General features: G+C 38.9%; 1 protein-coding gene across 1 annotated transcript; it reads right to left on the reverse strand.

Moving 5' to 3' along the window:
- Window positions 1-740: 740 nt before the first annotated feature.
- Window positions 741-53,452, reverse strand: Aspm (assembly factor for spindle microtubules). Its single transcript, XM_028889876.2, is given in 30 exon segments — window positions 741-981; window positions 2,733-2,908; window positions 4,313-4,453; window positions 4,455-4,490; window positions 5,845-5,999; window positions 6,133-6,325; window positions 6,438-6,629; window positions 7,427-7,576; window positions 10,524-10,617; window positions 13,166-13,332; window positions 14,664-17,507; window positions 17,509-18,470; window positions 18,473-18,557; window positions 24,372-24,566; window positions 26,966-27,094; window positions 27,371-27,513; window positions 27,606-27,813; window positions 29,638-29,859; window positions 30,808-30,893; window positions 30,982-31,127; window positions 32,162-32,337; window positions 32,910-33,040; window positions 33,565-33,706; window positions 38,052-38,119; window positions 39,084-39,329; window positions 40,571-40,717; window positions 40,967-41,071; window positions 45,017-46,454; window positions 46,613-46,756; window positions 53,090-53,452. Coding segments are annotated over 30 exon segments (9,297 nt in total). The 5' UTR covers window positions 53,363-53,452; the 3' UTR covers window positions 741-878.
- Between the last annotated feature and the right edge of the window lie 3,071 nt (window positions 53,453-56,523).

Raw genomic sequence — 56,523 nt, forward strand, 5'->3', positions numbered from 1 at the left:
TGGGGGGCGGGTGGGGTGGGGGGGGGGGCAATGACATTTCAAAAGCCCATGCCAGGCCCAGAGTCTCTCTATCTGCATGTAGATCAGGATGTAGAACTCTCAGCTACTTCTCCAGTACTATGTCTACCTGCATGCCACCATGCTCACAGCCATGATGATAATGGATTAACTTCTGAAACTGAAAGGAAGCACCAATTAAATGCTTTCTTTTATGAGTTGCAGTGGTCATGGTATCTCTTTACAGCAACAGAAAACTAAGAGAAAAAAGAAATTTAAAGCATATAGTACCTGAGGTTACTTTATATTCTTTCATATAAGATTGCAGACTCATCTTCAATTTCCAATATTTGCTTTAAAAATGTGCCTCAACTTATGTATAAATTAGAGATAATATTTTTCCTTTATGAGTATCACATTCAAAGAAATAATTTAAGTTGACAGACACAACTATTGTAATCATCTTATGACAAAGTAGGCTTTCATATGCATAGTCATCTCTGAACACATACATACAAGTGACATAATGGAGACTTAACATGTTTTATTTAGAAATGTACATGTATAGAGAAATACACATATGCATGCCTAATAGTTAGTAAACAGAGGCCATGAATTTGAAGGAGAGCAGGGGGTGGCATGTGGAAGGGTTTGGAGGAAGAAAATGGAAGGGAAAAATTAACTTATAACCTCAATAATTAAAAAAAAAACAGTACAAATGAAGAACTTCATAAACAACTCAGTAACTTGTAATATATATTTTTATTTTATACAAAGGAATATTTCAAAAGTTTACACTGGAAGTAAAAACTGCTCCACGTATGCATGATTGGCGTAAGATTTCTTTTTTAACAGTCCTACACTGAAAATGTTTCCATTTACTAATAAGGAATGCCAAGGGTATCCATCACCAGTTGAATAGCTTGCAATGAATTTGTGATTTCTTCCACATTGTCACGCCTCAAAACCCACTGTGGCTTAAGTCTGTTTAAGGGAAAAAAAAAAAAAAAGGCATTAATGAAGTGTTTCTGTTAAAAAGAGTTACCTTTAAGATGTGGGAGAGCTTCCCATCATAGCTAATTACTACCTGTGTATTATTTCTAAAAATTGATGCTGGCCTCTTTGCAGCTTTATGCTGTTTGTCTCCACCAATGCCTTTTCAGTTAACCTATTAAACTCTCAAGATGATATTCTTGGCGAAACTGGTTCTTTTCTGAGGTCTTGCCACTACTCTTAGTAACATCAGCATCCATATATGATCAAAGAGCCAACAGCCTGAGCCATGTTATTCACCCCGCCACCCCTTGTATACTTTCCTTCTGTACTTCCTTAACCATTCAACTGTCCTTTCTCACAGGCACAAACTACACTTTGTCTTCATAGAAACTGCACAGTCACTGAGCCTTAGTCTCAACTTAGACTTCCATTGTACAAACCCCACTTCTGACTTCCATCATGCCATATGCTTTAGTGAAGCCTCTAAACCAAATTTCCCACCTCACCAGGATCTCCAATTCCTTCAACCTTAAGCATACACTGTAGTTAGTAAGGATATAGTGCTAGCACTCTTTATTAGCATAGGTATGTCAATATTCTACTTTGAAAGTGCTATCAACTTTATTTCTCCCCTTATAACATTCATCTGAAAAATCCAACTGGGTTTCAAAGTGCCTAAAAACGTCTGCTTTTCCATTCCTACACAGATGAATACTAGTAACGAAAACTACAATATGGGTTGCATCTTGGGTCAAGCCCATGTTTCAAAGGGGCATCTGAAATTTCCTAGTGTACTGCTTCTTTCCACAATGATGACTACTTTATTCCTTGCTTATTTTCAAATGTCTCAGTACCCTCTCAGGCACTTCTGAATTTGAGTTTATAATCACACACATCAGTGACTGAAAAAATGGGGGAGGAGACACATATCCTCTTGAAGAAATCCCTCCTATCTTATTGTTCTTTCCTGTTTAGTAATTAGAGAATCTGGACACAGATAAGAAGAACAAATGTGGCACACACAGACAATGGAACAATCTCAGTGACGAAAGGGAACATGATTCTAACCCAGGGTCACTTTCATCTGGCCATGCTAAAGAGACCCTGAAACTAATGATACTTTGATTCCTAATGCTACCTTGGCTCTCCTGCTCAACCACAGAGCTGGTTTTCTAATGGCTCATTGACATTTAGCTTCTGTGTCAATGGTTCTCAGGCTTGTCCAAAACAAATTCCATGATTTGAATGCTTTGCATTCTGTCATAATTTCCAACTTTTTCTTTACTTTTCATTTTTCAGGAACTCAATATGAACATTATATACCAGTGATAACTGCTTAAACCCACCAAGCTCCTGGTAATTCATTACAGCATTCCACAAAACCTAATACAAAGCTTACAAAGATCTTATCTAGAAGAAGAAATTTAGAAAGTTGGGGTAATTACAGGAAGAGTGGAGGTTGACATTTTGGCCAAGAGGGACTTTTGACAGTTGATACATAATGCATTTTTACTGTAATATAAAAAACAAGTGACAATTATAACCAACTTCCTAGCATGCTTTTTTAGCTACTTAATACAGGGTATTTTTTGAGTAACTAGGCAATGCCCAAAGCCATAGCAATGATGATTTACTATGTACTTAGATCTCTACTGACCCAGTGTTCTCCTCCTGTTCAAAATGTAAATACTTATTAAATGAATCCATACATGAACTGCAGACCCCATTTAACCACTTACCTCGAAACTATTCTGGTCTTCACAGATCTTTCTGGTATAAAAGGAAAGCCTATACAGGAATTCTGCTTCTGCTTATCAAATAACCCTTCTGTATTTGAATTCACTTTATGCTTAGGAACTGTAAATTTGTAGAGGCGATAAATACGATCAATAACTTTTGATCTGTTTTGTACATCCTAAAAAAAGAGACAATTAACACTTGTTAAAAACTAGTAAGAATTAAATTTCTCTCTGTAGGAAATCATCAAGGATCAATCCTATGTTTTTCTGCTTCTAAGAATCAGGAGCAATGCAGAAGGAAAGACTTTAGTCAATCCACCCATCATGTCCAGATACCAAGTCTTGTAAATTTTCCCAAAAAGAACCTCTTCCTGTCACTGACACAAATCCAGATGATGCTGGCACATCTGCTGCTATATACTATTTTGTTTGTGTTCTGACAAAGCTTGCCTGGAGATCAGAGGGCAGAACTAGCCACCAGTTAACCATAGAGACCAGGCAGTGGTGCCATACTCCTTTAGTCCAACACTTGGGGGAGGAAACAGGAAGATCAGGAGTTCAAGGAAACCCTGGGCTACAGGAGATTGAATCAGTCTAAAAGAGAAACACAGCTAGGTGGTGGTGGCTCACACCTTTAATTCCAGCACTAGACAGGTGGAGACAGGATCTCGTCAGCCATTCAGTCTGAGGATTGGTAGAGATAAGAACTTGCCCATTGGGTCTGAGAAGTGTCCAGTGGCTGCTGCTCTGCTTCTCTGATGTTTCAGCTTTCACCCTGATATCTGACTCTGGGTTTTTATTGGTTAACACTAATTGGAGTCACACTTCCGTCTGTACTTCCTTCCTTCCTGAAGTTTCCCTTATCCACACATGCTCTCCCAAATTCATTCTCTATCAGCAGCTAGAATGACATAGAAGCTGCGTGGGAGAGCTGAGCTTGGTGACACAAACCTGTCTACAGTCAGTTCTAGACCAGCCAGGGCTACATAAGTAAGATTCTGTCTCAAAACTAAACATACACCAAAGCCCAAACTAAAACCACAGCAAAACTCACACTGAAAATATTCTCTGGTATAAAATATTAAAGTGCTTCTCAAACTACTCAGAAAAAAAAGCTATAATATAGGTACAAGCTATGGTTATTCTGTGTCAACAGCTATAATTGGATGCTCAGTGGTCTCAGCACTAAAAAGCTGGACATTTAAACATGGGAACAGCAGCAGGACAGGGTTAGGACAGATACACAAACCTGGCCCCTAACATGCTGGGATGTGTTGTTCTTCCCATTGAGTTGCTTACATGGATGCAATAAATTTTACTTTCAGAGTTTAGCTTTCCCTTTTTTTAAACTGACTTTAGGTCCATGTGCATACTAAGCATGCGCTCTACTAATGAACCATTTTTCCAGCCCCAGAGTCAGGTTCTTTATGATTAGAAAAATGTCTGCGTGAATTCATTTTTATCATCAAATAAAACAGGTTTGAATACACATAAAGCTCTACATTAGTATGATAACTAAAGAAAATATACAAGTCAAAGACATTAAAAATCTAGGAGAAAGGCAACTGATCACTACTCACAGAAGCGCAATGCTCTGTCTTCAACAGCACAGCTAATAAACAGCAAGTTCTCGTGAAAATGCTCGCACTCTTCTCGGCAACTTTATCACCAGGCTTCTCTCGGTACACTTGCAAAAGCTCCAGCAGCGTGTCCACACAGTTTCTCAGCATTGTAAACTGCTGAGGTGGTCTTCTCATACTTAAATAGACCAGAACAAAGTTAAAACTTACAAGGAGCACATGCCTTTAAACAGGCTAACCACAAAATAAGGTTAGAGCCAAATGTTTGGAGCATCTGCAGCAAGTGAAAGAGATTTAATGATGACATTTCATTAGTTCTGATCCTGTATCATACACACATTCCCATCTTAATCATTTTACCCCACCCATTTTTACAGTTTTAAAGTGAATCAGAGCCCAAGTTGAGAGAGAAAGAGAGAGAGGGAGAGGAGGGAGGGAGGGAGGGAGAGAGAGAGAGAGAGAGAGAGAGAGAGAGAGAGAGAGAGAGAGAGAGAGAATATCTTGAAGTAGAAAAAGAAGCTTTTAACGATTATTGTTTAAGACTCTCACAAGGAAACTTTCCATGATTACCATAGGGTAAGATGAGAGTAAAGAGAAGATCCAGTTAGCTATCCGAGTATTTATTTGAGAAGAAGAAAATGCTATAAAATAAAATGGTAATTTTAACACTGAGTCTAAAATACATTTTTGAATGGCCCATTTGTCCAACCATGTCATTAGATTCACATCGAAATTTCACAACACTAAAATAACAGGCCATCACTAGCTGACACTGTGCTCTCTTGGAAGAAGCGCCTGTCGCAATGACTGTCTTCTCAGTTACACCCAGGGCGGTCCTGTGCCGGCACTCACTTTACAGGTGCAAAGCATGAAGCGCAGAGGCTCTACATAAGCTGTAACAACACACAGACGCGGAACTAAAATCCAGACTCTGGCATGGAGCCTGCTCTCATCAACACAGGAGGGTGGTTCAGGAGATGGGCCAAGGAGGAAGTCTTCCCGCTTACTGCCTGGCCATGTATAACTGGAGTTAAGTCCTATTTCTCTATCTTCTCTGTGAAACGGAGCAGGAACTACTTTAGAGAGTTATAAAAAACTAACTCGTAAACCACTGGCATGTAGACAGTAAATGGTAATCATATGTTATGAGCACAATAAATTTAATCATATAAAAACTAGTATTTCCGGCCGGGCGGTGGTGGCCCACGCCTTTAATCCCAGCACTCGGGAGGCAGAGCCAGGAGGATCTCTGTGAGTTCGAGGCCAGCCTGGGCTACCAAGTGAGCTCCAGGAAAGGCGCAAAGCTACACAGTGAAACCCTGTCTCAAAAAAAACCAAAAAAAAAAAAAAACTAGTATTTCCATATACACCGATATTAATAGATTAAGCTTTTTTCCTAGCCCTAGGAAGACTCTTGAACACAAATGAATTTTAAGAAAGAAGCCTGATCTAATAATGAGCAAACACAGAGTTTAATTTGCAGGGTCATATTTCTTGACAATGAATATTTTATTATTAAAACAGAATGCTACCTTTGCTACATTCAGCAACACTTGAACAGCATATCCAACAACTTCCATACAAGGGACACTTCGATTACAACTTCGGATCACAACAAAGATCGTAGAAATCGCTCCGCTTTCAGCCATGTTCTCACAGCAAAGGGGAGATAATCTGGTCACAACCTCTGAGAGCAAAACAAACGAACAAATAGGGCGATTCACAGGGACAGAACACAATTTTAGGAAACACGGTGTTATTCCACATTCTTAGGAAACGTGTCCCCACTGGTAAACACGGCACTACTACAGTGAACTCACCCAGGTGCTTCAGAGCATCCAGGATGGCGGACAAGTGCTTGTACGTCAGCAGGTGATGCAGCGCACGCGCAGTTCTTCTGTAGAGCTTGTTCTCCTCCTCCACGTTCCTATTGACGGCTCGCAGGCTCAGTCGGATAGCTCTAATTTCCGTGCGATCGTTTTTCTTCCTCCAAGAGTAGCCTCTCCACAGCGCCTTAACAAACAGAGTCACTTAAAGATGACAGCGGCCACGTTTTGAACCTACATTTGAACTGAAGCTGCAACTCAGATTATAATCTTGGGCTAAAAACTAGACTTCCCCTTACCTGAATTCTGGCGGCACTGCTATTGATTTTTTCCTGTCTTCTGCACAGGAGGAAGCGGCGCGCCGCCTTCTGTATCACTGATGCTGCCCTGTTCTGCCGGTGCCGACGTTCTTGGGCTTCACGGTCAGTTTTTATGATCTCATGATACTGTTCAATAAACCTCTTTTGTTGCAATCTTCTTCGAAACCATCTCTATTCAAAACATGGTTTTTCACTTTTATTTCAGAATGTATGTGAGTAAATTGAGTAAATACACACACATAATTTCTATGCATGTATGTTCATAAATGTATGCATATATATGTATGAATATATACATTCATATATAAAAATATGAAATGAATATTTATATACCTTTTGACCCATCATCCTCCTTGTGGCATCATTTTCCTACTCCACTTGGAGCAAATCTTTCTAGCTCTTGTTGGATACATGTGGACACAGTTTACAATGTATATGGGTTCTATCAAACTCTGCCACATTTTGCAAGTTGTTTTCTACCCCGATATTTTATATATAAATACATATCAGTGTATACAAAAGGAAAATTCTCCTCTATAAATTACAATATGGTATCAACTAGAAAAATAGGCTAAGTGCATTAAAATATTTTAAATAGTAAACAATACTCAGGTAAGAATTTACATGACTAATAAATATGGAAAAAACTAGAAATGACAGTAAATCAAAACAAAGACATAATCCATCCCCATTCATGAGAGTGGCAAAATCAGAATGTCTTCTGAGGCCACTGTTGGACAAGGCTGAGAGAAACAAGTACCACAGAGTGGGGATGTGGATGAGTACAATTATATCAGTGGATGATCACTCTATTTCTGGCCCCCAAAACATCAGCCAGCTTCTAACCCTTAACTCATCCTGTGAGCTACAATTTAACAGCCTAAATATTCTGTGACTTTATGTGAGTGCATTGAAAAACGAGTAACAAAAAATACTATCTTTTGTTTGAATGCAGAGGGCAAGCTAACCTGAATAGAGATGACTGAATGAATGTGCTTCTTAGCATTCCTCACAGCCACGTGGATTCTATATGCTCGCTGAATTCGAACAGCACACATGTGACAGTATGCAGCCGCTGTAAAGTGGAGAAGTCGAATTTTGGCTTTCTCTTCTGAAACCTAAAGCACAGATAGAAAAAAATTTCAATAGAAAAATAGGCAAAATACATTAAAGTAATTTAAAGCAGAAAATAAATAGATAAAAAGTATTTTTGTCTAAGCATATAAAATTATATAAACAATGTATTAACTGTTAATTAAGAGTCACTTTCATTTTAATTCAAAGTAATTATAATTATTTACTATACAATAGTTCTAATATAATAGCTTATATAACAAGATACAAACGCCCTTAACTAAAGAAAAACAGCTTTTAGGTTAACAAGCTTACTGAAAGACAGTATTTAAGGCCGATCTGTCTGTAGTACTCAGGGAGAGGCAGGTATCAGGTTCTTAAAGATTACAGCATTCCAAGCAGAGATGCTAAGATCCCGAGATGTGAACGCTGACAAATTTCATTTCTCCAGCATCAGATAATGGAGCACAAGTACAAGGGAGGCTCTTGTAAAGGTTCCTACCGGGACCTTTGACTGTCGATGGCTAACTTAGATCGAATGAATACAAGATTTCTCCCTTCCAACTGCAACTCTAATTAGTTCTTTTCTATGCAGGGGCTCAAATATTCTTAGCCCCAATGTCATGGCCTTCCTAAAAGAAAAGATTCCTTGGTGACGATGTGTCTATCACAGGAATGGTTCTTAGAGTTGCTGGAGAGAGGCAAAAGGCTACTTGTGTGAAAATCAGTCTCTCTCTCTCTCTCTCTCTCTCTCTCTCTCTCTCTCTCTCCTCTCTCACACACACACACACACACACACACACACAAAGTCCACACACTCTTGGCAGTTCTTTTGTTAAGTGTTAGTGCATTAAGAGTTTTTAAAAATCCATTTTATATCTTTGATGTGACCATCTGCGGGAAGAAATAAGATCATGGAACAACAACAACAAAATCTATGACAACCAATGACCTTGTTAGATGGATGTGCAAGTTGAATTGAGTCAATAATTATATTAATTTTGACAGTGTTCTCCAAAATCCGAAATTTATCACCACTTAACATCAAATACTTTAATTGTGCTCTAAAATACTTATTCTTTTCCTTACTAACTGGCTACACACCAATGCTTATAAAATAACTGTACACTTTTAAATTTGATATATTTCATCCTTTCACACTTCCCAGACACCCTGGCTCCTATGTCTCTGTATGATCAAAGCAACGGCTCTCTGCTGTAGAGGGGACTGCCCCCCCATTATATCCTCTCAAATGGACTTGTATCAAATCAAACAGGCAGGTCGATGACTTCATAAAGAAAAAAAAGTGCAAGTAACATTAATAGGCAGGAATAAGATTTTCAACATGTTAGAAGTTCTGGGATTTCTCACTGTAAAGTGAGGTGCTATACTCATAATATTCCTTACTTTCATTGTTTGAGAATGCCCTATTTCCTGGACATGGGAAAGTGATAAAAATACTATTTCTAAAACCACACAGATCTACAGCAGTAAAGGAAGGTGCAAGCTAGGATCAACAGCTATCAGGTGCTCTTTCCCCTCCATCCACTGTGTGTGAGTGGAGGGAGAGAAGAACATTATTACAAGACAAACCCACTGGATGAAAGCACAAGCTATCATGGGAAATGCACAGTAGTCATTAGAAATTAATCACAGAAAAAGCTCTTTGTAGCTTTAAGAGCTGCAAGGCAGGGTGGAGAGCTGGCTCAGTGGTTAAGAGCGCTTGCTCTGACAGAGGACCTGGGTTTGACTCCTAGCACCGACATGGTGGCTTACAACCTTCTACAACTCCAGTTTCAAGGGATCCAACATGTTTGTGACCTCTATGGCTCCTGCATGCATGCAGTGCACATATATACACTAGGTACACACACCTACACGGAAATTAAGTAAATATTAAAAAAAGAACTACACAGCTTGTCAACCGCCTTCCTTAGATTGCTCAATTATATAATATCTTCAGAAATAAGTTCACACAATTAAAACTGTATGATTAGAATCCACTTAAGCTAGAATCCACTTTTCCAATACCCACAAATCAGTCACAGGCAAGTTAGCACTCTAAAGAATTTCTAGAATTTAACATGATCATAGCAATAGCAATTACCATATAAGTTTATTATCCATTGTCTGCCTGGCATATATTAAGTGTTGGGAGTCAGAGTAAAAACAATTGTTATGTAGCTAGAATGAATATTATATAAATATAAATCAAAGTATGCAAAACTAATTTTGATACATAGCAATTTTAAAAGCTATATTTAATAACCGGTCATGGGTATCACAGTTACTCTAAAACTCTGTTAAATACTTTAAACAGATCAACTACAGCTTAGAAAGCATGTTACGAAATGTGGGAGCCCATTTTCAGGTTCCTCGTGGCTTTACCCAGCAGGTCCGCACAGAGAGGATGACTGGACTAAGAGCCTGAGTGCAGGTGTCTGAGATGGTCTGCACTTGGCTGTGCTGGGGGGAGGTCTTTTGCTCCACCCCTTGGCATTTCTATAAATACCCAGAGACAGTCAGGGCCCATTGGAATAGGTTCCAGGCCCTCTCAAGGCTATCCTGTATTTTCTATCTGTTCATCTCCATACTCTAAATCCTTCTATCTAATATTTCCTGCTGCACTCACTCAAGAAAACTCTGAGGAACTGTGCGATTGATAGGTAGCAACCCCACAACAAATTATTTGACTTATACTATACAAAATATATTTGTTTTTTCTGGAAACACACTTTCACTCTAACCATGAAATTTCAAGCTTGAGAATACATTATTTAACACACACACACACACACACACACACACACACACACACACACACACACTAGCATACTGGCAAAATCATATTGTTATGAGTGAACGTAATTTCAATGGACTAAAACAGATGTGTGCAAAACAAATGCACAGTTCATTTAACACCTTTAACATTCTTTGTTTTATTTCTTGACATGGGTCTGTGTAAATGAGTTGACTTTTATTTACACTTACTTTTAAAATCAACTCCTCACGAGCTAGTCTTGCAAAGAGTGTAGCTCTCCATTTCCTCTGAATTATAATTGCTGATGCTTTCATCTTCAAGAACCTGAAAAGGAGATTAGAAAGTAACTTTAAATCTGTTTAATCTAGTCAGTGTTGCCCCACAGTACTGAGGAGAAAGAAAACATAAGAAAAGGAGTGATGTAAAATGCAAACATCTTGTATCTTGTACTTCACCTCCAGCAGTCAGATTTTTACACATACAATGAGAGCCAGTTTTACAATGAACAATCTTCTATTGTATAAAATATAAACTCTGAAATCTAGTAGGACAAAGAGTTCTGTACATTTTTCAAAAGTCTTATTGGGAATTAGAAGAATTCCTGCATGAAGGAGGTGGTGACTGAAATAGACTGATGAAAGGAGAAAGGGACACTATTGGAAAAGAAAGATTGCCTCCATGACATGAACTTGATACTGAGTAAAAGAATGACTAGCTTTTCTGACCACCATGATTCTTTGAAAGGCGGAGAGAAAAGCTCACCATTTTGGTACAGAAAATACAAGCATATACCTTAATACTGACACTAAACATCACCTACACATTAACCCATTTCCCCAGAAGTATAGGTGAAGGAGTTCCTCAAACTCTAGAGGTCCCTTTTAGTAAATTTTAGGCAATTACTGATGCAGTGGCTCATCAATTCTGGATAAAGAAAAATTCTTACACTATGGCATAAAAAAAAAAATTAAAGGCTATCTAGTAAAATTTTATGAAAAATTTTGAAATTAAGTAGAAATAGAAAAAAAAATCTGTACAAAGAGGCTGATAATCAGGCTCTGCATCATTAAGGATAAAGAGATAGAAAATAATACATCATATAACAAAAACAAAACCCAGATTGCTCAACCAGTAAAGTGTCTGCTGTGCAGGCATGAGGACCTGAATTCAGATCCTGGGCACGCAGACAAAGCTGAGCATGCCTGTAACCCTAGCACTGAGATGTGAAGACAAGCAGAGCCAGAGGTTGCTGGGTACTCACTCTAGCTAACTGGTGAGTTCATTGAAAGACCCTGCCTCAAAAACCAAGTGGACAGTGATAACCTGTCTCTCCCTATCACTCATACATACATTGCGCACACACACACACACACACACACACACACACACACACACACACAAATTAACAATTTTTTGCCAGTGGCTTGTTTTTTATTTTTTTATTTATTTATTTTTTTTTTTTTTTTATTTATTTATTTTTTTAAGTCTTTACTCTTTGGGAGGCCCACCACCCAGCTCCCAAATAAATCACGCACAGAGGCTTATTATTAATTATAAATGCCTGGCCTTAGCTTGCCTTGTTTCTTGCCAGGTTTCTTAAATTATTCTGTCTACCTTTTGCCTCTGAGCTTTTACCTTTCTCTTCTGTAAATCTAGCTTCACTCTTACTCCATGGCTGGCTAGGTGGCTGGCCCCTGAAATCCTTCTCTCCTTCTTTTCCCAGATTTCTCCCTCTATATATTTTCTCTGCCTGCCAGCCCCACCTATCCTTTCTCCTGCCTCCCTATTGGCCATTCAGCTTTTTATTAGACTATCAGGTGTTTTAGACAGACACAGTAACAGAGCTTCACAGAGTTAAACAAATGCAACATAAAAGAATTCAGCACATCTTTGCATCATTAAACAAATATTCCACAGCATAAACAATGTAACACATATTAAAATAATATTCTACAACATTTCTCCTTTTTGTCTAAATAAAAAGGTTTTAACTTTAACATAGTAAAACTATACACAACAAAAACAGTTATCAAGTAAGAATTATATTTACAATATTCTGTCCATTTGTAGTTAGCATATTCAGAGAAAATAATCCAAAGTTTTACACCTAACTTATTTTCTGTCATAACTAAGGAAAACTACAACTTGCCCTTGCTGCTACCAGCAGCAGTTTGGCTGCAAGGGCTGCAGCCTGAGGGGATTCTGTTCCCCAGGAACCCACTCTTTCAAGCTACAAGGAGCTTATCTAAATCTCTGTCCCTCTAAAGAACTCAAGATTCAAAGGTTGGGGTGGAATTCTGCTTGCTCAGAGGCTGAATAGCAAGTACCTCACCTCCTTCTCCTTGCTTCAGTCTCCCAAAAAGCCAGGCGTCCTTCTCCCAGACCCCACTTAAAAGCCCTTCTCCACCTGGTTCCCCCACCACTTCCTATCAGCTAGTTGCTGACACAGCCTCCTGACCACAGTTTAATTTTATTTAATCAAACAAATGTAACACATCTTTGTATCATTAAACAAGGGTTCCAGAGCATAAACAAAAGTAATACACCTTAAAATAATATTCTACCACAGTGGCTAAAACAACAAAGGAAGTAGAAATCAATACTGGACCAGTTCACTCACTTTCCAATCTTCTGTTCTTACATTCATCCCTCTAGATTTGAACATACATACGTTTTACTAAATTATATTACCAAAGTTATATTTTACATGAAAAAATTAAGTTCAAAAGATATATTTTGTGCAAAAACACACATATACACAATTTTAAAAAAATATATAAATGGGAGATAGCAATTTAAATTTATTTAAAAGAAAATAAGCAGTGTTACTTTACCTAGATACTAACACTTCCATAGAGTTGTAATACATTACCTCATTCTCTCCAGCTTGGCACAGAAGTATCCTTGAATAATTTTAGCAGCTTTTAATAAAGCTAGGTATCTCTTGCGTGCTCTCCTACACCTGTACCAAGCTTGAATCCTGCAGGCAGCTTCCACTTTGGATAAGTATTTCTTAGCTTTATACTTCCTCCATACAGCCTATATCAAGCACATAAATACAATAAGGATACAGTATTGGTTTAAGACTGCAAACCAGTAAAATATTATGCAATTAATATTATATTAATATTATAGTAATTGCATATATAAAAACAGTTAATATGCAATTAATGGAAACAAAAAGTTAATTGTAAAAATCACATTGGATTCTGCCTCTTTACTAGACAGACACACAGTGAACATTTTGACGCAGTGGCTATTATAATATTGTATGTGCAGCATACACTTGGTCATACACACTGTGTGGCTGGCTGCCAGTCCACTTCAGCACAGCCTAAGAGGAAGTTTAAAACTGTAAGTTATGTGTGATTTGTTAAAGCCAGATAGACACTCACTGTCCTCAATACACCCGGAAGAACAGAAATAAGATAAACTCTACTTTCTGCAGAGAAAGAGCAACAGCTCCCTCTTCACTTTCATTGTGATTCTATGATCTGCCTGCAGCAGAATTTTGAAAGGACAGCCAGATTTTCTTATTCTGGCAACTTTGTGATAATGATACATATAACTTACTCAATTAAAAATTTAAAAAATGATTAATCTTTATAGTAACAAAATATAGAAATTATGGACCAGAGAAATTGAATACTTGTTGATCTACAGTTCAAATGGTAGGACTGTCATAGTTAATATTTACAAATATCCTGTGAAATGAAATAGCTCTCAAGCCTTCTACTTGTATAAAATATAATTCACTTGACTTTTCACGAGATTAGTTCGGCTTTGCTGTCATGTAGCTGATGTGGTCCTAACTACAAACTAAAACACCCACTGATTCACAGCATCTGGAATTTGATCACACTTCCTATTCTCCCCTAATCCCTGGCTTGTTGATACCAAGTTCTTAGTTTTCTTCTTTGTTTCTTAGGCTCATGTAGACTTTGCTCAATCTCTTAAAATTCTTATGTTCTCCAGATTCAAGTGTTAGGCGCTCTATTTCCTAGACATCCTTCCACAGGTTCAATTATCAGTATGTGATAAAAATGTACAAATCAAACTAAAAAAAATCCACTGCTCTTCTGACCTCCAGACACAGTGAACTGCCTTAGTAGATATCTGCCTGGGACACCTGTGAGACACTACACTGAACGCATCATCATCTCAAACCCTTGCATCTGATCCCTGTGGCCATGAAGGGTATGTGTGCTGAACTGGTAACATTTTCTTTCCTTTCAAACCTGATCTATAATAACGCTATACCACCACAACAAAGAAATGTATTTCTTTGCTCAATCAACAGCGTTAGCACATGCACTTGGCAGAGTGACTCTAGTGTGGCAGCCAGGTGCTTATGCGGCACGTTTACTTACCTGGAAGCCTCTTTCAGACTCCACCTGCCTCCTTGCTTTAAAGGCTCTAAAATGTTTCTGTATAATCACGGCAGCCTCATGCTGGTGCTGAACTTCTTTTGTAGTGTTTGAATCCTGAGAATGTATCTGATTAGGAGTTGTTTCTTCCTTACAGGCACTGAGCAGAAGAGCTTGCTGTCTGTGTTTATTTGCTCTGTATTTTTCTTGTATTACTTTTGCCGCCCACTGAAGTTTCTGGTAGAAACAGCGCTGCCTGTGCATCCTGAATGTGCTTTGTATGATGACAGCAGCACGGTGTTTTTCTTTTAAAGGCTGGCTCGCTTTCATTCCTTTATGTGCAGCTTGATTGGCCGCAGCAGAATCCCACTGTCCGATAAGTCCATTAAGTTTTTCTCTTTGTCGTTTCATAGTTCTGTATGTTCGGTAATGCTGCTGAATTATGATCGAGGCACGTTTCCAAGTGTGAAATCGAACATACGCTCTGTGCATTCTAAAAGTAGCCTGGATGAGAACTGCAGCCCTGTGCATTTCTTGTAGCTTCCTTTTTACCACCAGTCTTCGATAAGAGGACTGTATTGTAAGGGCTGCCTTCCGTAACTGCAGGAACTGGTGCAGTTCATGCTTGGTGTAAATGGTGGCTCGGTATCTCCTCTGAACAAATATAGCAGCTTTCCTGAGAGCAGTGAATCTCCTCCTCACTACTAAAGCTCTGAATTGACTCTGAATAAGGGCCGCAGAAGAATGCATAGTCTTCAACTGATTTCTGGCTTTCATGCCCCTAAAGGCAGCCTGAAGGATCACAGCAGCATGTCTCTGTCTGACGAAAAGCTGCCTCTGCAGTTTTGCAGCTCTGTGTGCTCGGTATTGCTTCTGGATCACAGCTGAGGCCTGCTTCAAACCCCGGTACCTCACACAGGCTCTGTGCATTCTGAAGGTGGCCTGGATCACAGTGGCAGCCCTGTGCATCTTCTGCATCCTTTTCCTCACCACCCATCCTTTGTATGATGACTGGATCTTAGTAACTGCCCTTTCCAACAGAAACTGCCGGTGATACCTGGTGTGAAGATTTGCACGGTATTGTCTCTGAATCCAAACAGCAGTTTTCCTGAGAGAGAGGAATCTTCTTCTCACCAGTAGAGTTCTATATCTCCTCTGAATGAGTGTGGCAGCTACGTGCATGGCTTTCAGGTGTCTCCTAGCTTTCAGTCCCCTAAAGGCAGCCTGAATGAGTATTACAGAATGTCTCAGTCTATTGTACCTCTGAAACTGAATGCTTCCTTCTTTCATCGCTCGGTATCTCTGCTGGACCATTTTTGTCACCTCCCTTAACCTATGAAAATATGTTTGCTGTCTGTATCTTCTAAAGCACGACTGAATGAGTGTTGCTGCGATCTGCATCCTTCTCACAGTCTGCCTAACCCTTGCTCCTCTAACAGCTGCCTGAAGAGTTCTAATAGCCTGCAGAGTTGCCAGGTATTTCTCACGCTGAGTTTTGCCTAGACGATACGCTCTGTATCTCCCTTGAATTACAACAGCTGCTGTTCTCATCCTGTGGTATCTTACTCTCGACTGATGCATCTTAAACATGGCTTTAATAAGTGTGGCTGCCACGTGCATGTGTTGAATATGTCTTCTGACTCTAACACCTCTATAAACAGCTTGAATTTTAATGGCTGTTTTCCTGAAGTTAAGATACTCCTGATGTTGCTGGGCTGCAATTTTAATATTCCGATACCATCTCTGAATTGCAATAGCTGCAGTTCTATAGTTTGTGTATTTCTTTTGGGTTCTGTAAGCTCTAAATTTAGACTGTATAGTGATTGCTGCTCTGTTGCATTCAGTTATTTGTTTTCTCACTTTCATACCACGGTAAGCTGACTGCAAAGTTACTATAGCTGCTTTTGTTTCCAAATATAAACAGCGCTGTTCTTTTCCAACTTTGTAAGTCCTGTAATACGCTTGAATCTGAAGAGCAGCTGTTTTCATGATCCTCCACTTCCTTCGTTGAACGTGCATTCTGTAATATGACTGTATGAGGGCAGCGCATTTGTGCTGCCGGGCAACCTGTCTTCTTAGTGTCTTTCCTTTCCATGTAGCCTGCAACACCAGAACTGCACGACGGAGTTCAACAAACTCCAAGCGCTGCCTCTTTCCTGCAGCCCATGCCCTGACATGCTGCTGGATGACTATTGCTGCTGTTCTTAATAACTGAAACCGTTTCTGGGCCAGGACCATTCTAAAAGTGGACTGGATCTTCACTGCAGCCTGATGTTCCCTCCTGAGCTGCTGCCGAACTCTCCAGCCACGGCAGGCAGACTGGAGAGAGACTGCAGCCGCTCTTGTCCTGAGGAATTGTGTTCTCACGTCATAAGCAATCTTGTGTGCCCTGTACCATCTCTGAATCTTCAGCACAGACTGAAGCATGCTTTGGAATTTCCTCCTCTGCCTGTAGCCTCTAAAAACCCTCTGCACTGTAACAGCAGCTGTAGACTGCCGCTTGACTATCTGGCGGACTTTGTAGCCTCTGAAAGCTGCCTGCAAACAAACAGCTGCTGCTTTGACCTGCAAGAACGTCTTCCTTTGACTGACTTGTGCCTTGTAGGCCCGGTAGGAATGCTGAATGACAACAGCTGCCTTGCACATCTTCAGGTACCGCTGCCTCATTTTCCTCATTCTGAAGTAAGACTGCAGAGAAACGGCAGCTCGGCTTTGCACCCTCATCTGCTTTCGGACGAGGCATCCTCTAAAACATGCTTGCAATCTGATACAGGATTCTCGCACCTGCGTGTACTCTTTTCTCTTTTGTGCAGCCGTTTTTTGGGAACGGTACCACTGCTGGATGAAATAGTGCAGCTGCTCTTAAACGCAAATACCGCTTACGTGTTTGTTTCATCCTGACAACTGACTGCAGCTTTATTGCGGCCTTTCTGAAGCTCTGAAATTTCTTTCTTGATATATAAGCCCGATAAGATGACTGAATCTTTATAACAGATGTTAAAGTATGACTGAACATTTTCCTGGCTTGCATCCCTCGATATGCAGACTGTAGAATGATGACTGAAGACCGTGTTTTCTGATAAGATGCTAGAACCTTCCTGGCTGAGATGGAAGCTCGGAAACGAGTTTGAATTATAATAGCTGCTTTCTTTATATTCTTGTATTTCTGTAATTGTTGATGTTTCCTTATGTGTGCTTGCAATCTGATAACAGTCTTTTTAAGGTTTAAAAATCGAAGTCTTTCCTGTCTCATTCTCCAATAGGACTGGAGAACACAGGCAGCTCGCATGCGCCTGTGTGAATTGCGAGCCTTCATCCCCCTGAACGCAGCCTGCAACCGAATGGCAGCAGCTTGTTTCCGCAGATAGTCAGTGCGTGCTAGCCTCCCCTTCTGATACGCCCTGTAGTGCTTCTGGAGAGTCAGGACAGCAGCTTTCCTTCTCTTATACAACTTCTGGGCTTGAAAGCACCGAAATCTTCTCTGGATGGCAACAACACAAGACCTAATATACATATATTTCTGCACTTCCCTGTGTCTTCTATACCAGGACTGTATCACCACAGCGGATTTTTCTCTGGCTTGTTTCCTGAAATGCCATTCTCTAAAAGCTCGCTGCAGCGTTACTGCAGCTCTAGTCTGGAGCTGCAGCCTGCGTCGCTTCCACCTTCTGAACATGAACTGGATTACAAGGGCTGAAGATTTCAGCATTTCAAATCGCTGTTGATCCTGTTTTCTTCTTAAACAAGCATGCCAACGCCTCTGAATAGTAACTGTGGCCCAAAGATATCGTTTGTAAGATGTAAGGGCAATTTCATTCTTATCCTAGACTGAAGGATGACTGAGTAGTATTTCAACTTCCCAAACTGTTTTCTGGTGGAGTATCTTCTCCAATAAGCCTGAGAAAGGTAAGAAAGGAAATGAAGTAAAATAGACATAGCTTTCTGAACCTACCACTCAAAAATGCTCATTTTTCTAGCATTCTGCTTTAAAATAACCATGTGGCCAGCTCCAGTTGGCCAAGAGGCATCCCCACCAACAACCCATGGACCAGATTCTACAATATACAAGACCCACTCCCTGCCCCAAACCCACCCATCCCCTTGTGGCCTCAGAGGCTCCCTGAGACACAGAATCCTCCAGCTCTGACTGGACCAAGAGGTGAGTGTCTCCTCTCCCATCCCAAAAGTCCTGTCTCTAAAACCCAGAACCTGAGAACTCAACCGTGCCCCCTTCCCCCCACCCATCGCTGACCCAGGTGCAGACCAGCAGGGAAGACTCTTGTAGGCAGGCATCTCTACCAACACCCCTCATTGGACCAGACCCTGCAATCTACAAGACCCACTTCCTGCCCCAAACCCATCCAGCCCCGCGATCTCAGTGGCTCCCTGAAACAAAGAATCCCCCAGCTCTGATTAGACTAAGAGGACCAACAACTCTGATAAGATGAAGAGCAGCTCCCTGAGACACAGAATCCACCAACTCTGATTGGACCAAGACTCCCTGTTGGACTGAGAGTGGCCCCCTGAAACACAGACACAGCCAGCACGGAGTGGACCAAGAGCAGCTCTCTGAGATACAGACGGCTCTTGGATCAATTGGAGGAAGAGATAGGTAGATGCCAGTGCAAAAATACATACAACAACAACATAAGAACAAGTATGGCCCTAGCAGAACCTAGTGGCTTTTCAACAGCAAGACCCAAACATCACAACGTAGAAGCAGTGCAAAAAGGAAATTTCATAGCATTAAATGCCCACATCAAGAAGTTAAGGAAAGGGCTAGAGAGATGGCTCAGAGATTAAGAACACTGGTTGTTCTTCCAGAGGTCCTGAGTTCAATTCCCAGCAACCACATGATAGCTCACAGCTATCTATAATGAGATCTGGTGCCCTCTCCTGGCTTGCAGGAATACATGGAGGCAGAATGTTGTATACATAATAAATAAATAAATAAATCTCTTAAAAAAAAGATAAGTAAAAATAGCCGGGCGGTGGTGGCGCACGCCTTTAATCCCTGCACTCGGGAGGCAGAGCCAGGTGGATCTCTGTGAGTTCGAGGCCAGCCTGGTCTACCAAGTGAGTTCCAGGAAAGGCGCAAAGCTACACAGAGAAACCCTGTCTCGAAAAACCAAAAAAAAAAGATAAGTAAAAATAAATAAATAAAAAAACCTGGATTAAAAAGAAAAAAAAACAAAACAAAAAAAAAGAAGTTAAAGAAATCTTACACTAGTGACTTAACAGCACACCTGAAACCCTAGAACAAGAAGCAAACTCACCCAGGAGGAACAGACAACCGGAAATAATCAAATTGAGGGCTGAAATCAATAAAATAGAAACATGGGAACAATACAAAGAATCAATGAAACAAAGAGTTGGTTATTTGAGAAAATCAACAAGATAGACAAATTCTTATCCAAACTAACCAAACGGCAGAGAGAGAGCATCAAATAAACAAAATCAGAAATGAAAAGGGAGGCATAACAACAGACAGTGAGGAAATCCAGAGAATGAATAAAAAATTTCTTAATTAAAAAAAAAAACAAACAAACAAATAAATAAAATTAAATAACCATGCTAAGGGCTGGAGAGATGGCTCAGCCACCCAGGTCCAACAACCTGAGTTTGGATCCCAACACCCACATCAGGCAGTTCACAATGTTCCAAATAGAAAAAAAAAAAAAGAAAATGTGCTTAACAGAGTTTTTTCCACTTTTCTTGACATAATGTTCTAGACATTAAAGCCAATGACTCTTGAAGAGTAGTTAATGTAGGAGGTAGTCCAGAGATGCTAAGTATACTGGTTGCTGTGAAAATGAAAATACCATGCTATTTTATAACAATCTTGTTTATATACAGAATTTTGGAATATGCCAGGGACCTAGAACAAATTCTCTGTGTATTAGACATATAGATGATTGTATATAAAGTCAAAGATGTAATTTTTTGGCTCGACAACATTACCAGCCCAATGCTCCTACAGCATGGTCCTTTGTGAAGGCCCCATGCTTGGTCTAAGCACACCCTAAAGAAACATTCATTCTGTTGACCTCTTTGCTTTAAAGTTTACTTTCTTACATGGGCTTTCAAGACCAGAGTATGTGTACTATATTGTTTTTCTTCATAACAAGATGTGGAATTATAATATATATCCAAGTACACTCTAGTTTATTTGGGCAAAATGACTTTAAAAGTGACTAGCTATTTAGAAAGTATTATTTATTATGTTTCTATAGTTGAAATGAAGGCAAAGTAAAGCAGACGCGCTGCTCATACTTGCAAATATTAAGCTTTTAATCTATGTCCCTTAATATTTGCTATACTCTATGTCCCTTACAGATATTTGCTACTAAACTCCTCAAGCTAAAGAGACTGAGGAATGTAAACAGCTTTCAATATCACTGTTAGAGTCTGTTGCTAAAATGCTAGTGAATTTTTATATTAAGGGAGTTAAGTCCTGTCCTATCAGCCTTGCTTAGCACAACATTGTATCTGTCAACTAAACATAAATAGCTTACACTACCCAAACAATCAGGATACCTGCACATAACAGACCTATAGATCAAAAAGCAGGACAGAGGAAATAGAAACCCGTGTACCTGCTGCCACCAGATTTTCAAGCATGGTGTCCAAACACACATTAAAGAAATGACTTTAATGAATGGTGCTGGGAAATCTGGAAATCTACATATAGAAGAGTGAATCTAGACCTTTGTCTCTCATCTCATAGGAAACAACTCAAATAAAGCCCTTAGTGTAAGATCTGAATCTGATGGTGCTCAAGAAGTGAGAATTGCCAAATGGGACCACATCTACTTAAAAAGCTTCTTCACAGCAAAGGACAGAAGCAGAAAGAAGAGCTGTAGAACTGGACATAATCTGTCTGCTAGATGCCTGACAGGAAGTAATATCTAGAATAAAAACTCAAACACGGACACAGCCAAATTCTAAGTTGTCCAATCAAGAAGTGCACAAACAAATTAACTAAACTGGTGGTTCTCAAAAGAGAAGAAATGACCAATAAATACATGAAAACATGTTTACCATCTGAACCATGAACCTGGGTAGGTGTGGGAGGGAAGCAGTGATAGAAGAAAATAATTATTACACAAACAGACCTGTTTTCCAATAAACTGGAAAATTTTGGATGAACATCTAGACTCAATGAAAATTAAAATAGCAGATAAACAATTTAACCAGCTCTATAACAAGCAACAAGATCAAAGCAGTATTTTGAAAGCAAGTTTAAAGCTACAGAGAATGCTCAGCAGTTGTAACACTTGTTACTGTTGCAGAGGTCTTGGTTTTGGTCCCAAGCACTCAAATGGTGGCTCATGGTTGTCCATAACTCAGTTCCAAGGGATCTGATTTCCTCTTCTGGCCTCTAGGCATGCACATGGTATATAACCATTCATGAAAACATATACTTTTACACATAAAATAAATATTTTTTTAAATCTTTTAACCAAAAACAGTCCAAGTTCATATTGGTTCACTGTGTAATGCTACCAGAACTTTAAAGAATCAACAGGAATGTTATACCAAGCCAAATAAAGACACATCAAAACCAATGTATTTATAGTCCAATCTTCTCCATGAACATAGATACAAAAATTCTCAATGAAATGCTTGCAAACAGAATTCAAGAACCAATCAAAAAGGAAATTTTTCTTTCTTTTGTATGACTTGTGATTTACTGTCCTATCTGAGGATTCTACATGCTGCATGACTTCCTATTTAAAATTTGGACCCATGATAAAATACATTGGCTTTTGCAAAATACCTACAAGAAAATAAAGACAAGATACAGATGAAAAGAAATTATCAGCCAGTCACTGACAAAGCCTGAAGCACTAGCTACTAGTTGTCCAGAATTCAAGTGAAGCTATGGAGCAAGACTAAATAGACAAAAAGGATCAATGAAACAGAAAAAATACTGAAGGAAAAACATAAGAATAGCTCAACCCTGATTGTCACGAAAGCCTGAAACAGTACAAAGGTAATTAATTATCAATAAAATTATTAAAACTGCTCTGTATGCTACTACATATCAAAGTTACTAAGAAACTTTCCAAGTATCACATTAGTGCAAAATTACATGCTGTGTTATACTCCACAGCACCTTGGCAAGTCTCTCGCAATATCTCCTAAAAGTACAATGCAATAAGACCCCCGTAAAAAAAAATAAATAAATAAAACACCTCCACCACTGTACTTCCAGGTATTCACTGAGCAGGATGAAGATGTGTTCATACTAAAAGGCACATTCAAATAGCCTTTAAATTACAATAGTTCAGAACTGGAATATCAAATGTCCATCTACAACAGAATGAGAACTAAGCCCACAGCATATTCAACAACATGGAAAATTCTCACAAATTTAATAGTAGTGAAAGAATTTACATAAATCCGAGTTCAAAGAAGGACACAACTAATTTACATTGCTTTGAAGAGATGCATATGAGAAAGATATAGTGAGTATGAAACAGCTAATGATCAATTGTGGCTGGGGTAGAGAAACTAACTGACTGTGAAGTAGCTTATAAGAGGCCGGCTATATTCTGTCTCTTGGTAAAAGAGGCAATTACATGGGTACTCATTTTGTGAGAAACCACTATAATGTTGTTGCATGCAACCTTCCATATATTTCCATATTTTTTTTTTTTTTTTTGAGACAGGATTTCTCTGTGTAGCTTTGTGCCTTTCCTGGATCTCGCTCTGTAGACCAGGCTGGCCTCGAACTCACAGAGATCCGCCTGGCTCTGCCTCCAGAGTGCTGGGATTAAAGGCGTGCGCCACCACCGCCCGGCATATATCATTTTTAAAAAGATTCAAAAGAGGTAATTTATTAAATTCATCTAGCATTTTGAGTAGACAGAATCAAAGCTTTTAAATTTCTAAAATAGGTACATTTATAAGGGATGAATGTAAATAGCATATCTCACTAATGTTAGAATTCATTATAAAAATTAATTGATACTCATGTATGGAACATTTTTGTCTCTAAAAGAAAAAGAATATAGGCAGTCTATTAACCAGTTATAAGCACTAATTCTGCGACAAACCAAAGCGTCTAGAGAGGAAAATGTGCACTTTTCTCAGAAAAGAGAAGTTTTCAGGATTCACAGTAAAGGAGAGCAGAATAGCATGGCACACAGCACTTCTCATAGAGTCAAAGATCACAAAGCTCTGATATAAAACAAAGACAGCCAGGGGCCACCTGTGCCAGCTGAATACAGCAGCGTTCAGCAGACACCAAGGGGGTGTCAAGTGCTTAGTTAACTGGGCAGTCAGCTCTTGTGGCCTCCAGTTTCACATCCTTGAACTGAAACTAGTGACCGATGGGAAACCCGGGGAAAGAGCAAGTGTCTGGCCGAATATGCAGAAACTCTCCTTGTCTCTGCTCCCTGAGCAATCCAATCCACACAGCTACAATCCACACGGCACTTACACCGGACTGGCTCCTATAAAGAAGCTTTAGATGGTTTGAAATACGTGAAGGAAGTACAGAAGTTATATGAAAATATATACTTCCAGGTCTGGGTATCCGCATGGGGTACCAGGACCAATGCCCTCCTTATACACCAAGCACAGCAGTATTTGAAAATGAATCTTGAGATATGATCAATGAAAATTCTATCTCATATGTTCTTCTAAGCTAGGAAAAAAGCATGAAAATGTTTGAAGCTTAAATATAATTCCAAAATAGCATACCTGAATAAGTGATGCTGATTTACATTGAACTTCGGCAAGTTTTTCATTTTTCAGCCTTAGCAACTTTCTTTGTGCTGAGACTCTTCGCCAACAGTTTTGAATGACCAGAGCTGCACTGGTCTTTTTTTGCAATCTTCGTCTGGTTAGAAAATTGCGAACAACTGACTGAATAATTCTAGCAGCTTTATCTCTTTCCTTTAATGAGGAAAAGAAAAGAAAAACAAATTTGAGTTAACCATTACTTTATAATTTTATTCTTTGTAAAACAATAAATTTCTACACATTAACCATATTGGTAATTTATCCTGGAAAAACCATTCCCTACTCTAGGCTTCTTATATTCATCTTGGGGGTACTGATGCTTTGGGGCATGTCAAAAAGGCAAGCATTTGACAGAAACAAGGATTCCAAAGAATTAAACTAAAATAAAGTTCACAGATATGTTTGGTCTATCACAAATCATAAGATTCTGATGTGGATCCAGTGAACTCACAGGAAAAGAGCTGCATGCATGAAACAAAACATGCCTTTCAGTATAAGGTAGTAGTGCTTTGTTACATTTGAATTGTAACAATACACAGAGGAGAAACAATACACCGCTCCCTTCATTACAAAACATGTGGGGCATTAAGCTAAGACCCACAAGGAAGAGGGGACACAGTCTGCACTGAGAGAACTGGTGCCGAGAGGTGCAGCAATGTGAGTGACCCAGGAGAAGCATGCATCCCGGAAACAGAATCCAGCGTTCTCCCCGTCTCCACTTGTATTACTTCTGAAAGTGACTAGTATGACCACCAAACATATCCTATCTAACACTTCATAAATGATCATTTAAACCTTAGGACAATGGACAGATACAGCACTATGATCCGGGCTAATGAAGGCACAAAGTCCAATGGCTTGCCAGTCAATAGACAGCCAGGATCTGGCTAAGCTGTCTGCTTGAAAGCCCATGCCTTTAGTCGTCTGGCTGTACTCTTTACTCAACCTGAGTTAGAAGCTGGAATGTGAGAATTATTTCCTCAGGTGGAAAGAAAAAACATAAAGCATGACTGATGCCCTTTATGGTACTGTCTGGAGCATCCCACATGACAGGGTGGGCTCCACAGAAGCTAGCTACACATGCCAAGTATTAGTCACTAACCATCAATGGGTGCAGTCTGTATGGAAGTTGCCCCAGTGTGTGAACACAACTATGGAACAGATCAAATTGTTATTCGAAAATATGAAAAGGGCAAGCAATAAATTAACACAAATACCAAGAAACGGGAAAGGTCATGTACTGGACCACAACAATGAGGAGAAAATAATAAACCAGACAATTCTAAACTTGGGACAGAGGAACGATGCCCACGAGAGGCATCAGACCGTCACACAGCATTTTCAGTGCCTCTGCTAAGCACTCACCTGTAAATAAATTCATCTAGAAGCTCACTACTAAAATAACGGTAATTGATAGGAAAAAAAAAAGATTTTAGAAATGATACAGCTCAGAAATATAGAATGTTTGGATCAAAATTAAAAACACCAAGGGCATCTTGGATAAAGGAGACTAAAGTGAAATGAAAGTTAACTCAAATGCAAGAAGCAACTAAAACTCACAACTTTATCTGTCCCTAGATAAGCTGATGATGGAGGGAGGCAAATACACTACAAGAGTTAGCTAGAAAACTCCCCTAAGCTAAGGCTACTGTGCGCACATCTACAATTATTGACCCTTCTCTAAAGCAGGCCATCATTTCTAATGCTGTCCTACTATTCCACCATCCAGCTGCCAGTTTCTTTTATTTCCCCCATACACGAACCAAATACTATGATTTCATTTAATTTAGTTTGTGTCTACTTAGGGATAGGAAAACCAACAGGCTGAACTTATCAGGGGACCCAGGAAACACTGTCTACCTGCCAGTTTGCTACCACACAGCTTGAATGACTCTATTATCCATAGAGGGTTTATACTAATTATAGTAATAACATAAAAGCAAACTCGAAAAGCTGAAAAGGTAACTCAGGATAATCCGTATCAGCCTAGCAGCTCAGGAAATGCCTAAGAGGATCTAGAGAGGCTGCTACACAATGCTCCCAATAGAGAGATAGGTACAGATGGCTGTCATCATCTCGGTGTAAGAGTGAGAATACAGCCAGCAGGAGAAGGCAGGTAAGAAGTGATCAGATTAACCAATAAAATGTAACCAGAACCATTAAAACTTCTCTTCAATTGGCCTTTTGGATGGCTCATCTTGGTTGTCAACATGATTGGATCAGAGGGTCACTGAGGACTTAAGTCCATGGAAAGCACAACTGAGACCTTGAGAGACAGTTTCCGATCTCTGGAGACAGGGTAGATTGCAGTAGAAAAAGGGAAGAGGTGAGGCAAGTACCCCCAGCTTTTTCTTCACAAATTTACAAGCAGAAGTTATCTATGGCCTACAGCATATTATGTGGGGAGCAGGTGGAGGAGGAAGATACATGAGTGTACTATATTTATATCTCTGCATCCCAAAACTATAAGCAATTAATAAATTTACCTCAACCATCTATTTGTAAAATTCACTGGAATCCTGTGAAATACTGTTCTCATTTTTCACAATTACCTGATGGTGTTTTAGGTCTCTTTTTAGTTTATATTTTCTCCAAGTTGTCTGTATAAGTCGGGCAGCTCTTATTTCTTTACGGAGATCCAAAAGCCTTGCACAAAGGAATGACAAATAGGTAATAACCACCTAAGAAAAATACAAAAGAGGAAAACAGAGGGTCAGGAGGGAACTAGGACTCAATATCATCCTCTGAGCCTCATTAAGAGTGATTATCAGCCAGGCATTGTGGCGCACACCTTTAATCCCATCCTTCAGGAGGCAGAGGCAGGCGGATCTCTTGAGTTTGAGGCCACCCTGGTCTACACAGCAAGTTCCAGGACAGCCAGGACTATCCAAAGAAACCCTGTCTAGAAAAACAAAACAGAACAAAACAGAGTGACTATGAAGAAATCATTCACTGACCTTTTCATCTGGAATTGTATTTGACATGTCTGAATGATGAATCATAGCAGGTATTCCTCCAAGGTCTCTAACTGCAGATCTCACCAAATGGAAATTTTTCTTTTCATTTTCTAGAAGCTCTTTATATAATTCTGGAGTATTTTCTATTACATACACAAGTGACAAAGAGATGAATGTAGCCAAAAATCAGACACGGCAAAGAAGCCGAATACTTAATCAAAGCAAAGGGACTAACCATGATCAAGCGCTTCAAGAGACAGATCCAGACAACCTCCCTCTGATTCAGATGAAGAATTTAACACCACTGACCCAGTCTGTGCACAGGCCACGGACTGAGTAGTACGCTGGCATATGGCATCAAAAGGCACATAGCACGGGTGGTAGTGGTGGATCAGATAGCACAGCACACGGCCATCTGAGAAAGACACTGTAAAATTCTCCACCTGCACACAAATACCAGAGAAACCAGCAGTTCTAATTAGACGGCAGTATAAACATATTTAGTAGTTTATTTCCTTACAAGAGCTAAAACCATATTAATTGATAATGCAGCTGGACCAAACTTCCAGTTCTTAAATAATATTTCAAAAGTAGGGTTTGATCATAGTATTACTGTCCTTGGTTGGATAGCATCTTTCAAAATTATCATTACCCTTCCCAGAACCTCAGAATATGACTTTATTTGAAAAACAGAGAGACACAGCTAGAAACACAGGACACTGTGTAATGGCACAGGAAGGGACTGAACGAATGCAGCTTCAAGCCAAAGAACAGAAAGGATGGCTGCCTTGTACCAGAGCGTAAGAACAGGGCAGGGGAGAACGGCCTTTGATGAGACTATGGACTGGCCAACACCTTGCTTTTAGACTTTTGGCCTCTACAACTACTGAAAGAATAAAATTGTATGTTAAGACGCCCAGTAACCTGTCATGCATTATGGCAGGTTTCGGGGAAACTATAAGAATTATAGTCAGTCGTCATTACTCATGAATACCAAATTTGGAAGAAAATGAACCAATCTCTTAATGGAAGAATCAGGTTAAGTTCCAACATTTCCATCAATCATAAAACGTGGTTCATGTGTTTCCAGGATGAAGTGACATTATCCTCATGGCCCATAGCACTGGAATGGATGCCAATAAGAAGCTTATTTACCAAGTGGTCAACCTGAAATATGGACAGTCTCCCCTTAGGAATGTTACTCAGTGCTTCAACACTACATCTGAGGACAGTTTTAAACCAGAAAATCAAAGGAAAGCAGAAAATACAGAAAGCATATAGACCATGAGAAGGACAGAAAGAGTAGACGCAGGAAGGTAGTACCATCCTTCAACCTCAGCAGAGAATGAGCACCTCAACACTTGCAGTGAGCGACCACACAAACTGCCACTATGGACTGCAGAAAAAGAAACATGTTTCAGCTACTTACTAAATTCCCAAGTAATCACTGGTCTCATCTTTAACACTGAAGGATTTGATTAAAACAGAGGCCACCCATGCACCTAACAATGTTTGCAGTAAAAAGTCTTTGAGGGGCAACAATTCACTATATCCCTAGTAACATGCAATCTGTACTGTTAGTCCAGTTTAATATTCCTTATCAAGGAGCTTATAAGTCTGTTGGAAAGTTTTTCAAGTATTTATACTTGAAAGGATGTATTATACAGAAAGTATCAACCTGACCAATTATTATAAAGACTCAACCAAGGTCTGTTACTCTTTTCTGCATGGTGTTTCTAAGGATGTTATTGTAGAGTAAGATCAGGATTTCCATGCCCCAATTCTATGTAAATTTTTCTTTAATTTTGTGGACAAAATGTCAGATATATAAATCACTGGAGGGTATTCAGTCATTCCTCCCCACTACGATTACTGTGCCCCCTCTTCTAGAGCCCCTTCTGATTTGGTGTCAAATGTGTGTATATGTATATTTGTGTGTATATAAATATGCTGTCATATAGATGAATTTAAATCTAGATTTACCATAGAAGTCAATGCAACATTTGCCTTTTATCAAAGTTTTTTTTTTCTTGGTGATTATTGTGCACTGTTCAATTGATGATAGATTGTATAGAAGGTTATACAGACTATGAGATGATAATCATTCTCTTGAGAAACAGTTTGCTAATAATGAGTGTGCATAGTATGTGTGTATGTGTGCATACATGCTAAATATTTAAGAAATACAGAAAAAGATTTTTTGTATTCGTTAGACTTTAGCCAAGGTTTGAAATATGTTAAATTAAAACAAAAATGAAAAGACTAACCTGTTTATTATAGAAGGCACAGACGGCATTTACCCAATCCATCAGTAACTGCACACTGTCACCATAGTGTTCAAAGGACCCGCTCTTCCTTTTGTCCTTTTGCTTATTAGCAACAGCTTGAGAATGGCAGGATAGGGCCGACATTGCTCTTTTTATATTGTATGTGTGTTTCAGAAAATCAATTTCTTCCTTTAATTGATCCAAATTAAGGGAAATATCCACCTGAAAAGTACAAAAAAGTGAAATACATTTTTGTTTTTCATATTTCATTTTAAACCTTGAAAAATTAAAACAACTGCCTCTACAAAATAAACTGCAGAAAACAGAAAAACAAGCACACAAACAAGCCCCAAACAACAAAGGGGCTGAAGGGAAAGCTCCGGAGGTAAAGGGCCCACTGCCCAGTCATGAAAACCTGAGCACAGGTCACCAGCACCCACGTCTAAGACAGGTACAGCAGCACATATCTGCCGCCCCATTTCTAGGGGGGTGGAAACAGATGCATCCTGGGAACTTGCTGGCCAGCTAGTCTAGCAAATCAGTGAGCCTTAAATTCAATAAATGATCTTGTATCAAAAATAAAGTGAGCAACTGAGGAAAACATCCTTCATTGACTTCTTACCTCTCCACACATAAACATATATACAACACACACACACACACACACACACACAGAGAGAGAGAGAGAGAGAGAGAGAGAGAGAGAGGATTTTTTCTTAAATCCAACAAAAAATACCTAAACTGTGTATTTTAACACAAAAACTTTGTATTTTTAGTGGCAAATAGCTTCCACATACAAATGACAGAAATGTTTAGTGGTTAAAAATACGGAATTTGGGGATGAAGAGATGGCTCAGCCATTAAAGGCTAGGCTCACAACTGACAAATACGAAATTTGGGTCTACACAATCTGGGCTCTACATTTTGCTCTATTTCTTCTAAGATGGAAACCTTAGCTTCAGTTCTTTCATGAGGGAGGAAGCAATATTGACATTGTCCATAGTATAAAAAGAATTAACTCAGGAAACTTAAAACAATTATCACAGTTCATAGCATAGAATAAAGTCCCAAAATAGATAGTGACTATTGCTAGTCTTCATTGGATTAAAAATGATTTTAGTAATCAGCATTCAAAATTGACTTCAACAAAGTATGATGAACATACAATACCTGAAAAGCAAAAGCTATTTTCCAAAGCAACCCAAGTGTTTTCTCTCTGTGCCGATCCACGATATCCTTAGACAAGATGGTGTTTCCTACAAGTGAAAGGCAGTCCATTAGTACAATGTATGCACACATCAAGGTTCAGCAAGGACCCTAAGTTTTATTTCTGTTCGCTTTTACCATGCTCGTCGGTTAGTTGAACCCCTCGTGATTTGAGAACCTGAAGAACAAGATCAACATTGTGCATCTTTTGAACTCGACTTATTGCAGGAATCCGGAGTTTCTTTGACAGATTCCAGTTCTGTGTGAGAAGTTCCATGGTCCGCCTAGCAGTAAAGAAATTTTCAGTGAAGCTTCTACATAACTGTCCAAGAAAAAGTTCATGTAAATGAAGTTACTGCCCGTGTAAATCACAAAACTATAAACCCAGTAAAGACAAAAGGACTCCACAACACTATGCGAAATTTCCATTGTTTCGGTGAACAAGTAGAATTACTTCTCATTTTAAGTCTGGAGGATTGAGGTCTACAAATACGTGAGAAAGAAAAACACAAGACACTTGCACACATGAACAAATCAATAGAGTTCTACACAGCAAGACAGAAGCGGCTGAGGGGGGGAGGAGTTTGGAGGGAAAATGTGGGGCAGGGGTTAAGACATGGCATATTCCACACACCAAGCAAGGACTTGCTTCTCTTATTTTAGTCACCAAGTAAATCTCATAATTCGACACTAACTGCTCCTAGTCTTTTTCTTTACAGAAGAGCAGTCAGGTAAACTCATAGCTGGCAAGTAATGACAGAAGAGAGATGAAAGCTGAAATCAGTCTCTAAGTCACAGCAATGACTATGAAAGTATCTGAGTAACTACCTAAAAGAGACACCTCAGAATTTGAATTCCAACTCCTGACCGCATCTCTATTATTAGAACTTTATTATACACAAATAAGATGAATACACTTAAAACCAGCCTAAAGAGACAAAGAACCCAGGAAAAGCCACTGCTGACACAACATGTTAATTCTGCAGCAGCATAGCCTAGTTTATTCTCAAATCAAAATCAAGAGTAAAAAAGAACGGGAAACTATCATTCAATATTTAAATCACCTTTGTGTTCTTCAGGAACACTATTCTAGGACACTGTTAGCTCCCGCCCACAGATCCTATTCCCATAACAGCAGAGAAAACAAATATGTGTAGCATAACTCATATATCATTTTTCTCAAAGAGAAATCTCGGGCAGTTTTTAAAATCATGAATTTATTGTATTATAGATTACTGTTAAAATATTAGTACAGAAAATGACACTTTTCAAAAAAAATTAGTCTAGCCCATTAAGTAAATCTGTAACTTATACTTACACAAGGCGCACCCCACATTGCAGGTCCACGGCAAGATTCGTAACAGCAAAATCAAATTCATCAAGTGGTGTCTGAACATGGCTCACAGGTAATCCCAATAAGCTAAGGTGACGAGAAAGGTCACCTTCACCACTTAGGAAATCTCGAGAAAAGGCTAGAAGAAGTTCTTTACTAGCCTATAAAGAGGAAGCATGAATTATGTTTCAATATCATAATTTTATTTATGGTAACAACAAATCTTCAAACGATTCTGGGCTTACAGAAATAATATGAGTAGTGTACAGAGACTGGCTATGACCAAGGCAAATGCAAATTCATATTTCCAGTTCAAGACCTTGTGAAATTTGTTCACAATTAAATATAGAAGCTAAATTGGTAACCTATGACTTAATATAGGGAAGATATTTCCCCTAAAGGTAATTCCACAACAACATAGCCTAGTTTATTCTCAAATCAAAATTAAGAGTAAAAAAGAATGAGAAACTATTATTCAACTAAAAGCAGGCATTCGAAGTCTGGGGGTTTGAGGTCTACAAGTACATTATAAGAAGACAAGAATGAGACACATCCATGGATAAATTGTGAGTCCTACACTGGGGAAAGGGATAAAGAGCCACTATACAGACTCTCACTCCACTTCAGAATGTGTTCACTGCAACATGAACGCTTTTTATGACAGAAAACATACCACCAGAGCAAGAAAAAGTTTGGAAAGGGAAATATAAGACATCTGTTGAAGAAATGATACCTTGAATTCAGCATCTTTACAAAAGAGACAGGGATCATGATCAATAAGTCTGGAAATCTTAGCATGGTCAAGGAAACAGATCAACAACAGTAATTTTTTCAGCGTGAACTTAGACAAAGCTGCTTCATGACCTAAAGTACAAACAAACAAACAAACAAAATACCGATAAGTTTATCTATGGAAGGCAATGATAATCTTAAGCTAGCAAAAACAGTAGCAAGTACACCTAAATCATCATGTACTTTTTCTTAGCAATTTACAGGTTTGAGTCTATCAGATAATTCTACAGGACAAGTACTATTTAATATGCCCAATCCATGGGACAACACAGTGACAGCAATGACATTTAGCTGCTCTTATTCAACAAATACTTAATGAACACCTACTACTCTTTGGAAGCATCATGCTAGGTGCTATATAGTTAGCACCAATCTAAAACAGATACAGTCCCCATAGGACGTACAACCTATTGGGGTGAGACAGAGGGTGGAAATGACAAGAAATTTGAACAGTGATGGAGGAAAGGGCAAAGACTGAGGGTAAGAGAAGAAAAGGAAGTCAAAACAGAGACCTATTTAAAATGACTGAAGACAGTAAACTGCAAGCTAAGAGGGACGAGAACAAGCCATTTGGCACAGTGTGTGGAGATACTCACCATCTCGAAACAGAAGAGGAACAGTGGGGTGTCTATATTCAGCTGCTATATCAGGATTCCAAAGTAAGCGATTCAGAATGAACATAGCCAGCCCTGTGACGTCGCTGTTGTCTGCCAGAGGGATCAGTTCGCCATAAACTGTCTGCAAAGACAAGAAGGCAAAGCAAGGCCAGGGTTACTAACCCTAAGAAGGAAGAGGAGGCTGCTGGAGGACAGAAGACTACTGTCTCCTAAGGAATCTAAAACGGCACACAAGTGACATGGAGGCTAAAGTGTCCCTAAACTGTGCATACAACCTGTATGCATTTTCAGTGTGCCTGATAGACTCCCAAACAGAAAGATAAACTTACTCATCATCTGAGAGAGCCATTTACAGTTTAATTTTTCTTTCTCAATTAAAGACCTACCAAGTATAGGCACATTGCTCAAATTTAGTGATTGTCTTAAGAAGCATGTCATTAAAATAAAACAGAAACCTATATAAACTTTTCTAATCATTAATGTGAAGTTATCTATAAATAATCTAAGAAAATTATTGAGAAGTATAGGTATTCTCATAACCAACTGCAAATGTGAAATCCATTTAACATTAACATGCTGACTGATGATTTTCAAGACAATTAGAAATAACTAAAAATATACTGAATTATATTTTATAAACCAACATGGAAAAACACAGAACAATGAAAGTACAATCATTAAAGTTGATCACAGTCAAACATAGAGAAATTTATCTTCATGTTCTTAATTTTTGGCTTTTGAAGCTTTTGTAATATCGTCAAATATCATGCCCATTTGCAGAATCCTAAGGTCTCAGAGTAAAATAAAATGTACTGGGGTTCAATTCCTGATACCCCCTTTCCCTGTAAAAGGACTGGACATCCCACTGCCTGTTGCTGGGTTTGTAACTCCTATGAAAGGTTAGTTATTCCTGTCAGGCTGTGCTTGGACAGACACTGTACTCTAATTAACTCAATGTGGATGCAAGTAACACAAACCACATCTAAGCAGTTTTCAAAAGTCATTATGTTGGAGTGAGAAGTTCTGGGATGCCATGGCATAGCAGGGTGACAGTGGTTAGTAAGAATAACAATGATGAAATTCCACTCAAGATCCAGAAAGGATTTTGAAAGTTTCAACATAAAGAAATGATAAATGCTTGGAGGAATAAAAGTTAATGATTAATTGGACAATATATAATGTATATATACATCAAAACATAACACAGCACCACATAATAGTTTTATATTTTTATGTATAACTTAAAAAGATAAATTTAAAAATAAATAAGGTTAATTTTAAAGCAGCAATTTCAAAAAGGCATTGCAAATTTCTACCTCGAAATTTTCTTCATGTCTTTTACCACAAAAAAAGGGTAGGTCCCAATTCAGGGAAAGAGGGCATGATCTACTTCAACTGAGACTCCAGAATTATTATTTGACATAAGAAGCAGAGCCATATGATGTGTGGTTTATTTAATAATGAAAGGAGAGGATAACAATTGAAATACACCAGTTTAGCAGTGACACTATCATGCAATAACATGATCATGTGATGACGCTGTCGTTTGTGCAATGACGCTCTCATGTGATGATGCTATCATACAATGACACTAACATGCAATGACACTCTCGTGTGATGATGCTATCATACAGTGACACTATCATGCAATGAAGCTCTCATGTGATGATGCTAAAATGACATTATCGTACAATGCTGTTATAATTAGTTTGTAGCTGTCTAACACAGTCAGTTTTAAATTCTTAAAAAAATTTTGGAGACAGGTTTTCAATATGTAGCCCAGGCTACCCTGGAATTCACTGCATAGCTGATACTCACTTGCTGATACTCACTCCATCTCTATCTCCACAACACCAAGGTTACAAGCATGAGCTAACACACCTGACTATCAGTCCGTTTCAACTCTAGGCATTACTGAACCAAGTATACATAAATAAATCCACATGCATTATTATGAGAAGTATTCCATCTGAACACTTACAAACATGTGCTTTGATAACATACTAATATATAGTCAAAGTTTACCCTGACCTAACATCTTAGCTGTCATTTTTATTTCAGAAATAAAAATAGATAAAAAAATTAAAAAATGACTGCACCTGTCATTAAACCAACAACTAATTATGTACAAAATATAAGAATATACAGTAAATTATGTTAACAATATGCTAATAACTTATAATGGCAGCAGTAGATGGGAACTAACACACAGACCCACAGCTGGGCAATGTGTAGTAGTGAGAAAACTTGGAACACTCATTCCTAAATGAGATGTCTTCATTAAATTCCTCCCCTCAGGGCTCAGGAAGCTATGGAGAAGAAGCAAAAAAGACTTAAGAGCAAGCTAACAGAGAACTCCAGAAAACAGTGTCTTCTGGCACATCAGGACTGCCTCACATACGAACTCAGACACTGTGGCAGAATGCACAGGGCCTGTACCAGGCCAAGCAAGACAGAGTCCCAGCACAGAGAGGGGGAAGTGGACATGCACTCTCATCTCTAACAGAGAAGCTACCTACAATTGATACCCACTAGCAAAGGGAAAATCAGTTTTCTCCAATGGAGTCTCACTGGGTATATTAATCACACATTAGGCTCATGTGGTGATATTTTTAATTGTGCTGAAATGTGATTTTATTTGTATGTTAATAAATAAAGTTTGCCTGGAGATCAGAGGTCATTACCGAGCCAGGAATAGAATTCAGGTGGTGGTAGCCCATGCCCTTAATCTCATCACATGGCAGGCAGAATCTCTGTGTGGTCAAGGACATAGCCAAGGGTGGTGACCTTTGAGTCTTTTAATCCCAGTACCAACTATAGAGACCAGGAGGTCTGTATAGACAGGCAGTGATGAGGAAGTCATGTGGCTGGGCTTAGAGCCAATGAGAAGGCAGAACAGGAAAGCAATAAAACACAAGAGACACAGGAAGAAGATCTCTCTCTCAGGGGAAAGATGACAGGGAGTGGTAAGCTAAAGGTAGTTGTGGCTTTTGCTCTGATCTCTTAGGCTTCATATTTGGCTCTGTGTTTCTTATTTAATAAGACCATTCAGAATTTTGTCTACAAGCTCATGCGTAGGAGGCCAACACACAGACAAAAAAAACCAAAATAAAACAAAGCAAATACAAAAAAGAACGATTTCAATATTTTTTTCGTCTTACTGTTTTTTTGCTGGTTTATTTTCATTTTCATTTTTGTGTTTTTTAAGAGTTTTGTTTTTGTCAGTTTGTTTTGAGAGAGAATGAGAAAAGGAACATAAAGTTGAGTGGGTAAGGAGGTAAGATTCTGAGAAGAAATGGAGGACAAACATGATCAAAATATATCGTATGAAAACTTTATTCAGTAAAAATGCTTAAAAAATAAAGTGGTATAGATGGATCTGAAGGTAGATCAATTCCCATCTTTCTGAGGAACCACCAGATTTCCTGAGTGACTGTACAAGTTTGCACTCCCACCAGCAATGGAGGCTTGTTCCCCTTATTCCATATCCTTATCAGCATGAGTTGTCACTTGTGTTATTCATCTTAGCCATTCTGACAGGTGTAAGTTTTGATAGAACCTCAAAGTAGTTTATATTTGCATTTCCTTCTAAGCTAAGGATGTTGATCATTTCTTTTAAGTGTTTCTCATCTATTTGAGACTCTGCTACTGAGAATTCTATTTCGATCTGTACCCCATATTTTGCATGGATTATTTGGTTTGTTGATATGTAGTTTCTTGAGTTCATTATATATTTGGATATTAGTCCTCTATTGAATGTAGAATTGGTAAAAATCTTTTTCCATTTTGTCATCAGGAGAACAAGTCCCTCTAAATCAACTGAGCAAAGCTCATATGAACTCAGATCGAAGCAGCAAGCACAGGACTCCCACAGGTCTGCACCTATGCATATATATTATAGCTTTCAGCTTAGTATTTTTAGTGTGATAGACTGGGTCTCTGACTCTTTTGCCTGCTCTTGGGCTCTTTTCCCTCTGTTGGCTTGCCTTGTCCAACTTTAATTTGATGGCTTCTGTTTGAACTTATTATATTTTAATTTGTTATGTTTGGCTGTTATCTCTTAGAAGCCTGTTCTTTTCTAATGAGAGACAGAAAAGGAGTGGATCTGGATGAAAGGGAAGATGGGAAAGAACTGAAACAGAGGGAGGGGATACTGTAGTCAGGATATATTGTATGAGAAAATAATCTATTTTCAATAAAAGGGTAAAAAAACTAATAATAATAGTAATGTAGATTAAAAACTTCAAATAATTCATAAGCAAATTACTTTGAAACAATATGCCAATAACTTATAAGGGCATCATCTATTCACCCAATATGTATTTATTAACTGACCTTATATTTTATGCAGGAAGATGAATCAAGTCAACCAACTTTTCTAAGCAAAAGCCACATTTTATAAGAGTATATTCTACTGAAAGCATATAATCTTTAAAATCAACTGTTTTCTAAAACTGAAAACTTACCTCCAGGCCAATTCGAAGCCACAGAGGATTATATGACAACAGCCAATTCAGGACTTTCTGGCGTTGTCCTGAAACATAGGTTAAAAGAAATTAAGTGCATATTACTAAACAGAGACAATAAATAAACCTCTTTAAAAAATATATCAGTGAACAACAGAAACAAGTTACATTTCTTAAACATAGGACCACATGCACATCTGTTAGATTTTAGACAGTGAAGAAATGCAGCATCTCATGGGGATGTACAGGAAGGAACGTAAGTCAGTATCTGGATGATGTAATTCCAGGTTTTGTTGCATCAACATTCACAATAGCCAGCTGAGACAATCTTAGTGTCTCTAACAGATGAATGATAAGGCAAGCACACTTTATCACAATACAGATACAGACACACACACACACACACACACACAGAGAGAGAGAGAGAGAGAGAGAGAGAGAGAGAGAGAGAGAGAGAGAGAGGCCTATTAATCTATTCTAAAGAAAAGTAAGTCTTGCCACTTTCTAAAGACATGGATGAAGCTGAAGACCTTAAGTAAAATAAGCCAGGGAAACACAGACAAATTCTATACAATCTCAACTTGCATATGTCATTTAAAATAATCATGCCCACAGAAGCAGAGAATGGTGATTGACAGAGGTAAGAAGATGTAGACTAAAAAAGTACAAAGCTTTAATTATGCAAGGCAAGTAAATTTTGGAGATCTGCTATACAGCACAGGAGAGTGTAATTACTAATATTATACCACAGAGCTGAAAGTTACTGAGTGGATCTTATATGCCCTTTATACACACACACACACACACACACACACACACACACACACACACACACACACACTAAGGTAACTGTGGATGTTACTTACCTAGACTGTGACCACCATTCACTTGCACAAGGTATAAACAACTATATCACATTTTAAATATGTACAATTTTTGTCAATTACCCTTGAATAAAACTGATGAAAAAGTAATGAAAAAAATCTTTACAATATTTTAAAAGAATGAATCTTGAGATTTCTATAATCTTACCAATATCTTTCCAGAGGTGTCTATCTTTCCGTACAATTAACCGTCCAACTTCAATTTCAATTTCAAGCTTTTTAATAGCTTTAACCATTTTTTCAGAAGTAAACAAGGAGCAAGCTGTACGGCGTAATCTATTCATCCTGCAGCTGGCTGTGTAAGCTCGGAGAGAAACTTCGTCTTTGGTGGGTGCTTTCGGGACACTTATTTTATGTTGGCTCTCCACTCCCAAAACAAGCGTGGCAGCATTTACTGAGTAAAACAAGAGGACAATGCTTCTGATTATGCATCATCTCTATGCCTTACTAAACCCAGCAGCTGAATGCAAGGTAAGACAGATGCTCAAAAAGGACTATTTGCTCCATCTTCCAAGTGCTCTTCCCTGAGTTTACAACAATCACTCACTAGTCACTAAGAACCTCTGACCAAGCTCTATCTACAGAATGCCTACCAAGGCAACTTCTTCTCATTAACTCCACGCACAACTCCAAACATTAGCACTGCTAATTCAGACTAGCAAAAGAGCCTCCCATAAAATTTTTTCTTTGCTACTTCATAACTGTAACTTTAGCCACTGTTATGAATTGTATTGTAAATATCTGATATGCAGAATACCTGATATGCAACCCACAGGTTGAGAATCATAGTTCTAAGGACTATGATTCAATTGAATTATGACAATTTGAATTGTGTGTGTGTGTGTACACGTGCGCGTGCACTGGAGGCAAGGAGACAGTCTGGGTTTGTCACTTCTCAGGTGTCCTCTACCTTCTTAATAATTTTTGAGCTGGTCTCCTCCTGGCCTGGAACTGACCAAGTAGGCTAAGTAGTGGACAAGTGAACCCCATGACCTGCCTGTCTACACAACCCCAGCACACTCTGGGCTGCTTTCCTGTGGCTTCCAGGAACTGAACTCGGGTCTCCAGGTTTGCATGGCAAGCACTTTGCCAACTGGGCTGTCTCCCCACCTGTATCTGAAACTTCTATAAAACACATTTTATCTTAGGAAAAAAAAAACCACTAAAACTTTGACGTGAGTTCTTCCTTTTGAAGAAAGAGAAGCAACTGGCAGAAAGCATGCAATTCAAGGACCCCTCGAATGCAGACATCCTATGGAAGTCTCTCTGAGAAATGCAAAGGAGCATCCGTGAGGAATGTGAATGAACAATGAGGAAATCACTTTACAAGGAAGCCGAAAGTAGCTTCCTTCGTTATTGTCTCTGCCTGAAACTGACCCTATACTTTCTGTACCAGCAAAACACTCAAGTGGAGTTTCCTTGTCCTTCACAAGAGATTCCTCCAACGCTCTCCACCCTGCCCACACTCATGTCTTCCTGCAAAATAAGCACTACAGTATTTTTAAATTCCTCACAAATTGGCTTCCAGGTTCCTCATAAACTTTCCTGCACACTCCTTAAACCAGTAAGACAATGAGCTAGCGAAACATCATTAAGTACAATATAATACAGTGTGTGCAATTCAAGAATGTTTACCTTCAGAAACATTTGTTTTTACAGTGAAGTCATCAGGCGTTAATATATAATTTAGCCACCAAGTGAAGCCCTGTTCCTGCTTTTCCTTCCAGCGTTCATCATAGAACATGTTCTTTGCAGCAAATGGCATTGGGTGTCTAGGAATAGCTAAGAATATAATTAATTACTGCATAAGAAATTTTCCTTTAAATTATTTTTTAAAACACATCAAAAGGACTTTTGTACTAGCAAAATCACCGATAAAACACTGAAATATCTGCTTTTGTTATTTGCTGGAGAGTTGTAATTTCTAAAGTGTGATATATAGTCAAAGCAAAGGCTAAATGCATTATTTCCCTGTGATCCCATTTTTCAGTTGGTTAAATACAAAACCCTTTGTTACGTAAAAACACTTGCCTGCTTTTAATGGCTTTATGAAGGTCAGATGAGACTGTGCTATACCAACAATGGGTCGTGTTCTTCTCTTTGTTTTAGAAAGAGGTGTTTTTAATACCGATGAATCTAAAATAAAATAGAAAAACACAATAGCATTAAAAAATAAAATGAATTTTCCAAAAAGATAACCAATTTCAAAATCAAATTTGGGATCCTCATAATCATATTCATTAAAGAGATATTTAATAATATCATTTAATAATGACTGTGTTCTAAGTGCTAATGTTATGAACTTCAGTAATCAAACCAACCAACCCCTGGGGGCTGGGGAGATGGTGCCACAGTTAGGAGCTCTTGCTGCTCTTCCAGAGGACCTAAGTTCAATTCTCAGATCCCACAGGGATCTACAACCATCTCTAAGTCAAGCTCCAGGGGATCCACTGCCCTCTCTGGCTTCTACGGGCATTAGGCATGCACACTGTTCAGACATACATAGCAGGCAAAACATCCATACTCTTTAAGTAAAAAATAACATCTGCAAGTTACAGACCACAAACCAGTTAATGACCTACAGAAGCTGGCATCCTGATGTAACCACCACTTAGTGTGTGCATACTTCCAGACTGAGCTACATGCAGGGAAATGAAGAACTGGAAGGCATGGTCCCAGTCATTAGTTGGCTGTCAGCCTTCAGCAGTATCAAAGGGCCTTAGAAATTCCCTCTAAAGGAGCTCACCGAGATCCATCTAAGGAACACAGCCTACTGACAAAGCTAAGATTACATGTGAAGAAAGGCAAAAACGGGAGAGTTCAGCAACATTAACAACAGTGGCAAATCATATTTAAATATATTGTGTCAGGAACTATCAAATACTAAATTCAAAGTCTCATTCACAATAAATCAGAGTATTATAATCATCTATGATTTATATAATTAACATACTGGAGCTTAGAGCAATTTTGTAGCCAAAGTTACACAAGCTAGCAAATAAAAAATCTAATGCATGTAATTCTCTCTAAATCTAGCAAAGAGCCTAGGTTGCTGCTTCAAATAAGCAGTAGGTTTGAGCAACAAAGCTTCCATGGTCATTTTGTATTTATTCATGAATTCATTGGTTCTCTTTATCACTTATTGTCTACTTTGTAGAAGGTCAAAATCAACATTTCCTTAAAATGAAAGAATTTAATGAAATACTAACAGGCATATGCAATTTACTTCTATTTGAAAATGTAACTAGAAGGGCATATTGCCCTCCAAGTTCTCATGTGCTGATGCAAATAGTAATAAATGGTACTTTCACTTCCTATGCAGGAAACCTACATGATTTCCTATTACCTCATGGCATCAGTTAAGGATGTCCACTGTGTGATCTGTATATCCAGCCTGATGGCCTTTGATTCTGCAGTATAATAGTCATGATAGTCTTCTTAGCATTCTAGGTATCTTACTAACACTTACTGTGTTTGTTGGTTTCTTGGTAATTCATGTTCTCATTTCAAGTATTAAAAGCTTAACTTTTGTTAATTCTACTGCCTAATGAATTTCCCTCTAGTAACATTTTCAAATATAAATAAATATTTAGAATCAGGCCTATATTGGAATTTACATAGAAAGGATGGGACAGAACCACAATTAGGGATAATTCCAAGGAACAGTGGAAAATTTAGCAGCATTATTCACTGAGGTGTATAGTGAATAGATAGGAAGGATTTGGCTTTGTATAAAGCAAGTGAAAGAGACTTTTGGAAAGCCAAGTAGAAACATCATATTGACTATACGAGTCCATCCTGAAAACTATATCCATGAAGATACATGTGCATAGTTAGCATTCAGAACTGTGACATATGATGTTATAAAATGAATATTTTTTTTTTTTTTTTTTTTTTTTCAATTTTTGATAGTTTGCTTTTAGCTATTTAGCCACTGTCGAATACAGAATCGCTGCTTGCTCCGATGTGGATAAAGCGTGCCACCAGCAGTGAAAAATATTCTTATAAAGCAAAGATGAGGGCAGTAAGAAACTTCTAGAAGAGAACCAGATGGGGCACCAGTATTGTAAGAAGACTAATGACAGTAAGAAACAGCATTCCAGGGAGGTAGATGTTCAAATTTATACATAGTTTGCTAACAGATGATTCAAGATGATTTAAGAAACAAGTACTGTATTTACAATTTGGACACCATCGACCATCTATTCCTGCAGGCTGTGCTTCAGTCTCCTGCTTCTTTTAAGCAAAACCTAGAAAAGTCAATATTCTCTGAGTTATGTACTTGTTTGTACAGTTTTCTGTGTATGGGTTATACTTGGATTAAAAGGTGTGTTCTGAAAGGTGCTTGTACTGGCAATTTCTAATTCCTCCCCTATCTACCAGACAAACTTCAATCAGTTTTATGTACCCTACAGACATTCCACAGACATGGTTTTAGGGGACATATCCCATCTGAGGTAGTTGGGATAAAAAAAAAATAACCCCCATAGGCTCATATACTTAAAGACTTGGTCCCTAGTTTACATTATTTAGGGAGGTCATAAAACCTTTCAGAGGTATAGCCTTCCCTGAGGAAGTGCATCCCTAGAGGCAGACTCTGAGCTTATGCCTTTGTCACATTTAGAGTCCATTCACTCTCTCTGCTTTACATTTTCAGTTAAAGAAGGGATCCCTCAGCTCCCTGCTCCTGCTGCTCAAGGCCACATCTACCAGGCCATGATAGACTCTCCCTTCTGAACCATAAGCCTAAATAAAAACTTTCCTCTAAGTTGCCTTGATCGTGGTATTTTCTCATAAACAGAAAGGTCACTGATATGTCATCTTAAAGAGAGGAACATCTGCACTTCTATTTCCTTAATGAAAAAGAGGTTCATAACACTACCCTAAGACACTGTGCCAGGTAGACCACCAGCTCCATCACTAACTCTGGGAAAAACTGCTCAACTTCTCACTGTACCTACTTTCCATTTGTAGAACTGTACTATAGGTAAAGCCAACACCAACTTCATAAGAACATTATAACTACTAATGGAAGACACAGTAAAGCAAATACAATTGTGGTACCTAACACACAAGTGCTCAAGAAATGTTAACTACTGTCATCTGTCATGAAGGGAGGAAAAAGGACTTCAGGACAAAAGAGAGGGATAATATAACAAAATGGAATACCAATTATTCCAGCCAGAAAAAAGGTGGGGGGAGATAAGGACTTAGTAGTTAGAAGTCAGAAAGACCTACAGGTAATGTTCACACATAGAGTAGACAAGGGAGATCAGCTTAGAGAGAGATGAGTTACTTGGTTGGTTGGTTGGTTGGTTGGTTGGTTGGTTGGTTGGTTGGAATCTGAGAAGGACAGGAAGGAAAGTAGGTAACTGAAGTGCTTCTAAAGAATTAAGAAATTTAAGCTAAATAAGGAAAGGACAGACACTTCAGGTGGGGCCATGGAAACAATGGTGGATTAAGGAATTGTGGGTGCTGGAAAAGCGCAAAAGTGGTGGAGTTTTGTTCAAGAAAAAACGCTGGAATCAGGGATGGCAACGTGCACTTGAGATGCTTTTAGGATAGCAGAGCCCACAGATGCTGGAACCAAAAGGCCAGGTCACTAGAAGACTCTTCTACAAGGATTTTAAATTCTTTAGATTAGATACTGGAGAGAGTATCATGAGCCAAGTTCATTCTTAGAATAATTACTCACTGAGCCAACAAAAGACAGACAAGAAAGATGAGCTTTGAGCTATTTGTTGTTTCTTTTGTTTTTTTTGTTGAAGGAGAAATAATACTTTGGAAATAGATATGAAAAGCAGATATAACAAGACCCACCAGGAGGCCCAAGGTCATTTGGATACAGTATTTTTGAAGTTATAGTTTATACAGAAAATTCATGAACAAAATATGAAATTTAAACTGGGGCAGGAGTATAAGTATTTCAAAGCACAACATCACAAGTGCCAACAAACTGCTAAAAGTACAAGTGAATACAAGCTCATCAATAGCAGATTTACTAATTCAGAAAGCCCACTAAAACAAAACAAAGTATGTTCTTCAACTGCACTTTCACTCAATATATTATAAACAACTCACCAGGTTTCTTCTTCAGGCTTGATTTCTCGCAGTTGCTAATATGTCTTGAGGTAAGTGTTTCTTTCTTTTTGGTTCTTGCAATAGTTGACAGTGTAGACTCAAGAGGAGAAAAATGGATTCGTTTGATTTCACACATGTCCCCATGTTCTGTAACAGCCAGTTTTCCATTTGCGTCTTCCATGCTTCCGTTGCTCTTTCTTTTACGAGAAACTAAAACTGCCGTAGAAGGTGTCCCTGCATTTTCATAACCCGGAGGTTTACTTACTACTCGCTCTACAACTGGAAGACAAGAATGACAACCTCTCTCTTTTAGGCTATCCACTTCTTCTCCACATTCATCTACTATACCTTTGAGACATCTTTTAGCGTTTGGCTTATCAATCTCAGGTAGCTTTTCTCTAGCATTGGTGGGCTTTCTTTTGGTAACAGTGGCAGAAAGAATTGGGCGTCTCTTTGGTTGCTTATCCTGGTTACAAAGAGAAGCATCTTGAAACTTAGAAACACTGAGATGTTTTGTAAGACCGGGGCTATGGTACTTTATTTCTACAGGGTTTTGTTTTTCAAAACTAACCTTGGGAGTTTCTGACTGCAGACCCTCAAGGTGATATGCTAAACCCTCTCTTATTTTCCAGTCCTGGGAAGTTTTATTTGATAATGCTGATAACTTACATGTTTGCTGACCTATATGTGCCATGTTATCCTTTACAAATTGTGTTGGAGATAAAATGGGATTGACTGAATCTGATTTGACAGCTTTTTTAAGTCCATAATTATCGTTTAAAAAAGACTCTGGGCTTAAGATGGTTTGGCAAACTTCATGTACAGTTTGGGATTCCAAACACAGAGACTCTGAGTTCTCTTTCCTAAATGTTTCTGATAAAACATTTCTCACTAATCCTAGGCCATTATCAGATGCATAGCTGTTGTTTACGAAAGAATCTGGACTGAGAAAATTGATTTGGCTTTGTGTAATATTCAAAGGTGAAGAACAGTTTGGAGCAAGAGGAAGTTTACTATTCCCTTCACTTTGGCCACTAATACTAATGGGATTAAGAAAAGTTTCATTTGTGACTTCCTCATTAAAATTAAAATCGTTTGAAATGCTGGCATCTTGTGCTTTGAAATGTGCATTTTTGGATCTATGAAGAGATGAGGCAGTAGACTTGTGGAAACACATTGGCAAGCAAGTTTCATTCTGGCATTCTTTAACAGGGCTAATAGATAAGGTGGGAACTCTGTTTTCTTCAAGGGATAAAGAATTGTTTTCTGTTGGAGAACAGCATTCACTCATAGCCAGATTTTCACAGGCCTGTAGTGGGCTCCTAATTCTGACAACTTTTTGTGAAATAGTAAATGCTTCATTAAAATTTTGGCTTTTGGAAGTCCGTTTATATTTTGAAGAGCCTGGAATCTTCTTATTGGTATTCCAAAGACTTCGCTGTAAAAATAAATGAAATACACTAAACAAGTTGCAAGCTGTTCTCTACTACTTTTAAATAAGTGATGTTATACATGTCACTTCATGACTTCCATCAAAATCATTTTTCTATAATAAACATTCCTTTCCAGTAAATCACAGAATGATTACAACATTACCTTTTTCTTTCTATGCTCTTCTGCATTTCCTAGTAATATAGCCTGGTGCTTCAAAAAATCATTTACAAGAAATGTCACAATCTCCCTTACTCGTCCTTCTTTCAGTGGTGTCCAGGTAACAGAAACAGTAACTTTTTCTTTAGGCTGAAAGAAGAATAGATTTCCAATGATTATGATAATATAATTATATAATAATCAAATACGCTCTAGGCTTTAGGCAGGGGTACAACTAGTTGCATCTCAGCAGGCAAGACTCCCACAGGCAGGCCCGACTATCACCATCCCCTACAGGACCCTGTAACTTACAAGGACCAATCCCACCCATCCTCTGAGATCACAGCAGCTCCCTAAGACACAGACTCCTCCAGCTCTGATTGGACCAAGACCTCCCAATGGACCAAGAGTGCAGATTGGACCAAAAGAGGCTCCCCCAGACACAGATACCTTTTGCGTTGATTGGAGGAAGAGATGGGTAGATGCCAATGCAAAAATACATTCAACAACATAAAGAGCATTATGGCATCACCAGAACCTAGTGGTTCTACATCAGAAAGACCTGAACATCCCAACGCAGAAAAAAAAAAAAATCAATCTTAAAAATGACTTTAAGATGATAAAGGACTTTAAAGAGGACATGAAAAATTCTTTTAAAGAAATCAAGGAAAAGACAAACAAAAAACTAGAAATCAATAAATCCCTTAAAGAAAGCCAAGAAAAACCAATTGAACAGGTGAAGGAAACAGTTCAAGACTTGAAAACTGAAACAGAGGAAATAAAGAAGACACAAACCAAGGGAATGCTGGAAATGGGAAATCTGAGTAAACACAATGCAAGAAATGAAAGAGGAAATTTCTGGCATTGAAGATACGATAGAGGAAATAGATTCATCAGGCAAAGAAACACTAAAGTCAACAAAGTCATAACACAAAATGTCCAGGAAATTTGGGACACCATGAAAAGACCAAACCTAAGAATAATAGGAATAGAAGGAGAAGAATACCAACTCAAAGGCACAGAAAATATATTCAACAAAATCATAGAAGAAAACTTTCCCAACCTAAAGAAGAAAATGCCTATGAATATACAAGAAGCTTACAGAACACCAAATAGACTGGATCCAAAAAAAGTCCCCTCATCACACATAATAATCAAACCACTAAACATACAGAATAAAGAAAAAAAATATTAAGAGCTGAAAACCAGTTAAATCAAGACCAGATAAACAATTTAAATAGACCAATAATCCCTAAGGAAATAGAAACAGTCATTAAAATTCTCTCAACCAAAAAAAAAATGTCCCCAGGACCAGATGGTTTCAGCACAGAATTCTACTAGAATTTCAAAGAAGAGCCAAGACCAATGCTCTTCAAATTGTTTCTACGGTTACCCTGATACCCAAACCAACAAAGATGCAACAAAGAAAGAGAACTAAAGACCAATCTCCCTCATGAACATTGATGCAAAAATACTCAATAAAATACTAGCAAACAAAATCAAGAACACATCAAAAAAGTTATCCACCATGATCAAGTAAGCTTCATTCCGGAGATACAAGGATGGTTCACCATATGAAAATCTGTCGATGTAATACCCCATATAAGCAAACGGAAAGGAAAAAACCACATGATCATCCATTAGATGCCAAAAAAGCCTTTGACAAAATCCAACACCCCTTCATGATAAAGGCCTTGGAGAGAACAGTAATACAAGGAACATAGCTAAACATAATAAAGGCAATCTACAGCAAGCCAACAGCCAACATCAAATTAAATGGAGAGAAACACTCAAAGCGATTTCCACTAAAATCAGGAACAAGACAAGGCTGTCCACTCTCCCCATATTTATTCAATATAGTACTCGAAGTTCTAGATAGAGCAATAAGACAACAAATGGAGATCAAGAGGATACAAATTGGAAAGGAAGAAGTCAAACTTTTGCTATTTGCAGACGATATGATAGTATACATAAGTTACCCCAAAAATTCTACCAGGGAACTCCTACAGCTAATAAACAGCTTTACTAATGTGGCAAGTTACAAGATTAACTCAAAAAAAAAAAAATCAGTAGCCCTCCTATATTATATACAAATGATAAACGGGCTGAGAAAGAAATCAGGGAAACATCACCCTTTACAATAGCAACAAATAATATAAAATACCTTGGGGTAACTCTAACTAAGCAAGTGAAATACCTGTATGACAAGAACTTTAAGTCTCTGAAGAAAGAAATTGAAGAAGATATCAGAAAATGGAAAGATCTTCCATGCTCATGGGTAGGTAGGATCAACATAGTAAAAATGGCAATCTTACCAAAAGCAATCTACATATGCAATGCAATCCCCATCAAAATCCCAGTACAATTCTTCATAGACCTGGAAAGAACAATACTTAACTTCATATGGAAAAACAAAAATCCCAGGATAGATAAAAAAAATCCTATACAATAAAGTAACCTCTGGAGGCACCACCATCCCTGACCTCAAGCTCTACAATAAAGGTACAGTAATAAAACCAGCTTGGTACTGGAATAAAAACCAACATGGGGACCAATAGAATCAAACTGAAGACCCTGACATTAATTCACTCACCTATGAACACCTGATTTTTTACAAAGAAGCCACACTATATAATGGAAACATTCAACAAATGGTGCTGGCAGAACTGGATGTCAACATGTAGAAGATTGCAATTAGATCATATCTATCACCATGCACAAAACTCAAGTCCAAGTGGATCAAAGACCTCAACATAAATCTAATTACACTGAAACTGATAAGAGAAAGTAGGAAATAGCCTTGAACGCACTGGCACAGGAGACCACTTCCTAAATATAACACCAGTAGCACAGACACTGAGAGCAACATTTAATAAATGGGACCTCCTGAAACTGAGAAGCTTCTGTAAGACAAAGGACATGGTAAATAAGACAAAACGACAGCCTACAGAATGGCAAAAGATCTTCACCAACCCCACATCTGACAGAGGGCTGATCTCGAAAATATACAAAGAATTCAAGAAACTAGACATCAAAATACCAAACAATCCAATTTAAAAAATGGACTATAGAGCTAAACATAATTCTCAACAGAAGAAATCTCAAATGTCTGAAAGACATTTAAGGAATTGCTCAACATCCTTAGTCATAAGGGAAATGCAAATCAAAATTACTCGGAGATACCATCTTACACCTGTCAGAATGGCTAAGATCAAAAACACTAAAGACAGCTTATGTTGGAGAGAATGTGTAACAAGGGGAACACTCTTCCACTGTTGGTGGGAGTACAAACTTGTACAGCCACTTTGGAAATCAGTATGGTGGTTTCTCAGAAAATTGGGAATCACTCTACCTCAAGACCCAATGATACCACTCTTGGGTATTTACCCAAGGGGGCTCAAACAAACCACAAGGACACTTGCTCAACTATGTTCATATCAGCATTATTCATAATAGCCAGAACCTGGAAACAACCTAGATGCCCGCCAATTGAAGAATGGATAAAGAAAGTGTGATACATATACACAATGGAGTATTACTCAGCCGTAAAAAACAATCAAGGTCTCCCATGGGGAGTCAGCAGAGCCTGGCTTGATTTGGGAGATGTGGGGATGTGTGGTGGCTTGGGAGGGAGGGCTGGCGAGTGGGAGGAGGAGGAGGTGGGATTTGTGGGTAGTATGTAGAGTAGAAAAATTCTTAATAAAGAAAAACAAAAAAAATACATTGTGGATATGTATAAAAAAACAATGACATCATGAAATTTGCAGGCAAATGGATAGAACTAGAAAATATCATCCTGAATGAGGTAATCCAGACTCAGAAAGACAACATGGTATGCACTCACTCGTAAGTGCATAATAGTTGTAAAACAAAGAATAACCAGACTACAACTCACAGCTCCAGAGAAGCTAGGAAACAAGGAGGATCCTAAGAGGGATGTATTGATCACCTTGGGAAGGAGAAACAGAGGAAATCCAGATGAGTAAACTGAGGATGGGGGGGAAGAGGTAAGGAATGGGAATGAAAACATGAGGGAATGGGATGGTTGAACTGGGAGAGAGATGGAGTGGGAGAGCAATGAAGGAGATATCTTGATAGAGGGAGACATTATGGGGTAAGGGAGAAACTTGGTACTAGGGAAATTCCCAGGAATCCACAAGGATGACTCCAGATTAGACTACTTAGCAACATTGGTGAGGGTGCCTGAACTAGCCTCCCTGATAATCAGATTGGTGAATATCCTAACTGTCATCACAGAGCCTGCATGCAGTAACTGACGGAAGCAGATGCAGAGATCCACAACCACACACCAGGCAGAGCTCGGGAGTTCAGTTGAAGAGAGAGAAGAGGGATTACATGAGCAAATGGGGGGTCAAGATCATGAAAGGGAAATCTACAGAGACACTGAATCAAGCTCAAAGGAACTCACAAACTTTAGACCAACAGCTGCGGAACCTGCATGGGACTGGACTAGACCCTCTGCAGACAGGAGACATATGTGTAGCTGGGTCTGTTTGAGGGGCCCCTGGCAGTGTAATCAGGATCTATCCCTGGTGCATGAGCTGGCTTTCTGGATCCCATTACCTATGGTCAGACACCTTGCTCAGCCCTGATAAAGTGGGGAGGGACTTGGTCCTGCTTCAACTGAATGTACCAGGCTTAGCTGTCTTCCTCATGGGAGAACTTACCTTGTTAGAGAAGGGATGATGGGTGGGAGAAGGAAGGTGGGGGGTTAGCAGGAGGAGGGATGAGAGAGGGATCTGTGGCTGGTATGTAAAATCAATTTTAAAAAAATTTAAAAAAAGAATTGCACAATAAAAAGAAAAAAGAAGTTCAACCTAATTCTTTCATTTTACAGTAAGGAAATTGTGACTTTGGATGTTTAGTTAACTATGATTTAATTAACAGGTCATAATAAAAATTGAGTTTGGATAAAAAAAAAATCAAATGCACTATATATAACTGGTAGTTACAATACCCTAATAGGGTTAAATATTTTTTGCTACTTTTATTTTTCTATGCTAGTTCATTGTAAGAAAAAAAAAAAACACTAGCAATAAAAGCCCACAACAAAATAAAATTATAAATATAATGTAAACTATAACAAAATCCAATTGCACAAAAGCAAAACACTGATAATCTACAAGTCATTTTAATTGGTTGGTTTTAAAAACATAGCTGTGGGGACTAGGGACCTAGCTCAGTAGTAAAGTGTGTGCTTTGAGCAGCCTAAGTTGCCAAGCATGGTGGCAGGAACCTTAAAAAGATGAACTTTTCTTGAAAAGTAGAAATCATAGATTTTTCAAGCAGCTGATTAAAAATAATGGAGAATTTTTCCTCTACAAGCCAGCACTTATCCTTACTTCTATATTATAACAAAATGGAGTAAGTACAAGAATTGAAGAGAGGCTGGGCGGTGGTGGCGCATGCCTTTAATCCCAGCACTCAGGAGGCAGAGCCAGGTGGATCTCTGTGAGTTCGAGGCCAGCCTGGTCTCCAAAGCGAGATCCAGGACAGGCACCAAAACTACACAGAGAAACCCTGTCTCGGGAAAAAAAAAAAAAAAAAAGAATTGAAAGTCTTTCTACAGACAGAGGGGTAACGGTTTCTGAAGTGTCAGGACTCCTGATGATGCAGCCAAACTCAGATTAGCCTTTCCCTGAAGACCTTCTTACTTGTTACCAAGCGATTTGTGCAGACCTCCTCAGCTAATTGTTTTCACAGCTTTTTGAGGTTCTACTCAATGAAAAGGACAGTAATCATAGTCAGAACGAAACTTTTTAACTTTACCTTGACAGCAAAGAGGGAAAAAAAAAGAAAGAAAAAGGAGTAAAATACAAAGGTGTGCCTACACATATCATGTGCATATTGAGTACAATTCTAAGGATGCTTTTAGGGTGTTGCCTGTGGATGTTTAAGCAAAACAGTCCATTATCGCAACCGAAATGTAGTTAGTTCCACTCTGTCTAAACATACATATGAAAAATAAAATGCATATTAAAATGGCTGAAAGGAAGCAATTAGAAAACTTACATCAATGTACAACTCCTAATCTCAAAACCCAGAATGCCAACCCCAAACATATTTTGCAGACTGCCAAAAGTCTATTAAAGACGTGTAACGCTTCTACGGATGGCAGGTGCACGCGCTTTGATTCATCAACCCCAGCAAGTTACTGCCCCCTTTTGCCATGTCTTCACACAAATCACACAGCGCCAAAGCCCATCCACAGTCAAGACGGGGAGTTGACTTGGTGTCAGGGTCCCGTTCTAATCCCAGCCCTGCCCTGCAAAGGGAGTGTCCCAGAATCAAAACAGGAAGCTGACCTAGTGTCGGAGTGCCCTCAGCTCCCAGCCCCACATCTGCAGCAGAATACCCCACCGTCACGGCTGGGAGCTGACTTAGTTTTTCTCTCTGTATGCCAAGGGTTTCTCTCTGTATGTCAAGGGCGCCACGCCACGGGGACGTGCCCCTCACACCCACCTTCAGCTCACAGCGGCTCGGCACCACGCTGAAGCCCTGGCCTGCGGCGCGCAGCAGCGACAGCTCCACCTGCAGAGGCTCCTCGTGCGGGTTTTGCAGGACCAGAGACCGCGTCCGTGAGGTGCCCACGCGGACGTCCCCAAAGCAGAGGAACGGAGCGGCACAGAAGTGGCTGAGCAACAGCACCGGCGGGGACGAATCCCCCGTCTCCGGATCCCGGGGCGCGCGCCGCCCGCTCTCCTCCAGGTTGTAAGCGGCCTGCCGGGTCGCCATGGCAGCCGCCCCGCTCCGGGCGGTCTGCTCCCCGCTGCCGGCCTCCAGCCGCCTGCCCAGAAAGCCGGGGATCAGGACAAAGATCAGAAAGCCACAGACTACCAAAGCCCGAGCAAAGCAGCCTAGCCGCTTTTGCTTCGGTTCAAATATCTGGCCTCCGCCAATGGCAGCTCCGAGAACCGCCTTGCCAGCGCACCAATCAGAGAGCAGATCACTGCGCAAGCTGGCCAATCAGTGAGTAGACAACCGCCCACATCAACTAAACAGCCAATGAGTGAGCGAGAGCTCCTGGCCAATGGGACCGCGGCGCCTTGTTTAAATGATTGGCGAGGCTGTCACGGCTGCCTGGAGAGGAGATTGAAAAGGCAGCAAAATTCCGCGAGTTGGCTTAGAAATGAAATTGCCTTTGATGTTTTAAATACCCTACGATGAAGGAAAAGGTATCATCACTGTGTCCAACCCACGGCTGCATACGGTCCAGAATAACTGAGTGAAACTTGTGAACCGAAGTTTCCCGGGAAGAACTGGCAACTTCAACAAATGCTGGGCAAGATCGAGGAACTGATTAGAAAGTCAGATTGCGGGAAGGTTAGAAATTGGAAGTCAAGTCTAATAATTGTTGGGGAACATCGTTTGCCCTCTTAATAGCCATGTCTTGCCATCCTTTGTAAGTGACCTAACAGCATTGTGACCATTGTGTAAATTAACCGTAATGTACAGAGTACTGGTTTTCCAACCATGAGTACTGCCAGCATCTGTGGCTGTGACAGGTTTCCCTTTTGCCTTAACATATCTATTTAATGTTTCCACCTATTATTTGAAAAATGCCTTTGAGTACTGTAAAAACTTCATCAAATGGAACATGGAATTTGGGGTAACCTAAAAATGTCCCTATGCCATGGTCACTCATATTTGACTTCTGAATAAGCTGATAAAATGGGACCAAAAGAAAAAGACACTTTTGAGGTGAGAATTTTGATTTTCTGTCAGTAGAGTCAATATGAGTTTTGCTTTTTTATAACTTGTGCGGTTTACCAGCATTTTGCCACTGTGTCAGAAAGTTTGGCACTCCTGATTGCCACACATAACCATACACAATTGTTAAGTAAGCCAAGAAATTTTATATAAACCATGCCTTCTTATCTGATATGCCTGCCCAGAATTAATCAGCTTTACTCTGTACATTTACTGGGCTGAACAGAGATGTAAAGAACTGTTAGCGTGTTGTTGGGTTGTTTTGTTTTTAGACAGGGCCTTGCTCCATAGTCATGATCAAATTGTGATGGCCCATTGAGGGCTGTAACAGAAATGGAGATTAGTTTGTGTGGTATCCTATAGAGGCACTAACATTTTACAGCAAGCATTTCTCCCAAAAAACAGAATGAATAATTGCAGGAATGAGCAAGAGAGAGGTTAAGAGTGCTCATTTTTAATTTTATATAGAATATCTTATTTCACTAATAGAGTTTTGCTACACTTTAGACTTCTCCAAAACCAATGACTATTTCAAACAAAATAGTCACCACTGATACTTGAATTTTTATGAAACACATAAAATTTAAGGTCTACTAATGTATACGTTTAATAATATACTTATACACAAATATATAATGTATTTTAAATATGTAATTGATTAGAATTATATTTCAAAAATGTCCCCAAGATATTTGGTGTTCTACTTATTCATGGTTTTCATTTTATAGAGGCATGCAGAACACTGTGTTCCATACTCTGAAAACATAATTTGAAAGGAACCTGGATATGCTTTACTAGGACCAAAGAACTCTGTTTATTTAAAATATCAAAATAACACAAAGAACAAATTTAATATGCAAGATGACACCTACTACTCACAAAGAACTGAATTTCTGCTCTAAAGACATTCATACTTAAGAAACACGAGACAAACAAAGTATCTACTAAACTCGACATTTAACATACAATGGGAAATAATGATTTCTGATATTTTAGATTATCCTTTGTAATTACTTTTAACTGTCCTTAATTAAAAACAAAAGTTATGATTTGAAACAGAACACAAAAGCATTTCCATTTTAATATGCACCATCCCTCCCTTAAACAGAACAGTTCTGACACAACATGGAACAACTAAACACCCAGCTTGTGTAATGTTTTGGCAATCACTCATCAACTGTAATACAGTTTTACTTACAAGGAGAAAAGTCTGATTGTTGAATAAAGGACTTTCTATAATTACACCACAGTACATTATTCATTTTATGCAAGCAGGAATATCAAACAGAGAGGCATGGTGACAGTGAGATGTGCACATGCTCTTCATGCCAGACATTTCAAAAGTCTCCAGTAGTAACACAAGCATTGAAATTACTTGGCTTTACTTAAGAATCTGAAATGCTTTTATAAAGGTTTTCATCTCTGAATAACATCTATTCTCCAAAGAACATCCTTAAATTCTAAATAAATGGCTGCAGAGACTAACTGGTTTTGGGATCTTTCAAAGGACAGACTCAAGATCAATATACAGCAAGTTAAAACATAAACACACCTTCTCTACAAAATCATCCCTCCTTTCATCTTCCACACTATTTAATCCTATTGCTTTTATCATTGTGATCTACTTCCAAAGAGGAAGCACAGAAAGCATGCTGATACCACAGCGGAAGTATTATAGCGGAAGTATCGTAAGTAAAAATTGTATAAATATGGGAGGATACCCAAAAAAAGAAACACTCGCAGGAAACTTAAAGGGAAATGTGCAAAAGAAATGAGTGGAATATGTAGAACTGTCTAGTTCCTATATGCTGTGTAGAAAATTATTCTCATCCATTATTCACACTAATAGCAGGTAACATTTAACGTAATTCTACTTAAAGATTTAGAAACACTACTTACTCCTTATTAAATAATGCATTTTCAGTCTTTTTCAATTTGGCACTAAATCTTAAAATGTCCAAACATGACTCTGTTGAAAGGTCGTGCTTTTTTCTGAGTCATCAACTCAAGTTCTGTGGAGACTGGGATGCTGCTGCTCCCTACGAGCAGCTCTTCTCACACCATCAATCATGTTCAGTTCAGGGAAAGTGAACTAAGTCTTCAGTGCAGAGCTGGGTGCTCATGGCAACAAGTTACTTAAGAGAGCAATCAGAGATAGAGGGTGACATGAGGGGCAGAGGTACTAT

Source organism: Peromyscus leucopus, chromosome 15, assembly GCF_004664715.2.
Source record: "Peromyscus leucopus breed LL Stock chromosome 15, UCI_PerLeu_2.1, whole genome shotgun sequence".
Taxonomy (NCBI): Eukaryota; Metazoa; Chordata; class Mammalia; order Rodentia; family Cricetidae; genus Peromyscus; species Peromyscus leucopus.